At 53.2% G+C, this 63,261-nt stretch overlaps 3 protein-coding genes across 8 annotated transcripts in view; 1 reads left to right on the top strand and 2 right to left on the bottom strand.

Annotated features, from left to right (window-relative positions):
* The window catches only part of C7H1orf127 (chromosome 7 C1orf127 homolog), a 16,378-nt gene extending 5,656 nt beyond the window's left edge, over positions 1–10,722 (bottom strand). Inside the window, exons 1-7 of the mRNA XM_048352070.1 lie at positions 10,698–10,722; positions 10,098–10,196; positions 7,201–7,325; positions 5,845–5,988; positions 2,844–2,882; positions 1,310–1,447; positions 712–796 (exon numbers count right to left, since the gene is read on the bottom strand). Coding sequence (XP_048208027.1) covers positions 712–796; positions 1,310–1,447; positions 2,844–2,882; positions 5,845–5,988; positions 7,201–7,325; positions 10,098–10,196; positions 10,698–10,722 — 655 coding nt within the window. The remainder of the gene's footprint in view (positions 1–711; positions 797–1,309; positions 1,448–2,843; positions 2,883–5,844; positions 5,989–7,200; positions 7,326–10,097; positions 10,197–10,697) is intronic.
* Positions 10,723–35,833: 25,111 nt separating this feature from the next.
* On the top strand, positions 35,834–43,695 carry LOC125354568 (TAR DNA binding protein). 5 transcript variants are annotated; one of them, XR_007211506.1, is made up of 8 exons: positions 35,835–35,979; positions 36,952–37,198; positions 38,859–39,022; positions 39,537–39,677; positions 41,056–41,226; positions 41,626–41,752; positions 42,719–42,858; positions 43,576–43,695. XR_007211506.1 is itself a non-coding variant. In XM_048350223.1 (7 exons), exons 2-7 carry the CDS (start codon positions 36,961–36,963, stop codon positions 42,772–42,774), a joined length of 897 nt encoding a protein of 298 aa, XP_048206180.1. In that variant the 5' UTR covers positions 35,835–35,979; positions 36,952–36,960; the 3' UTR covers positions 42,775–43,557. The 5 variants fall into 5 exon arrangements, 4 of the variants coding, with proteins under 4 accessions (XP_048206179.1, XP_048206180.1, XP_048206182.1 ...); XM_048350223.1 differs by lacking the exon at positions 43,576–43,695 and having other exon boundaries at positions 42,719–43,557; XM_048350225.1 differs by lacking the exon at positions 43,576–43,695 and having other exon boundaries at positions 42,789–43,557.
* A 2,170-nt stretch (positions 43,696–45,865) lies between these two features.
* Positions 45,866–59,254, bottom strand: Masp2 (MBL associated serine protease 2). Of its 2 annotated transcripts, XM_048349814.1 has the most exons (11): positions 59,237–59,254; positions 58,924–59,152; positions 58,662–58,839; positions 58,319–58,450; positions 55,801–55,997; positions 55,507–55,654; positions 51,973–52,091; positions 49,381–49,459; positions 48,145–48,279; positions 47,594–47,668; positions 45,866–46,668 (listed from the first exon to the last, which is right to left on the bottom strand). In XM_048349814.1, the coding sequence occupies exons 1-11, from the start codon at positions 59,239–59,241 to the stop codon at positions 45,866–45,868; spliced, it is 2,100 nt and encodes a 699-aa protein (XP_048205771.1). In that variant the 5' UTR covers positions 59,242–59,254. The 2 variants fall into 2 exon arrangements, with proteins under 2 accessions (XP_048205771.1, XP_048205772.1); XM_048349815.1 differs by lacking the exons at positions 45,866–46,668; positions 47,594–47,668; positions 48,145–48,279; ... (2 more) ...; positions 55,507–55,654; positions 55,801–55,997 and adding an exon at positions 57,813–57,850.
* Positions 59,255–63,261: the final 4,007 nt, after the last annotated feature.

Here is a 63,261-nt window from a genome sequence, read left to right on the forward strand (position 1 = left end):
GCATTCATTCCCGGCCTCTTGACGTGAAGCACGTGGAAATGGAGTCATCCATGCGTGTTTGTCGTAAACGTGGCTCACATCACAGACCTCATGGCTACCAGATCGAAGCCCCAGGGTCTGATGCAGACTTCAGACCACTTCTTATTTTTATTCTCAGGCCCCCCAGAGTCCATCCGTAACCCCAACACTTAGAGGATCCCAGACCTCTATTTTATAGTCTTCTAGTTCTGTGTGTGTGTGTGTGTCTGTCTGCCTGCCTGCCTCTCTGTCTGTCTGGACTGGGGCTTGAACTCAGGCCCTGGGTGCTGTCCCTGAGCTTATTTTTGTTCTAGGTTGCCCCGCTGCCACCTGAGCTCCACTTCCAGCTTTTCACTGGTTCACCAGGGATAAGAGTCTCACAGACTTTTCTCCTCTGGCTGGCTTTGAACTGTGATCCTCAGATCTCAGCCTCCTAAGGAGCTAGGATGACAGGCGGGAGCCACCAACTCCTGGCTTCTTTCTTACACGACTGACCCTGCTACCCAGACTCTTGCACACAAGAGATCCTTCTACTTATTCCACACATCGCCGAAGTTCTCTGCCAAGACCAGGGACTCAGAAGTGCAATGAGCTGGAGAGAAAGCAGGTGTGGAGGGAAGGGGAGAAAGCAGAATGGACAGAGAGAGACAAGAGAGGCAGAAGAGCAGACATGGGTGTTCTAATGGGTGTTACCTGGCGGACAGGCAGCTTCTAGGGAGTAGGCATAGGGTCCCCCCACCAGCCAGAGCGGCAGCAGCTCCATGGAGACGTTCTGCACCTGGGGAAACAAGACAATCCCCTCTGTGACCCCAAAAAGTGTTCCTTCCCCAGGCCCGATCCTCTACCCTACCGCCCCCCCCAACACCAACTCCCAACTAGTATCTCAATTAAACCCCCCAGCGTGCGGGAGCTGGGGCCAGGCCACAACTGCTCTCGTGTAACCAGGAAATATTATTTCGCGGGGCTATTTTTAGCAGGAAGCAGGCTGGGAGCAAATGTCACATGAGCTGTCTTCTCTTACCCGGCAACTTTGGGCTATTTAAAGAGATGGTAATTTCGTCTCTGCCACGATGATCAGGACGCGCTGAATTCATGATTGCCGGAGCCCCTCATCTGCCGAGCCGAGCACTTTACGCTAATGGGACCCAATTTTCCAAACCTGCCTGCCTAAATCTGTCCGGTCTCACAGGCAGCCGCTCGGAGGGTGGTGAAATGCTTTGGGGTGCCCTGATCCCGAGATTCCCCGCCGCCGCCCCCTCCCCCACGTCGGGCAGAGCTGTTCCCCGCTGACCTCGTGTCTCTGCAGAAAGCCTCGCCTGGGGCTTCGCACGGTGACCGTGGTGACATTGATAGCCACGCGCAGCCCCATCAAGCTGGCATCCTCCAGAGAGGCCACCATCTCCCCTCGAAGGGACAGCAACCACGGGGTCTAGAGAGACAGGTGGTGTTCATGAAGCCAGCGAGACACGGTCCCTGGGGATCGGGGGGGGGGGGGCTCATGGGGGACACTCAAAGATGACAGCAACATCTTCCCATGGAGAATGGGCCGGCCCAGGCGGGAGGATGGCAGCCACTCAGGGGCCTGTACCCCTGAGTTTTAGGGGACACACAATGTGGCTGAACATAGCAGCACAACAGCCAGTAGGCCCACAGCGCGGCAGGGCCCTGTCCTTGGTCCCTGGCAATCAGGACCTTGGATAAAGGTGATTGGCTGATGATGGGAGAAGGGCGGGGAGAGGCTGGAGCCTAGGTCCTAAGACAGAGCTGAGAACAGGCACTGGGACTCTGCTGCAAGTGCTGGGGGGTTGTGAGGCGGAGGTGGGGGCCCAGCTCCTCCCCGGAATCCTAACCTCTCAGGAGGCTGAGATCTGAGGATGGCACCACAGAGCCAGCCGGGACTGGAAAGTCCCCGGGACTCTTATCTCCAATGAAGCACCAAAAAGCTGGAAGTGGAATTCAAGGGGTAGAGCTCTAGCCTGGAGTCGAAAAGCTCAAGCACAACACCTCAGTCCTGAGTTCAAGCCCCAGGACCAGCACACACACACACACACACGTAATAACATCTTGAGCAGCAGAAGGAAAAGAGGGGACCGATGCGTGCTGCTCAAACAGGTGGCTTCCAAAGGAACAAACTTGCTAGGAATGTGACATGAAGCCCTGGGTTCGATTCCTCAGCACCACCATACAGAGAAAAAGCCAGAAGTGGCGCTGTGGCCCAAGTGGCAGAGTGCTAGCCTTGAGCAAAAAGAAGCTCGGGGACAGTACCCAGGCCCCGAGTTCAAGCCCAGGACTGGCCCAAAAAGAAAAGCACAAACTCTGGTCGCTGGGTCCTTGGTAGAATTTTCTCTCAGGAACACTTACCTCCCCACCCCCTCCAACTCCCGCCCAGCAGCTGGACTTCAGGCCTGGAGGGCACCAGAGAAATCTTTGCAATTCCCCGACCAAGACGCCAGCCCTCCAAGGCCGATGCGTCCACCGGGGCGCTCTCCAAGACAGGAAGACCGAGCAAGTCAGCCCCTCCTGCCTCAGCCCAGGGCCGGTGACTCACGTCTGTCATCCTAGCTACTCCCAAGGCCGAGATCTAAGGACTGAGGTTCCAAACCAGCCCTGAAAGATCAATCAGAGAGATCCTTCTCTTGTGGAATCAGCAAGGAGCCAGACGTGGAGCTGGGACTCAGGTGGTAGAGTGCTAGCCTTGAGTGAAAATGCTAAGAGCAGTGCCCGGGCCCTGAGTTCAAGCCCCAGTACTGACACAAAAGCCAACAAAAAATATCTTTTGCCTCAGTTCTTTCCTGAGCCTGGAAAGTTGCTCCAGCCCTGCCTACCTGTCTGCTGTGGTTCCTCAGGGGCAGGGGCCGAGAGACCTGCGGAACACAGAGGAAGAAGCAACAACGTGAACAAGCAAACAGTTGCCGGAGCCGGGGAACGCCACGGGAGGCCGGCGCGGGACCCACAGCTGCCTTGTTTGCTCATTAAGCCAAGAAGATCGTTTATGCTCTTGGACTCAAGTGTCAATAGACCCAGGGAAATGTCACCACTTCAGCTGCTTCTCTGGGCTGGGCCGGGGGGGCAGCTGGGGACCCGGGCACAGCTCGGGAGGCCGAGGGTGTGTGTGAGAGGCTCAGACACCTGCTGTCCAGAACTGGTCACTCTAAACACCACGCCAGTGGCTCACGCCTGCAACCCTAGCTACTCAGGAGGCTGAGATCTAAGGATCAAGGTTCAAAGCCAGCCTGAACAGAAAAGCCCGTGAGATTCTTATCCCCAATTAACCAGGAAAAAGCTGGAAGTGGACATAGGGCTCAAGGGGTAGAAAGTGCCAGATGTCCCAGGTCCCCTGGGAATAAAGAAGCCAAGTTGACACTTTCAGCACTGATCTGAAGACAGTTCCAATTAAACCAGGACAGCGAGCCCCCCGGGCAGGCCTCGGCACACCGAGGGCGCTCTCCACCCCCTAAACGAGGCCCGAGGGGTTTGGGGGTGAGCACAGGCCCTGGCTATGCCCCCCATGGCCTGCGGTGCCACCTCTGCCCAGCTGTTGCCCCTTCTTCTGTCTCCGAACCCCTTCGTCTTCGCTGCAGGGTAGGGAGGTAGAGGCACAGGATGTAATCACTGGCCAGCAGAGAGCACCAGGAAACCCAGGCTAGCCCCGCGGATGGTCCCCGAAATGTCTTGGTGTTTGGGACCCAGGTGCTAGTAGCTGATACCCGAAACCCTAGCGTCCCAGGAGCCTGAGATGCGAGGATCACAGTTCAAATCCAGCCCAGGCAGAAAAATGTGAGCGTCTTCACCTCTCATGAACTACCCAAAAAGCCGGAAATGGAACTGCGTGGCTGCAAAAGCTAAGCGAGAGTGCTCAGGCCCTGAGTTCAAGACCCGATACCGGCACCAAAAGAATAAAATAGAATAAAAAGAAGGAAGGAAGGAAGGAAAAGCATGATCAAGCACGCAGGCCAAATGCTCAGTGCCCTTTAAATGATCATGCTCAGACTATATTTAGGGCTCACGGACATTCCTCAGGACCTGGGCAGCCTTCGCTGGGAGCAATCGCTAATCACCGCGTTGAGTTTACGGGTGCCCCCGGGCACACTTAACCCAGGGCAATGAATAGTTATTGCGCTGCCTCTCGCTCAGGGCCTGTGGGCACACTTAAGCGAGCCTCACAGATCGCTGTGAGCAGGGCACGGCTGGGGTACACCCTTGGGCCCCCCTGCGCCATCAGCAGGGAGAGGCAGAGTATTAAATATCTATGTGTCCTGTGCCCACAGCTGCATTTAGCCAAGGGCAAGGCCGGTGAAACAGCTTTAATTAAAACTTAATGCAAGTTCAAGGTGCAGCCACGGAAGCAGCCGCTGCGAAAGTCACCAGGAATGAATCAGTCGATTCGATGAGCTTCTCCGGGCAGGGAGGAGGAGGGCTGGGGCAAGGACTTGTCTTTGGTCTCTTGTGTGACGCCTGCTTCTCCACAACTCTGCCCAAGGATGGCGGGGGGGGGGGGGTCCCCGCCGGCTCCCACACCCTGGCTGGCAAAGGATTCAAAGGCAGGTTAAGGGGGCCAGGAGCAGGGGAGGTTGGCCAACGCGGGAGCCTGGCAGGGAAATCACTTTCTCAGCCATTCTCTCCTGGTGGCTGTGGACAGACACCAGCAGCACTGTTCCCCCTTGTGGCAGCTCCTAGAATTACAGGCCCAGTGCGGAGGAAAACCTTCAGCCGGGATTATGAATGGCAATGTTGGGGTGGCTAGGCGGAGACCTAGCGACTCTTAAAAGCGCCAACTCTAGGCTTGTGGTGGTCACACCAGACCATTAAAAATGCAGATGGGGGGCTGGGGATATAGCCTAGTGGCAAGAGTGCTTGCTTCGTATACATGAGGCCCCAGGTTCAATTCCCCAGCACCACATATACAGAAAATGGCCGGAGGTGGCGCTGTGGCTTAAGTGGCAGAGCACTAGCCTTGAGCAAAAAGAAGCCAGGGACAGTGCTCAGGCCCTGAGTCCAAGCCCCAGGACTGGCAAAAAAATAAATAAATAAATTTTAAAAATGCAGATGGGATGTGGCTTAGTGGTAGAGCGCTCGCCTAGCATGCATGAAGCCCTGGGTTTGATTCCTCAGTACCACACACACAGAAAAAAAACAAAAAACAGAAGTAGTGCTGTGGCTCAAGTAGTAAAGTGTTACGTTTGAGTAAAAGAAGCTCAGGGACAGTGTGCCCACGCCCTGAGTTCAAGTCCCACAACTGGCCAAAAAACAAAATGCAGATGGAGCTGGGAGCCGGTGTTTCACGCCTATAATCCTAGCTACTCAGAAGGCTGAGGCCTGAGGATCACAGTTTAAAGCCAGACCGGGCAGGATAGCCTGTGAGACTTTTATTTCCAATCAACTATCAGAAAACCGGAAGTGGCGCTGTGGCTCAAAGCCATAGAGCACTAGACTTGAGTGAAAGAGCTTAGTGACTGCACCCAGGCCCCGAGTTCAAGCCCCACAACTGACCAAAAAAAAAAAAAAAAAAAGCTCAAGGATATAGCCCAGGTCCTGAGTTCAAGCACCAGCATCAGCACAGCACACACAGAAAATGCCCCATGGAATCTGGTACCCAGCCCGTAGCCATGAACATCTGCAGATGTTGTCTGGTGTCTGGCACATGGCTCCTCTACCAGCTGCCTCTCCTGACCACGTTGCCAGGCTCAGAAACAGTAGGCACTTGCCTGGGCCTTTGGAGGGAAGCCCAGCCTAGGCTGTCCCTCCCAGGCCCCCCTCCCCGTCCCCCTCTCCCAGTCCCCCCTCCCAGGGCCTCTCAGGGCCCCCTAGGCCCCGCCCAGGCGCTACCTGAATGAAGGAGGGACTACAGAGGACGCTCAGCTGGCCAGGCCTGGTCGGGACCGCGGGACACTTCATTATGTAGCGATCGCTCTGCTCCAACCCCTTCACCCTTTTGCGCAAGATTCTGATCTCCAGCCTGTAATTTGCGTTCTGGAAAGAGGACGACATGCGTATGCACACACGAAAGAAGCGAACACAGCCGAGAGGCCACCATCAGAGGTCAGTGTCTGTTCGCTGTGCGGGAATCAGTCTCATGGAGAATGGATGAGAAGCGAGACACAGGCCCGCAGGGATGGGGGGTAGGGTCCCCCCTTTTGGACTCGACCAGATTGCCCCACCGGGAGCCTGGGCACTGGGCACAGCTGTGGATCTCAGGAAGGTCACCCTTGGCCACATAGAATGGGAGCTTGTACCTGTACCCCCTGGCAGAGTGTGTGTGTGTGTGTGTGTGTGTGTGTGTGAATTCAGGAACTCATGCTTCCCCTTTGCTTTTTGTTTAACACTGGTGCTCTACCACTTGAGCCACAGCTCTGCTTCTGCCATGTTGGGTGGCTCACGCGTGTGCAGGCCGAGTTCAAGGTGGCGCTTCCTCCACATCAACCTAGTGGGTCACGGGGGGCCTGGGTGACCTCGGCATGAGCCTCGTGGGGTCTGAGGTGGGTGGGGTGAGGAGATAGTGACAGAGAACAGCAGTTTCTGAACGCCCTTCCCCCCCCCCCCCGAGGGACCACACCCTGGGCCCAGCCCAGCAAGGGACGACCAAGGGACACAGGACAGGAGGAAGAGATGGCAGAAAGCCATGATGAGTCCCCGGTTCCCATAGCTCAAGGACTGTGCCCTGTGCCGGGCCAGGAGGCGGGCATCAGCCACTGCTGAAATAGAGGCCTCCCCCCGCACCCCAAGACGCCTCTGCTCCCCTCCCCCTCCCCGAGCCTCTTTCTCCGTGGAATGGCCCAGTGATGGATGGACCCTGTAGCCAGTGATGGAGGCTCACGCCTGCAGTCCCAGCCCCTCAGGAGGCTGAGATCCGAGGATCCCGCTTCCCGGACAGCCTGGGCAGGAAAAGGCAGGGAGACTCCGCGCCAATGAACCACCCAAAAGCCAGAAATGGAGCTGTGGCTCAAGGGGTAGAGCGTTTGGCTTGAGCGACTGGACAGCACCCAGGTTCTGAGCTCTCACCCCAGGACTGCCACAAGAAGAAAGCGAGAGGAGAGAGACAGAGACAGAGAGAGAGGACTGACTGGCTTTCCCGGGGCTGGGAGCATGGTTCGGGTGGTAGAGCACCTGCTGTGTAAGCACTAGGCCTTAAGCCCGATCCTCAGCAGTGCCACACAAAACAAAACAACAGCTTTCCGAACCCACCTCCTTTTGCACAAAGCAGGCCGAGTACAGTGCCCGGAAAACGAAGTGACCCTCGGACTCGGGACGCAGGAGGTAGCCGCACTTGGCCAGCAGCGCGCCCTGGCTGCCGGGGGGCCTGCGGGTACCTGCGATGAGAAAGGCCCGGCGCTGTGGGGACCCCAGAGGCTGCTTCTCTGTTGAGGTTAAAGCTTCAGTCGCCCCGTCCACACCCGGGGCCTCCACCCCGCAGTGCCTGGCAGGCTCCATCACCTCCCCTCTCCCGGCCCATCCCAGCTACTGTGTCTGTTCTCACCTCCTCCCTCCTTCCTCACAGCCTCGAGGTCCTGTTCAAACCTGAGTCAGACCTGTCTGTCCTTCTCCACCTCCATTTCTGAACCAAGCATCCCAGGTGCACACCTGCCTCAGGGCCTTTGCACTGGCTGAGCCCTCTGCTTCCTTCCCAAAGCACTGATTATCCCATCACCTGCTCTTTAATTGCCGTATTAAAACAAGCGATGCTTTGCTGCCCTCCACCCACACGTCAGCTTCATGGCCCCAGGACTGTTTGTTTTTTTCTGCACTGAGGCATCCTAGCTGTAGACAGGAGTCTTGGTAAATAGTTGTTGGATTGGAAGAGACACAAAGAGAATTTCAGCCAGGTATGGGAGTTCACACTTGTGATCCCGGCTGCTCAGGAGACCGAGCTCTGAGGATCGCAGTTCAAAGCCAGCTCAGGCAGAAAAGTTCATGAGATTTATTTCCAAGTGGGAGGTGGAGGCGTGTATGGTTCAAGGGGTAGAGCACCCAACTAGGGCAGAAAAAGTCAAGTAAGAGCATGGGGCCCTGAGTTCAAGCTCTAGTGCTGCCACAAAAAAGGTGGGAGCATCTCACTGCTAAAGGGATTATAGACAGCTTTTATGATCTCGTTTCCAGGTTTCTATAATTATCTTGTGTTGCTTTTGTCTTGTTACTGTTGTTGTGTTGGGTCAATCTGGGGGCTTGAACTCAGGGCCTGGGCACTATCCTTTAGCTTTTGTGCTCAAGGCTACTAGCACTCTGCCACTTGAGCCATGGCTCCACTTCTGGTTTTCTAGTGGTTCACTGGAGATCAGAGTCGCAGGGACTTTTTCTGCCTGGGTTGGCTTCAACCTACAGTCCTCAGATCTTAGCCTCCTGAGTAGCTAGGATTACAGGCGTGAGTCCCCAGCACCTGGCCTGTTCTGATTTTTGTTTTTAATCCTGCTTTCAAAGTCCAGAGTTTCATTTTCAAATGCCTGATTGTGCCATTGATAGGAGATGGGTGTCCCGGGTGGGGGAAGGTGGCTCTGGGCAGCGTTTCAGTCCCCATCTAAATTGTCTCCTGGCATGCTTTGCTTTCAAAAAGCAAGGCGGCTTCCAGAGCTATCTTTAGCTAGAGATCAAGACGGGAGCGAGGTTTTTGAAAGGTAGATCGCTGGGGAAATAAAGTGTCTAAGCCTGGATGTGCAAATTGACCCAGATCATTTTAGTTTTGCATTCACGTTTGCACGTTGTAAATATTTGCCTGGCAACCCACTGTTCACACCTGCTCGCTGTCCCTTCAAGATTATGGAAGACAGCAGGCGTCTCGGCTCGCCACCCCACCTGGCAGGGCTGGGTGGCAGCGAAACTCCTTCCAAAGCCACAGGTGCCTCTGACAGCGCCTAAAACTAATGGCCTGTGGCTGGCCGCTGTGACTAATTTTCTGATTATTGACTTTATGATTTTACGCTTAAAACTTCTTTGTAATAACACACAGAAAATGTTTAATGGGCTCTATCCAGAGCCATAAAAATTACTTATTGAACAAGTGTTTTAAAACTATTAATCTATTGTTTTCCATTAATAATGGCTCTCCAAAGAACAGGCGACAGCTTAATGTATCCACAGCACTTCTCCTGGAGAAAGTGGCCTTTTAATACACCAAGGCTCCGGAGACACCACATCCCACCTGCCCATTGGGCCTCTGACCCTCCCGGGGTGGAGCTGGGCCTTGCCAGTCAGCCTAGGCTTTAGAGGAATTTCTAGAATGACGCTGGTGGCTCACGGCAGGAATCCTCACTACTCAAGGGCTGAGATCCGAGGATCACAGTTCAAAGCCAGCCTAGGCAGGAAACTCCATGAGATTCTTATAGCCAACAAACTACCACAAAGCTGGAAGTAGCTCCGTGGCTCAAGTGGCAGAGCATTCACTTGGAGCAAGAAAAAAGCTCAGGAACAGCGCCTAGGCCCTGAGTTCAAGCCCTAGGATCACCACCAAAAAAAAAAAAGGAAGAATTTCTAGAATGAAGCTGGTGCTGGTGGCTCACACTTATAATCTTAGCTCCTCAGGAGGCTGAGATCTGAGGATCATGGCTCAATGCCACCCCAGGCCAAAAAGTCCCTGTGAGACTCTTATCTCCAACTAGCCACTCAAAAACCAGTAGTGGGGCTGTGGCTCAAGCGGTAGAGCACTAGCCTTGATCACAAAGAGGCTCAGGGACAGCAGTGCACAGGCCCTGAGTTCAAACCCCACAACCAACCAGGAGAACAAAAAAACTGTCCTGAAGCTGTGCAGCCGTTTCTGGACCAGGGCAGCGTGGGTTGGGGAGCACTCGGCCTCTAGATGGACACTGCTTCCCAGGTGTCAGGTCGTCGATTCAGCAAATACGCGCCGGCAACGCCCTAAGCACCAGGCAGTGTCCTCCGTCCTGCAGACCCCATCACCAAAGAGCCAGCGCTCGGCCTGCGCCCGCCCGTGTGGACCACCGGGGAAGACGGTCTCCAGCAGGGCTGGCGGGACGGTGGGACCGGGTGGGTTGTGGCCCTGGCGGCTGTGAGCAGAGACGGAAGTGACAGGAAGGAACAGCGGACAGGAAGGGGGAGGGGAAGGCCCTGGCCAGCCAACAGCTGCCCCTTACCTGGTGGGCGCAGGGCGCGGGCCAGCCACTGCCGCAGCCCCTCCACCCGGGGCCTGGGGATCCGCAGGGCCATGTAGTCCGAGAAGCACTCCACCTTGCCTGTGGGGGGAGGGGACAGGCGGGAGGAGGGGAGCGAGGAGGAGGGAGGTGGACTGCCCCTCCCAGCCCCGCCTCAGTGGCAAAGGGCACAGGGTCGTCCTGACAGCGGCCGGAAGCAATGTGACTGAATAATAAGTGAGGGAGCACTGAGTCAGCGCTGAGTCTGGGTCTGTATCCCACTCTGTTCCCCGTGCGTGTGAACAGGTGTATGTGTGCATGTGTGTATGCATGTGCATACATGTATGTGTGTGCATGCGTGTGCGTGCGTGTGCGTGTACACACGCGTGTGTGCATGTTCGCTCAGTTTCTTCCCATGAAATGACTGCAGATGAGCGTGCGATGATGATGGTGGAGATGGGGGTGACGGGGGTGGTGGAGATGGTGGGGGGATGGGGATGGGGTGGCTATGAACCCCCGCAGCATCTCCCAGCTCATCAGAAAGCCAGGAAAGAGAGCGCCCGGCGATGGAAAGAGTGTCAGCACACGCCTGACCCGGCGTACCGTTGCTCTGGGGCTTCAGGGTCATGAGGGCAAACACAGGCAAAGGGGCCCCGGGGCGTGGAGGCGTGGCCCAGGTGGCAGAGCACCAGCCCAGGAGCAAAAGCATCAGATGCTAAGTTTGAGTCCTGAGCTCGGACAAAAAAGGGAAAAATGGGGCTCGGGTGTCAGCGGCGCACGCGTTGGAAAAGATGCCGGGGAGGCCCCACGTGGGTTCAGGATTCAAATGACCCGGTGAGCAGGAACTTTCTCCCAGGTCGCTGGGCTCGCTCGTTCTCGGACCCCGAGGCTCAGGTGAGGCCACAGGTGGCAGGCATGGGGAGCGGGCACGGGCAGCGGGCACAGGACGCAGCCAGAGTTGAGAGCAGCATCCTGGAGGAGCCCCGCGCTGCCTCTGACCACCCCACCTCCCCCCATTTCCCCACCAGCCACAGGGATCTCCACGCGGAACACAGGCCACGCCAGTCCCTTCTCGCAACCGCCATGGCTCCCTCCTCCCCTTGGAAGAAAGTCAAAATTCCTTCCTCCGTTCCTGCAGACTGCCCGCTTTTCCAGCCTTCTGTGCTTGGTTTTTTTTTTTTTCCACCTCAGGGCCTCTGCACACATGGTCTCCCCCCCACCCCCCCTTTTTGTTCTTGGTCATGGGGCCTGAATTCAGGGCCTGGGTGCTGTCCCTGAGCTCTTCAGCTCAAGGCTAGCACTCTACCACTTTGAGCCACGGCGCCAGTTGTGGTTTTCTGGTGGCTCACTGGCGATAAGAATCTCACGGATTTTCCTACCTGGGCTGGCTTTGAACCGCAACCCTCAGATCTCAGCCTCCTGAGTACCTGGGATGACAGTCACGAGCCACGAGTGTCCAGCTGTTCCCTGTTTCCGAAACACCATTCCTCACTCTTCACCAGGCTGCCTTCTCACCTCAGCTGAAAAACCACCTCCTCCAGGAAGCGCCCCCTGACCCCCTGACCCCCTGACCGGCCCCGGCAACTCGACTCGCTCCCCTGCCTCCGAGTCTCTCTTCCGTGCTAGCTCACATCCCAGTTGGGAATCGCCGTTCTCTGCTTGCTCAGCAGATTGCTATTGCTTCCACTGGAGTGAGGCTAGGTGGGGATGAGCTTGTCTTTCACTCGTGACCAAAGGCTTGGGGTGGGTGGGGCAGGGGCTGTGGTGGTCCTGCCAATCATTCTGGGCCTGGGGCAATTGCTTACATCAGTGTCTGGGGCCCAGCAGCTGCTAAATATACCCCCAAGGAAATGGCTGTGGTTGGAACCTGGGTGGCCCGAAGACGGGGAATGAGAGGGGAGTCAGTTTCCCTCCTGCCTCCCTCCCCACACACACCACAGGCTGAGAGGCATAGATGACACTAACTCGTTCCCTGGTTCACCGTGCATACGCCCCGCCTAGCAGCCCCAGACTTCCACCCCGAGCACACAGGCATTGTCTGCAGCCCCGCAGGTGCAGCGCCAACAAGGCAGCGAAGAATCTTCCAGAACCTTGCTGGATGACACCTTTCCCCCAGAGTCCAGCCCAGGCCTCCAGAATGATCCAGAGATGACAGGAAGCTCATGTTTCCCAGGCTTCAGAGGTGAATTAGCTGATGACTCGAAAAATGGGAAGGTAGGGGGAAAAAAAATCTTCCGTCCTGGGCGAATTTCTCATTTAACATGAATCCTGCACCCTGCCGGGAAGGAGGACACTGGGGGGGAGGGGGAGGGGCCCTGGGGTGACCCGGGGGTACCTCAAGTCCCCGCTCTGAGACTCCATCTGCAAAGTGGGTATCTGCACAGAGAAGACTACCCTTGGCCAAAGCAAAGGCTTGGCCCCCTGGCTCCTGGGAGGAAAATGCTAAGTTGTTGCAAATATCGCTTTGTTTATATCTGGGGACAGGCTGCACCACATGCCTATGTAAATGATGTGATTTTAGGCAGGGAATTGGGGACAATAGGGTTCCCATGATTCGGCATCAAGGGAGTACAGGCTAAGGTGGGCCGTGCACGTGGTCAGCCAAGCTTCGTAGCTGAGCCCCCTTAAAACGCTGGACGTCGAAGCGCTGGTAAGCAGACCAGGTTAGCAACACCCTGTCCGATTGCTACTAGTGGAAGCCAGTGCTGTCCACCTGTCCCCAGGGAGACAGGACACCGACAGGTTCCTGTGGGTCCTGCCCTGAGCACTCTCTCCTTAGCTGAATTTAAACAGCGTGCTTTCTCTGTCATGAACCACAGCCTTGAGATCTGTGAATCACGGTGAATGAATGATGCTAAACAGTGGCCCTGCAGTTGGTGTCAGAAGTGAAGGGGGCCCTTAAATCTTGTGTGTGTGTGTGTGTGTGTGTGTGCGTGTGTGTGTGTGTGTGTGTGTGTGTCAGTACTAGGGCCTAAACTCGGGGCCTCACACTCTTACTTGGCTTTCTCTGTTCAAGATTAGCACTCTACCACTTGAGCCACATCTCCACATTGGGCTTTTTGCGGGTTAGCTGCAATGGAGTCTCTTGAAAGCCGGCCACTGATGGCTCACGCCTGACATCCTAGCTACTCAGGAGGCCGAGATCTGAGGGTCATACTTCACAGCCAGCCCAGGTAGGAAAGTTCATGACATTTTTATCTCCAAATAACTACCAAAAAAGCCAGAAGTAGAGCTGTGGTTCAAGGGGTAGAGCGCTAGCTTTGATGATCAAAGTTCTGGGACAGCTCCTAAGCCCTGAGTTCAAGCCTCAGGCCTGACACAGAAAAGAAAAGAAAAAAAAAAAGGTTCTTGCATTTGTTTGCTCAGAGCAGCTTTGAACCATGATGCTCAGATCTCTCAAAGATAAAATGAGCTGCGGCTGGGGAAAACCACAGCGCCGGGCCTGGCTGAGAACGAATGGTCCCTCCAGGTGGCTTCTATAGAGTGCTCTGCTTGCAGTGGCTGGGGGCAGAGCCCCGGGGACAGCCTGACTGACATCCCGGCTCAACCTCCTCCAGAGGACCCCGACAAGTCCCACGTGCCTCCCGAGCATGGCCTCCATGCAGAGATTTCTGCTGTGGTTAGACCACACGAAACCTCCATGCCAGCCTGCTTCCAAACAAGTGTTCCTTGCACGGGCACTGGAAGCTCACACCTGTCATCCTAGCTACTCCAGAGGCTGAGATCTGAGGATCACGGCTCAATGCCAGCCTGGGCAAAAAAAAAGAAATGTCTGTGAGACTCTTGTCTCTGGTTAACCACCAAAAAGCCAGAAGTAGAGCTGTGGCTCAAATGGTAGAGCCACTGGCCTGAGTGGAAAAGCCAAGTAAGAATGGAAGGCCCTGAGTTCCAACCCAGTACTAGCACACACATGCACACACACACACACACACACACACAAACACACACAAATACTCCTTGTGTTTGCTGCACTCCTGAGTCAAAATGCCAGACTTAATCCAGTCACCAGCAGGACCAACAGGCAGGAGGTCCAGTGCCTGGCCACCCTGAACCCGTTTCTTGTTGGGAAAAGAGATGGTAGAGGCCTTCCGGCTTCCCCCCAAATACAACATTGTCACAGTGTGGCGTTTCTCCATCCTCTCCTAGAGAAGCACCCAAAGTCTGCTGCATGCCAGAAAAGCCTGATTGCTTTACCTACCTGTGGGAGCGCCCAGAGCGGGGCGTGGCCGGTGCCCCACTGAGCCCGAACTGGGAATCCCAAGGCACAGCACCGGCTGAACACGCGTGAGACAAAGGGCCCTGTGGGGAGGAGGAAGACTCATAGCCCAGCCGGCCTCCTGCCTCAGCCCACAAGGTCGCTTTGTTTGGTTGTTGAGGTTGGTTTTGAGGGATGTGTGTGTGTGCTCACGTGTGTGTGTGTGTGCGTGCGTGTGTGCTGGTCCGAGGGCATGAACTCAGAGCCTGTGTACTGTCCCTGAGCTCTTCTGTTCAAGGCTAGCGCTCTACCCTTGGCGCCACGGCTCCATCTCTGCTTTTGGTGGTTCATTGGAGATAAGAGTCACACAGCCTTGTGGCCCAGGCTGGCTTCGCGACCCTCAGACCTCAGCCTCCTGAGCAGCCAGCGCTACAGGCGTGAGCCGCCTGCACTGACCCACTGGTTTTGGTCCGTTCTAGGGCTTGTCTCTGGAGCCATCCTTCCACTTCTGACTTGGTTGCTGGCTAATTGGAGCTAAGAGTCTTACAGACTTTTCTGCCCCAGCCGGCTTTGAGCCCACAGCCTCCTGAGTCGCTGGGATTATAGGCGTGAGCCACCAGCACCCAGCTTGTTTGGGGGTGTTGTGGGGTTTTGTTCTTTTGGGGATTTTTTTTCCTTTTGTATTTCCTCGAAACCCCTTCCTGGCATTTTTTATTATCTGTACAAAGGGATTCCACTTTGACATGTCTACGTAGGTCTCTAGCGTATCTGAGCCAGACTCCTCCCTCCTCCTTCCCGGCTCCTCACCTCCCAGTCATCGCAACATTCTTTTATTTTTCTTTTTTCTTTTTTCTTTTTTTTTGCCAGTCCTGGGCCTTCAACTCAGGGCCTGAGCACTGTCCCTGGCTTCTTTTTGCTCAAGGCTAGCACTCTGCCACTTGAGCCACAGCGCCCCTTCTGGCCGTTTTCTGTATATGTGGTGCTGAGGAATCAAACCCAGGGCTTCGTGTATACGAGGCAAGCGCTCTTGCCACTAGGCCACATTCCCAGCCCCTCAACACTCTTTATTGCTCCATTCTCCATCGGGTTTTGTTTTTCTGAGGCAGGGTGTCACCCTAGAACCTAGGAGGGCCCTGAGCTGACCATCATCCTCTTTCTCCTGAGAGCGGAGACGATATCTGTGTGTATCTCACTCCCTTGCATTCCATCAAAAACATCTATTTGGCTATCTTGGGGCCTTCACCCCAAGATTTCACACCCACTAGGTAAGCCTTCCGTCCCAGAGCCATATCCTTGTCCCCCAAACACATATGCACATACACCCTCATAAATGCACACTCACATGTGCACACACATGTGCGTGCAGAGCTACTGAGCACAGGAGCCTGGAGAAAGACCTGGAAGACAGAAAAGTCCATCCATATCAATCTCCAAATCAGCTAGCCGAAAAGCAAGGCTGGAGTACAAGCTCAGGGGTAGAGTGCCCGCCATGAGCAAGCGAACTGAACCACCACTAGGCGCTGAGTTCAAACCCTTGTACTGCCCCCCACCCCCAAGCAGACATAGGGAATTGGTTCGATGGATCCGAGGAGCCCAAAGCAGATAAGTGAAGCAGCAGCCAGGGACACGGGGACAAGAAGTGAGGGTGGGGCCAGGCCCGGGCAGCAGAGCTGCAGAACCATGGTACAGACTGTGATTTTATTATACCGTGATAAGTTCTGGAGAATACTAAGCAAAACAGGATCTGGCTCTGGTGTTTCAAGAGGGCACCGGTGGCTCACGCCTGTCATCCTAGCTACTCAGGTGAGATCTGAGGATCAAGGTTCAAAGCCAGCCCGGGCAGGAAAGTCCATGAGACTCGTACCTCCAATGAACCACCAGAAAACTAGAAGTGGCGCTGTGGCTCAAGTGGTAGAGCTAGCCTTGAGCTGAAGAGCTCAGGGACAGCGCCCAGGCCCAGAGTTCAAGCCCCATGACTGACAAAAAGAAAGGTCCTTCCGGCTGGGTGGGTGCAGGGACTCCTGCCTGTAACTCCAGCTACTCAAGAGTCATGTGAGGAGGATCAAGGTTCAAGCCTACCCCAGGTAAAAGTTAGCAAGAGCCCCATCTCGACCAATCAGCTGAGCATAGCAGTTTATGTCTCTACTCCTAGCCACATGGATAGCATAAGTAGGACGGAGGACCACAGTCCAGGGAAGATTGAAGTCCCAGGCCAGGCCAGGCACAAAATGAAACTTACCTGAAAAATGAAGCAAAAAGAGAGGCTCGAGGGCAGCGTCCTTCTAACGGGGCAAGTCCAGAAGGTAAACCCAAGCACCACCCATAAAACGAGGGTCCTTGCAGGCGCTGGGGGCTCACGCCTGTCATCCTAGCGACTCAGGAGGCTGAGGTCTGAGAACTGGTTCAAAGCCAGCAAGGGCAGGAAAGTCCGTGAGACTCTTCTTCCCAACTAACCACCAAAAAGCCACAAGAGGAGCTGCGGCTCAAGTGAGAGAGTGCTAGCATGGAGCCAAACCGCCAAGTGAGAGAGAATGAGCCACACCCCCCCCAGCGCAAGCCCCAGTACCAACACACACACACACACACACACACACACACACACACACACACACACACACGAAACCAAAACTGGAGCTGAGGAAGAAATCTGGGGCAGGAGAAGCTCGTGGTTTTCTCTGACATTTAGCAAAGTTCTCAGCAGGGTCCTCTCCCCCCATCCCCCCCCACCTCTGCTGAGGGAAACCAAGCTGAATGTGCTTGCTGGAAGCTAGGGCAGCCTACTCCTCCTTCAGCCCCATCAGAAGCGAGATCTGGGGGTGGCTTCTGCCTGCTCTCTTTTCCAGCAGCCCCGGAACTTGTCCTGCCTAGCTTTGAACATGTGATGCTTCATGCCCCAAAGCTGAGTTCCGCAAGAGAGTGGTGTATAGGGGAGCCCTGGCTTAGGGCCCCGCTCTGCCGGCCTGCCCACTAAGCTGCTCTGTGGTCTCCATTGTCCACAGAGCTACAGAAGAGAACAAAAGCCCCGTCAGGGCTGCCAAGCTGCTGACCTTCAAGCTGACCTTCAAGACCAAACTCCCACTCCAAAGAGCTCCAGAAGTGGATTGTTCTCTTCTTTTCTGTCTATGCCATACTGTTCCTTGAACCCAGGGCCTCAGGGTCTCACTTGACTTCTTTTGCTCAAGGCTGGCATTCTACCACGTGAGCCACAGCTCCACTTCTGGCTTCTTGCTGGTTAATGGGACATAAGATTCTCAAGGAGGACTGGGACTGTGGTTAGTGCTAGAGTGCCTGCCTAACACGCATGAAGCCCTGGGTTTGATTCCTCAGTACCATATAAACAGAAAAAAGCCAGAAGTGGTGCTGTGGCTCAAGTGGTACAGCACTAGCCTTGAACACAGAGAGGCTCGGGGACAGCACCCAAGCCCTGAGTTCAAGCCCCAGGACTGGCAAAAGAAAAAAAAAAATCTCACAAACTTTTCTGCTTAGGGTGGCTTCAAGCCAGAATCCTCAGATCTCAGCCTCCTGAATAGCTAGGATCACAAGCGTGAGTCACCAGCACCTGGCTCAACACGATTTCTCCTTCTTCTTCTTCTTCTTTTTTTTTTTTTTTTGGCCAGTCCTGGGCCTTGAACTCAGGGCCTGAGCGCTGTCCCTGGCTTCTTTTTGCTCAAGGCTAGCACTCTGCCACTGGAGCCACAGCGCCACTTCTGGCCCTTTCTATATATGTGGTGCTGAGGAATCGAACCCAGGGCTTCATGTATACGAGGCAAGCACTCTACCACTAGGCCACATCCCCAGCCCACAACATGATTTCTTAACAGCAGATCTCAGCCCAGAAGGGGAGACCGCAGTTCCTAAGGGAAATAAGATTATTTCCTCCTTACAACTGGATTGCTGGTGGCCAGGACTCTGATGTTTGACAATTCCTTTCAATGAGTACCCCCTTGTCTGCTGAACCTCAATGTCTTTCAAGGATCCCTGGGAACACACAAGGAGGAGTCTGGCCAGCTCCCCCTGCCACACGCGCATGCGCACAGAGGCCTCCCCGTGGGGACCCGCCTCCCCTCCCACGGGAGCTGTGGCAGGCCTGAGCGTGCAGAACTCCTCTCTCCTCTTCCTCCTGGGGCCAGCGAAGCCGTGGTAAGGACGCCTGGTGAAGGGACACTTACCAGAGGACTGGCCAGGCCCCCCACATCCTCGACGTGGTGGCTCTTTGCTCCCTGGAGGAATGTCTTCAGAAGCAGCGCCCTGCTCATAAATAAAGGGGAGCCTGTCCCCCTCCCCCTTCTGCAGGGTGGGGGTGTCACTTAGGTGCCAGAAAGCTCCAGTGGGTATCCACACTCCTCGGCTCCACCCCGAACCCCAGGGTAAGATGAATGTGTCAGCCTTGGGTAAACACAATGAGAAGGGTGCGAGCAGGCTGGGAGGAGGCGGAGCTCCGAGGTACAGCCTGGGTTCCAACTCCAGGGAAGAAGGAGGAACGGGGCACGGTGACTCACGCCTGTAGTCCCAGCGACTCAGGAGGCTGGAATTTGAGGATTGCCATTGGAAGCCAACCTGAGCAGGAAAGTCCCTGAGACTCTCCTCTCCAATGAACCACCTAAAAACCAGAAGTGGATCTGTGGCTCTAGGCTGGAGTAGAAAGCTCCAGTATAGCACCCAGGCCCTGAGGTCAAGGAAAAATGGAGGAGGAAGAGGAGGGGGGAGGGGAAGGAGGAGGAAGAGGAAGAAGAAGGAGAAAAGGGGTCAGAAGAGATTGGTTCTACTGATTCCCCTTTGGTGGAGGAAAAGGGGAGGCAAGGAGGCTGGGCCTCCACCTCAGCAGGAATAAGCCAAGATGTGCGGGGGCGGGGGTGTGGAGAAAAGCAGCATGGAGGGGGGGAAGGTTTCTGAGCAGCCCAGGGAGGGGGTGTGGATAGAGAATTCCCTGTGACCAGCTGTCACGTGTCTCGCTCGGGCTTCTCCTGGTGCACTGCGACTACCAGGTGGAAGGCCCAGAAGGGAAAGTGAAGAAGCAGAAAGGCCAGCTGAGCTTCCGGAGCCTTCCCCACCACCGCAGCCCATGGCTGGAGTCTGGGCTCCAGCCCCCCGCTCCCTCCAGCCCCCTCCCCCCCCCGGCTCTGCTCCCCCCAGCTCCCCAAGCAGCCAAGCCGTCCACAGGAGCAGAGCGCACGGCTCACGCCTGTAATCCCAGCTACGCAGAAAACGGAGATCTGGAGAATCAAGTTCAAGCCAGACTGGACAGAAAAGTCTGAGAGACTCTATCTCCAAAATAACCTGCAAAATATATAGCATTATCAATAGGGTTCAAGTGGTCTAGCCCCAGCCAAGCACGTACAAAGTCCTGAGTTCAAACACTAGTACCTCCAGATCCATCTTTCCCCTTCTCCTGAGTTATTTCTTTGTTTTCTTTGTCTTCCTCCCCCTCCCCTCTTTTATTGGTGTGTGTGCTGGTACTGGGGCCTTGAACTCAGGGTCAGGACACTGTCCCTTAGCCTGTGTGTGTGTATGTGTGTGTGTGTGTGTGTGTGCGCGCGCGCGCGCGCATGCCAACCCAGGGGCCTGAACTTGGCCTGAGCACTGTCCCTGAGCTTCTTTTGCTCAAGCCTACCACTCCACCACTTGAGCCACAGCATCACTCTGGCTTTTTCTGTGTATGCGGTGCTGAGGAATCGAACCCAGGGCTTCATGCATGCTAGGCAAGCACTCGACCACTAGGTCACCTTCCCAGCCCTGTCCCTTAGCTATTTCACTCGAAGCTGGCACCGTACCGCTTAAGCCACAACTCCACTTCAGGCTTTTTCCTTTTTTCTATGAGTGTTCCCCCCCCCACATCTGTTATTGGGGTGGGGGGGTTGTGGGGCTTGAACTCAGGGCCTGGGCACTGCCCTTCAGCTCTTTTGGTCAAGGCTAGTGCTCTACTACTTTGAGCCATAGTTCCACTTAAGGTTTTCTGATGGTTAATTGGAGATAAGAGTCTCGTGGACTTTCCTGCCCAGGCTGGGTTTGAACTGTCATCCTCAGATCTCAGCCTCTGAGCAGCTAGTGGCTCACGCCACCAGCATCTAGCTGTTTCTTTTTTTATAATACATATATTAAGTACCACACATTCCCCTCCCCCCACACCTTCTTTCCTTCTTCCAATCCTTTCGGCACCCCCTACCAAGCAGTTTCCCTTTTGCAATAATGTCACTTATTATTCATGTTATTGTTGTTGTGGTAATTTTAGGTCTAGATTTTTCTAGGTTGCTTAACTTTTAGTTTAGTTTAGTTTTGTGCCATTCCGGGGGCTCAAGCCCCAGGTACTTTCCCTGAGCTTTTGTGCTCAAAGGTAGCACTCTACCACTTGAGCCACAGCACCATTCCTGGCTTTTTTTTGTTTTGTTTGTTTTTGTTTTTTTGGCCAGTCCTGGGGCTTGAACTCAGGGCCTGAGCACTGTCCCTGGCTTCTTTTTTGCTCAAGGCTAGCACTCTGCCACTTGAGCCACAGCGCCACTTCTGGATATTTTCTGTATATGTGGTGCTGGGGAATCAAACCCAGGGCCTCATGTATATGAGGCAGGCACTCTTGCCACTAGGCCATATCCCCAGCCCCATTCCTGGCTTTTTGGTGGTTCATTGGAGATAAGAGTCTCACGGATTTTCCTGCCTGGGCTGGCTTTGAACTGCCATCCTCAGAGCTCAGCTTCCTGAGTAGCTAGAGTGACAGGGGTGAGCTCCTGGCATCAGCCTCTGCTTCTCTTTTCAGCTCTCCCTCTATGGCTGTGCCTCTTCTTTCCCCCTCAATGGCCCTGGCTTTGCTTTGGGCCACCTGGGAACTCCGAGAGCTGCAACCTGGTCCCCTGTGGTCTGATGGGTGGAAGCTATTTGTCCCCAGGGTCTGTTCACACACAGCTGGAAGGCTCCCCTCCCGCCTCAAACAAGAGCAAACAAGAGCAGGACCAGCTGGTTAAACACCACAAGGACCCTTGAGGCAAGCCAGAGGAGGCCGGGAGGGTGGGCCCAGTACAGACCCTGGGGTCACCAAGGGAGCGAGTTCAACACACAACTCACTCACCCCAGAGAGCCTGCAGGGACTTCCAGGCTTCTGTTGAAACCTTATTTTATTTTTATTTTTATTTTTTGGCCAGTCCTGGGGCTTGGACTCAGGGCCTGAGTACTGTCCCTGGCTTCTTTTTGCTCAAGGCTAGCACTCTGCCACTTGAGCCACAGCGCCACTTCTGGCCGTTTTCTGTATATGTGGTGCTGGGGAATCGAACCCAGGGCTTCATGTATACGAGGCAAGCATTCTTGCCACTAGGCCATATCCCCAGCCCCTGAAACCTTAAAGAGCTTTCAACAAACAAGCAAGCATGGGTAGCTCACCCCTGTCAGCCTGGCTACTCTGGAGGCTAAGCGCTGAGGATGGTGGTTCAGAGCCAGAGCACACAGGAAAATCCATTACTCTTACCTCCAATCAGCTACCCAAAAAGCTGGGAGTAAAGCTGTGGATCAAGGGGTAGAGTTCCATCCTCGAGCAAAAAAGCTCAGGGAAAGCGCCCAGGCCCTAAGTTTAAGCCCCAGGACTGGCACATACACACACACACACACACACACACACACACACACACACACATACACACACACACACACACACATCTCTAATTGAAAAACTCGGGCCTTCTACTCTTCCTTATCATTTCTTGGAGTGGGGTTAGGTGTCAGTCGTGGGGCTTGAGCTCAGGGCCTGGGCACTGTCCCTGAGCTCTTCAGCTCAAGGCTAGCGCTCTACCACTTTCAGCCACAGTGCCACTTCTGGTTTTATAGTGGTTAATTGCAGTTAAGAGTCTCATGGAATTTCCTGCCTGGGCTGACTCTGAGCCTCAATCTTCAGACTCCAGCCTCCTGAGGAGCTAGGATTACAGGCATGAGCCACCAGCACCTGGCTTTTGCTTAGCTTTTTTACTCAAGCTATCTACTATCACTGAGTAAAAGAAAAATCCAGAAGTGGAACTACACCTCCACTTCTGATATTTTTTTCTTTCTTTCTAGTTAATGGCAGATGAGTCATGTAAGGCTGGGAGTGTGGCCTAGTGGCAAGAGTGCTTGCCTTGCATACATGCAGCCCTGGGTTCAATTCCCCAGCACCACATATATAGAAAATGGCCAGAGGTGGTGCTGTGGCTCAAGTGGTAGAGTGCTAGCCTTGAGCAAAAAGAAGCCAGGGACAGTGCTCAGGCCCTGAGTCCAAGGCCCAGGACTGGCACACACAAAAAAAGTCTCTTAGACTTTTGTGTCCAGGCTTTGCCAGATGTTTGAATTCGCTAACTTAGCATCCATATTGCCATGTTTCTTTTACCTTTTTTGCCATTTTTTTATGACAATTGAACCAAGCAATGGCTGGTTGCCAGACCTGCTGAATCTCTACCCAATTAGTCTGTTGCAAAACACATCAAGAAACTAAAGCCTTAATATTCTTTTTGCCAGAGCCTGAGCACTGTCCCTGGCTTCTTTTGCTCAAGGCTAGCATTCTACCACTTGAGCCACAGCAGCAACTTCTGGCTTTTTCTCTGTATGGTGGTGCTGAGGAATCGAACCCAGGGCTCTATGTATGTGAGGCAAGCACTCTACCACTGGGCCATATTCCCAGCCCTTGCTTCATATTTTAATGACTGTATTTTGAGCTGAGCATGGGAGGTCATACCTATAATCCCAGCACTCAGGAGGCAGAGGTGGAAGGATCTTGAGTATGAGGCCAGTATGGGCTACATTGAGGCTGTCTCAAAAACAAACAAAGCAGGCATCAGTAGCGCACACTTGTAATTCAGCTACTCAGGCGGCTGAGATCTGAGGATCAAAGTTTGAAGTTCATTGTGACAGAAAAGTTCTAAATTAACTGGCAAAATCCATGCTGAAGCTTCTAGTGATAGGGCTCTGCAACTAGGCTGTAGCTCAGTGGCAAAGAGTGAAGTGCCAGGGGCTGGGAATATGGCCTAGTGGCAAGAGTGCTTGCCTCATATACATGAAGCCCTGGGTTCGATTCCCCAGCACCACATATATAGAAAACGGCCAGAAGTAGCGCTGTGGCTCAAGTGGCAGAGTGCTAGCCTTGAGCAAACAGAAGCCTGGGACAGTGCTCAGGCCCTGAGTTCAAGGCCCAGGACTGGCCAAAAAAAAAAAAAAAAGAAAGAAAGAGTGAAGTGCCAGACTTTGAAGTCAGGCCCCACTTTACCACGCAAACCCCACTTTACCACATGAACCTGAAAATAAGCAGGCCCTGTGAGCAAACCCAAGACAAGCTTATTAGGGCCCAGCCGGTCGAGAACTCTAACGACTGGGAAAGCTTAACTCTAACCGCCCCTAAAATACCTCGAGCCCTGAGCCAATCAGATTTGTACCCGTAATCTTGCTTGCTTAAACACCTGATTGCTGTAACTTTTTTTTATGTGTTTATTGATTGAACACAAATTTTTTGACAAGGTGTTGTGCAAAAAGGGTACAGTTACATAGTAGGGCAGTGTGTACATTTCTTGTGATATCTTACGTCCTGTTTTTCTATCCCTTCTCTAGGTCAGGTAGACATATATACAATATACAATGTATCAAGAACATATTTAGTATTCACAGACTTGGTCTCTACTGTCTCTCCATCTCCCTTTGTTAACAGTTATATATCAGGGAGATCATGCCCCTTTGTTTTCTGTGTTCTAGGCTTGTCTCGCTCAACATTATTTGTTCAAGTTCTGACCATTTCCCTACGAATAACAATATTTCACCATTCCTAATCGCTATGTAGTATTCCATTGTGTATAAGTACCATATTTTTTGGATACATTCGTCTGTGGAGGGGCATCTGGGTTGTTTCCATATTTTGGCTATTGTGAATTGTGCCGCGATAAACTTGGAAGTACAAATGTCTTTTTGCTATCTTGGGGTTTGCTGTTTAGGATAGATGCCTAGGAGTGGTATGGCCAGGTCATAGGGTAGGTCTATATTGAGCTTTTTGAGAAACCTCCATACTGTTCTCCAAAGTGGTTGTACTAATTTGCACTCCCACCAACAATGGAGAAGGGTTCCTCTTTCCCCGCATACCCTCCATGATTGCTGTAACTTTGTTCTTTGCCTTTATAAGCTCTGTATAATCGCAGCTCACGGCTGCCTCCTAACCTCTGCTGTGTCGGTGGGTAGGACGAGGTCCGAGTTGCAGCTCGCTTGAATAAAGCCTTGCCTTGCTTTTGCATTTTGGAATGTCTGAGTCTCAGTGGCCTTCTTGGTGGTGGTCTCGCGACTTGGCACAACATTTGGGGGCTCATCCGGGATGGCCCCAGAGACCCCCCCGAGACCCCAGACTCCAAAGGTAAGAAAACAGTGCTGTTCATTCTGTGTGTCTGTGTCTGTGTGATTTGTAGTTTTGTTTTCTGTTTTGGCCGGCCGCCTGAATCTGATCCTGTAGGTAGTAAAGGACCAACCGGAGTGGACACACTCGTCTGGAGGACTTGGGGGATGCCTCAAGCCCTCCACAGAGGGCTCAGGCTTCCTACTACCACCCTGAACCTGAAGGACTGGACCAGGAGGCCCTTCTAACGGGTGCCCGTCCAGTCCACTCTATATTCGGGGTTGTCTGGTCCACTCCTACACAGGAACAGAAGAGAGAGAGCCTCAAGACTGTGTGGTCTGCCCCCTCACAGGGGCAGGAGAGACACAGTGAGACTGTGTGGTCTGCCCCCTCACAGGGGCAGGAGAGACACAGTCGAACCTGTAAGCCGCAGCTCCCTAAGTCTGTAAGTGTTGTCTGGTCTTTGTGCCTGTGATTATTTTTGTGTGTTTCTTTCTTGCACTGTGCCTGACTGACAAACGGATGATGGGGAACATTTCTTCCACTCCCCTGGACTTGACTTTAGCTCACCAGAAAGATGTACAGGTAACAGCTCACAATCAGAGTGTAAGTGTCCACAAGAAGAACTCTGGGGGACCCCCACCCAGCCTTCTTAAGCAGAAAATTATTTGGTGTGCTAAAATGTTTACTAAGACTATCAAGCCCTGGAAAATGAGGCTGGAGAATGCTAAAATCATTTGTTAAAGGTTTTTGTCTTAAAATGTACGGCCGATGCTTATTCTGTGCGCTTTAAGATCTTTTGAATATGTATGTGTGTGCATATGTGAATGTGAACATGTTCAAGACTGTTAGTATGATGTAAAATTGAGTGAGTTTAAGTTTAAATTCAAATGATCATCAAGTTTGGGCATTACCAAATGCTTTAAAGGATTCTTGCATTGCATTAAAGAGGAACTATAGTTTAAAAAAAATCAGAGCTAAGTGTCAGAAATTTGGATTTAAAAGGATATATATATTAAACTAATGGGGATAGAAGTAAACTCTCATTAACTCTATGTATGTAGGAAGAAATGGCAAAATGGGCCACTGTTTCTCACTAATATATTGGAAAGCTGAATGGATAAGTATTTCTAATTCTGTAATTGTAATTCTTGCATTAAGAAAAAATTCAAAGGTCTTCATGCCATGCAGTAATTAGGACTGAAGAGGGAAAAAAAAAAAAAAGAGGCTCTTTTGAAACAAGCAGCCCGTAGGCAAAGGGCAGCACCTGGTTTCAGAATGCCTGTGAGCTTCAGAGTTTTTCCAACGCAGATAAAAGCTAAAGTGTTATGTTAGTGTTAAAAAGGCTTTGGAAATCAAGAATACATTTCTAGATAAGAAATTTGGGAGTAAAATTGTCCTAAATAATTATTGCAAAGTGAGAAAAGGAGAATTGTGGCTACCAAAATGTTTAATTGCCATTCCAGCTTCTTTGTAGGTTTTTTGTAACAGTTTCCAGCAGGCCCACAGAGAAGCACAGGTGATTCCTACAAGTTTGTCAAGATCTAATACTGGCCCTTAATAAGTTCCAGGTAAGAGAGCATGCTTAAAAACTACTTCTGTGTGGACCACCTTGTTGCTTTTAATTGGAGTAAAGTGGCCCCTTGTAAGACTCACTGATCTGAAATCTGTGGTTGGAAGCCAGCCCGGGCAAAGAAAGGTCCCTGTGAGAGACTTGTCTCTAATCAGCCAGCAGAGTGCTGGGAACAGAGTTGTGTGGAGCTCAAAGTGGTAGGGTGCTAGTCTTGAGCTGGAGAGCTGGGGGACAGCGCTCAGGCCCTGAGTCCAAGTCCAGTGGAAAGTCACTCCTCCTGGGACAAAAGTGATGGAGCATCCAGAGGCAGTAAGCCACTGCTTGGATGGCAGAGATGGTGTCAGATCCTAGAGTCACTCCCATTTGGCCTTTCAAAAGTTAATCAAAGCCGGGAAGTCCTAGAAGAATAGTTCGCAAGCATGCCTTTCTAATGCCCATGTCTGTCTACTGGGCAGGAACTTGCCAGTCATCTGTGATAGTGGGTAGTAAGGGTAAGTTTGTCAAATGAGAGGATAGATTAAAATCCCAACCCCCCGCATCTACTCAAAGCCCTGACTGGCAGTGAGAATTTTAAGCTGATACATCTGTTCAGGAAAGAAAGCTCGTAGACCTGAGATTGTGTCCTTATTGAGATCTGTTAAAGGCCTGCAAAGGTCATCAGAGATCAGTTCCCCAGCCAGTCAGGAAAAAGCTTTTACAAACTAGAATGTTAAAAGGCTACACTGCGGTAGCCCAAAAAGAAGTCTGTATAGTTGAAAGTTAAAATGTTGAATGTAATTTCCAGTTTGGAGTAAAGCTCCTAATGGACATCTGATCCTGCAGCCCCTTGATAAAGTAGACTAAGGTTATAGGTTCCTGGCTAGGTAAGGTCAACGCCCCTGAGTCAGCCTGAAGAAGTTATAGAAGATGGATGATCTTCGCCCATCAGCCTCCCCTTTTAGGACCAAGGCACCAGGGTTGTTTTTGGAAAGATGAGGCAGGATAAACTAGAGGCATGGAAAACAGAGGTAACAGTATACAGAGACTGCACTTGTGAGAAATGGTTACAGGCCAAGCCGCCTATGTTGGCTTGAAAGAAAAAAAAAAATCCTAGCCTTATTGGAAATATCTGATTTAAACTTATTGCCCTGGCAAAATGACCCAAGGGCCATTGATTGCCTGAAGCTGTCTTGAATTTCAGTAATGTGCCAGCCTGCAAAAGCTAGTGTGCTTAAGAAGGAATCAGGAAAATACTAGGAAATTTGAGTAAAGTTAGGCTTTAGGTTAACTTAGGTTAAGCTTCTCTAACCACTCTATGGAAGTTGCAGGTAACCCAGAAGGTGTGACATTCTACTGGAACCACTGGGAGCCACTGCTGCCTGACACCAGGCCCCCCACCCATTGCATTTGAGTGAGGATCAAGGAGAGAGTCCACAGTCATCTGGAAGAATCTACATCTTCAGATGAGCCCCTTATAGATGACATTTTTCTGCCTTGATTCTTTTTTCTTTTTTTTTTTTTTTTTTGGGCCAGTCCTGGGACCTGGACTCAGGGCCTGAGCACTGTCCCTGGCTTCTTTTTGCTCAAGGCTAGCACTCTGCCACTTGAGCCACAGCGCCACTTCTGGCTGTTTTCTGTATATGTGGTGCTGGGGAATCGAACCCAGGGCCTCATGTATACGAGGCAAGCACTCTTGCCACTAGGCCATATCCCCAGCCCCAGATGAGACTCTTATCCCACGCAGCTGATTTCTGCTGGAAAGTGTTTCGGATCTGCTAAAACTTATTGTAAGAAATTTTCAAGCAGATTGGCCTGCTGCTAAATTCAAAGCATGTATGACAGGCTGGAGAGTCACTTCCAGGCAATGCCTGGGGTGGAGGTATGTCCAAGAGTATTAAAATGTGTCCAGATGGATTAGGGTGTGACCTCAGAGAAGAGAGGGAGGTAACTGCCATCAGGTGTGCCGGGTACCAAGGTAACTGGACAGAGATTTAAACTGCTGGGGCATCTTCATGGAGCCCTCCTGGGGGTGGATCTTACAGATGCCACTGGCCAACCTTAGGCACTTGGAGGAACTGGAAACTGGAGAAATCTACTCTAGAATACTTGGCTCATTATAGAGAATATAGATATAGAATATAAAATATAGATATAGAATAGATGGCTTATGATAGTTGACTCTGGTCTGGCTTCTTAGGAGCAGCCTGTGCGTGGAGTCACAATAAATTGCCTTGATGTAGTTGAGATAAACCGGAAAATGTAGGCAGTTTAAAACTCTAGCAGCAAAGAAGCCCCAGGAAATGTAAAGAGGAAGGTTAGTATAGAAAGCCTTGGAGAAAGGGGTAGAGAAAGGGTTTCCTCTGGATAAGAAAGGGATTTAAAAAGCAAATTGTCACAGAATGTTCCAGTAAGTCACTGATGGTGTGAGGAAGTAAAAGATGGTGTGAGTGGGGATATGTTAAATTTTATAAGACACAGATTATAAAACTATATAAGGAAAGACTTTAGAGAGAAAACAAAAATGTTTCCTTTAGATTAAAAGGTTTTGGCATGCTAAAAGTGAGAAAGACAATCCCTAAAGTGAGTATGTAACAAATGGTAAAGTTGGTATGTAATCAAATTGGCTATAATATAAATAGGGTCAGAATTGGGGCTTCGGTGTAAAACTATGTTTTTATCTGTCGCATTTGTTATGAGTTTTTATGGTCTTGCGGGCACAATACCAATTTATCCCTACCGATTCTCAGTCAGAATCAGACTAAGCAAGGAGAACCACGATTGGTTCTCAAGTTACCTATCAGAAGGGGGGAAATGAAGTGCCAGACCTTGAAGTAAGGCCCCACTTTACCACGCGAACCCCACTTTACCACGTGAACCTGAAAATAAGCAGGCCCTGTGAGCAAACCCAGGGCAAGCTTATTAGGGCCCAGCCAGTGGAGAACTCTAACCGCTGGGAATGCTTAACTCTGACCACCCCTAGAATGCCTCGAGCCCTGAGCCAATCAGATTTGTACCTGTGTCCTAATCTTGCTTGCTTGAACACCTAATTGCTGTAACTTTGTCTTTTGCCTTTATAAGCCCTGTGCAATCGCAGCTCGGGGCTTCAACCTAACCTCCGCTGTGTCGGTGGGTAGGATGAGGCCCGGGCCGTGGCCCCGCTTGAATAAAGCCTTGCCTTGCTTTTGCATTTCGGAATGTCTGAGTCTCGGTGGCCTTCTTGGTGGTGGTCTTGCGACTTGGCACAACAAGAGCTTCTCTAGCAAGTACAACGTCTTGGGTTCAATGCCTAGTTGCCCCCCCCCCCGAAAAAGTCAAGTGATCGAGTACCAGCTATGGGAGAGCACAAGTCCCTGAGTTCAATTCTCAGAAGCAGCACAAAAAGTAACCAAACAAACGACAAGAACAACAACAAAAAAAAAAAAAAAAAAAAAAAAACAGGGCTGGGGATATGGCCTAGTGGCAAGAGTGCCTGCCTCGGATACACGAGGCCCTAGGTTTGATTCCCCAGTACCACATATACAGAAAACCGCCAGAAGCGGTGCTGTGGCTCAAGCGGCAGAGTGCTAGCCTTGAGCGAGAAGAAGCCAGGGACAGTGCTCAGGCCCTGAGTCCAAGGCCCAGGACTGGCAAAAAAAAAAAAAAAACAGGCACTGGCAGCTCATGCTCTCTAATCCTAATGACTCCGGTGGCTGAGATCTGAGGAGCACAGTCCAAAGGCAGCCCAGGTAGAAAAATCTGGGGACGAAGGCTTAAGATTCTAATCTCCAACTGGCCAGCAAAAAGCAGGGATTTAAGGTCGTGGCTCATGTGGTAGATGCACCAGCCTTGAGTGAAAAAGCCAAGTGAGAACATCAGGCTCTGAGTTCAAGCCACAAAAACCCTCAAGCTTGCCAGGCACCAGTGGCTCCCATCTATAATCCTAGAGACTCAGGAGGTTGAGATCTGAGAATCATACTTTGAAGCCAACCCAGGCAGGAAAGTCCATGAGATGCTTATCTCTGATTAATCACAAAAAAAAAAAAAAACCAGAAGTGGATCTGTGGTTCAAGTGGTAGGGTGTTAACCTCGAGCAAAATTGCTCAGGAACAGGATAGCGGCTCTGAGTTCAAGCCGCAGGATTAGTGCACTTGTATGTGTGTGTGTGTATGCGTGTGTGTGTGTGTACACACACACGCATACACACACAGCCTCAAGTTTCAAGAAGAGAGGAAGGACTGTAAACATCCATGAGTCTCTCTGTGAAAATATTTTTTTTCATCTGTTTGGAAAATATGCTAGTTTGATTTCAAGAAGCAAATTTACAGTTGAGAGCCCAGATTCTAGAAATATTCCAACCCCAGACATATCAGAGAGATGCAAATCAAAATGCCATCACGAGAGCATTTTAAAGTCATCAGAGTGGCAACAATTAAGGAGGCAGAAATGAGAAGGGCGGAGTGTTGGCAAGGCAGTGCCGGGGCGGGAGAGCGGCGTGCCAGGGGCCCGGGGCCCACGTGGGTCTGGGTTGAAGGCGCAGCTCCAGCCGGGCCTCTCTGCACGGGCGTCCTTACCTGGAATATGGAGATGGCATTAGCTACGCGGCAGAAATGGTGTGTGGACTCAAGTACCTCTTTCCATCGAGGCTGAATAATGGCTCCACAAACACAGTCTTGGCAGATGTGTACTCCTGGATGGAAAGGATCTGTGCACGTCCCTTCATGGAATCTTCAGTACCTTGAATCATGGAACACAGGAGCCAAGGCAGCCAGAAAGTGACAGTGGCAATGTCATCCTGACGTCCTAGCCATTACGATTAATGTGCCTCTGCCTACATCTCCAGATCTAACTCCCATGAGGTGGAGGAAATAAAGGATAAAGGAACAAGCTAAAGGATACTGTGGTAAAACAATAAGATAAATAGAGATTGCTTCAAAGAGTCAATATCACCTGGCCAGATGGGGTGAGGCATGCTGTAATCCCAGCTTCTCTGGGAAGAGGTAGGAGAATTGCAGTCTCATGCTAGCTTGGGTAAAACAACAACAAAACCCACAAGACGCTATCTGAAAAACACCTAAAGCCAGCCCTGTGCTGGTGGCTCACACCTAGAATCCTAGCCACTCAGGAGGCTGAGATCTGAGGAATGCAGTTCAAAGCCATCCCAGGCAGGAAAGTCCGTGAGACTCTTATCTCCAGTGAAGCACCAGAAAACCGGAAGTGGGGCTGTGGCTCAAGTGGTAGAGCAGTAGCCTTGAGCTGTAGAGCTCAGGGACAGCACCCAGACCCAGAGTTCAAGCCCTACAGCTGACAAAACAACAACAACAAACAGCTAAAGCCAAATAGGGTTGGAAGAGTGGGACAAGTAGTAGAGGCCCAGTTGAGCAAGCGAGCCCAGGGAGGCCTTGAATTCAAACCCCAGTACCACCACACAAAGCATAAAACAGATCATTGTCATGAAAGACAAAAGCTGAGAAAGGGTTCCAGACTGAAGGCCCTTAAAGAGCCACAATAACTGAATGCAATGGTGCTACTGACTGGTCCTAGAGCTGAGTGAAAAACTGTGCAAAGGACAGGTCTTCGTTTGGGTTTTATTTATTTATTGTGTTGGTCATAGGGTTTGAACTCAGGGTCTGGGTGCTGTCCCTGAGCATGTTTGTTCAAGACTAGCACTTCACTACTTGGGTCATAGTTCCACTTCTGGCTTTTTAGTGGTTAATTGAAGAGAAGGGTCTTAAGGACTTGGCTGCCAAGTCTGGCTTTCACCTGCCGTCCTCAGTGTAATATGGAAGTCAGATCTGGCCAGAGCCATCAATGGCCACATGGGGAGTTGTAGGATCTGGCATCTTGTCTTGATGGGTGTGTCTGGATTCCTACAAGAAGGGAAGTCCCACCCCCAGGTAATGGGTGATCCTGAATCCCAAGAGACAGGGCTGGGCACATGGCCTATAGGTTACTGAGCCTGTCAGTCAAGTGCTTGGGACTGGGAGCTTTCTGTGACTCAGCCCCCTGACCCAACCCTATTTTAGGGTCAGGCCGGCTCAGGTGCCATTACGCCATGCCACGTGTCTCCATGTTGGCATTCTGTGTCCTGGCTCCTGGCTCGTCTCTCGTTCCCCATGGCGTCCCAAGTCAGCTCTCCAAGGGTAGGTGTGGGCTGCAGGACTTAGAAATCTTCCAGAAGTAAGTCTCCATGTCTTATTCCTGTTTTGTGTTATCTGTTTTTCTGAAACCTGGGACCAGTCCATCTGGAACTTCCCCAATAAATTCATCTTTTTGCTTGAGAGTGTCTCTGAGTGGTGGACTGTTGGATGGACGGGGCCTCCCCTCCCTCCAACCCCATAACACTCAGATCTCAACTTCCTGAGTAGCTGGGATGACAGGCAGATTCACCTTAGAAACTGACTAAGCTGGGGATGGAAGGAGAGGCAGAGAGGTGCCCCCAAGTGATGTCCACAAACTGGGCCGGTTCCCAAACCCACTGGTTCTCTGTGTCCTTCCTTCCTAGTCCAGCCTCCTACCTCAAGCTGGACGCCAGCTCCCCAGAATTCTGCAGGGGACCCCGCGGGCCCTCAGCATCAGGGTAGCACTGGCAGACTCGGGGTTTATGTCTCCTTTTGCCAGTCCTGGGGCTTGAACTCAGGGCCTGGGTACTATTCCTGTGCTTCTTTTGCTCTACCACTTGAGCCACAGCACCACTTCCAGCTTTTCCTGCTTGTGTGGTACTAAGGAATCAAACCCAGGGCTTCATGCGAGCTAGGCACACACTCTACCACTAAGCCGTATTCTAGCCCCCATATCCCAATTTGTCTGTCTCTGGCTCTGCCTGTGCCACTAGCACCTGGGGGCTATATCTAGGTCATGGCTGGCTAACAGTTTTCTTGTGTAAGGTGAAAAAAGCTCAGAAAATCCTTTCTCATTAATGTAATAAGTGCTCAGAAGAGAGGAGGGGCGATGAATAGACCTTTTGTTTGGTTTTACTGTAGAAGGAGTGCAATAAGCAAACCAGGAGTTATAAAATACTATGTTTGAAATCCCTTTTGACAATCAGCATTGTGGTTTCAAGTCAAAATTAGACAAGGGCTCAGACAGGAGCAGGGAGCTCTGTGGCTCCACCTCATCTGGCCTTATTGATTCTCCTCTTTCTCCTCTTGACTGTCATTGGCCTTTTTTTTTTTGCCAGTCCTAAGACTTGAACTCAGGGCCTGAGCACTGTCCCTGGCTTCCTTTTGCTCAAGGCTAGAGTTCTACCACATGAACCACGGCATCATTTCCAGCTTTTTTTTTTTCTATTCTGTTTACGTGGTGCTGATGAATCAAACCCAGAGCTTCATGCGAGCTAGGCAAGCACTCTACCACATTCCCAGCCCACCCTTTGTTTTTTTTTTGTTGTTGTTGTTGTTGTTTTGTTTTGTTTTTTGCCAGTCCTGGGCCTTGGACTCAGGGCCTGAGCACTGTCCCTGGCTTCTTTTTGCTCAAGACAACACTCTGCCACTTAAGCCACAGTGCCACTTCTGGCCGTTTTCTGTATATATGGTGCTGGGGAATCGAACCCAGGGCTTCATGTATACGAGGCAAGCACTCTTGCCACTAGGCCATATCCCCAGCCCCCCACCCTTTGTTTTTATGCTGGTACTGGGGCTTGAACTCCAGGCCTCTCACTCTTGATTAGCCTTTTCTATTCAAGAGTGGCACTCTACCACTTGAGCCACACCTCCACTTCTAGCTTTTTGCTGTTTAGTTGGAGATAAGATTCTCTCAGATTCATCTGCCCAGATTAGCTTTGAACCTGGATCCTCAGATCTCACCCTCCTGATTACCTCTGACTACAGGCATAAGCTACCCATGCCCAGCTCTGTCATTTGCCTTCTTCAAGTGTGTTGACTACTCTTCTCAACTTCCTGCCAACTCCTGGGGCCTTTGGGGTTCATGGGTTCCTCTGTGATCTTTCCTCAGTTTCTATATACCAGCTGCACCCTCTTGCATCAGGCAACTGAGATTCCCACAGTCTCCAACTTGTCACCGAAGGTGGCCAGGGAGGTGGGCCTAGGGCAGGTTGAATAGGAGAGAGGCTGAGGTGTCAGGCTTATGTCCTCAGGCCAGGCAATGGCTTTTGAGCCTGATGATGACACTTTGCACCTTCAGGTGGGTGGGTAGACTGACACAACACAGATCTCCTCTCCTGCTTTACAGTGTGCAGTGACCATCAAGGGCCATCTGTCCAGCCTCATCCCCTATTCTAGGAATAAGAGAAGGCCATTTGTTTTATCTGCCTCCCGTCCTTCCTCCCTCATCCATCCAAATTAGTTTGGACAGAGCCTTGTTTGTCAGCAGGCTTCAGAGATGGACTCACAGGATTTACTACTTACTTCCTTGGAGGCTGTAACAAGCAAGTGGCGAGCCTGGAGCTATTAACTCACATCTGTAATCCCAGCTACTCAGGAGGCTAGGATCTGAGGATAAGGTTTGAAGCTAGCTCAGGCATGAAAATCCACAGGAATCTCCAGTTAACCAGACAAAAGGCTGGAAGTAAAGCCATGCGCTCAAGTGGTAGAGTGACAGCCTTGAGGGGAAGAAAAACTAAGGGACAGCACCCAGGCCCTGAGTTCCAGCCCCAGCACCAACACAATTTTTTTTTTAAGTTTAATTAAAAAAGAAAGTAGCAGGAGACAGACTGCCTGGGTTCAAATCTTACTCCACCATTTACTATCTGTGAGCCTGGGAGGGTTAATCTCTGGGAAGGGTTACTTACTCTTTAAATCTCATAAACTCATCCCTTCCCTGAGCTAGGGGCAGGGAATGGTTTCATTCATAAATGTATAAAGTACTTCCTTTGTGGATACCTTTGTTGTTATCCCAAGTCCTTGAACTTGATACGATGTATAAGGCTGTGGAAACAGTTGCCAAGTGGGCTGAAAGTAAGTATCTCAAGTTTCCTAGGTTCACTCCCCACCCCCTTCCCTCCCATTCACGAAACTGTTGCCAGTGAAAACCCACAAGCTAAGCTTCAGGCCTCTTAAAATAGATGAAGTACAGTATTATTATTATTATTATTACTATGACAGGACTGAAAGCATCGCTAGTATTTTGTGCCTTGAGATTCAAATACCAGGACTACCATTCATTTCCTAGTGACCTTACATAAAATACTTAAAAAACAAAACCCTCGGGTGACGTCCTTGCATCACTTTTATGACAATAAATTAAATACGAGGTAACACGAAACTAGGAGTGCGGCTAGAAAGTTCTGGATCGAGCTAACGTTGCTGTTATTTGGCAACGAAGTCGCTGTCCGCAGCGGACTAGCCGTGGGAGAAGGCCTGCGACCCGGACTTCCCTTCCCCTCTCTCCAGGCAGTGGGAACCAGCGGGGGACGCAGAGCCCCGCCCGTCCCCGCCGCGCCCCGCCCCGCCCCGCCCGGCCGGGCCCGCCCCAGTCTCGCGCGGTTTCGATGTGCGCGAGCTCAGGCCGGGAGCCTGGACTGGCGGTTGGTCGGGCGGAACCAAGTGCTCGGCGGTGTAGGGGGAGCCCGGAGCCGGCGGGGCCGCCGCTTCTCCAGCCTGTCGCGTTCGCGGCCGCAGTGCTGGGGTCTGGGGGGTCTTCCGTGCTCTCGCCAGGCTTAGACTTGGCGCGTGAAGTCGAGCCGCCCGGGCGGGAGCTGAGGGGTCTCGGCGTGGCGCCCTCCGCGCCCCCCCCGCTAGCGCGGAGCCGGTGGAACCGGACGACGGCCGGCAGGGGGGAAGGAGGCGGCCCTAGCGCCATTTTGTGGGGACGAAGCGGTGGCCGGGCTGCCGTCGGGACCTTCCCTGCTCCGTGTCCGTGTCGGCGCTCCCCAGCCGCGGCTGAGCGGGTGAGTCGGGGACGCTTCTCTCCAAGGACTCCCGGGCGCCCTGGCTCCCGCGCCGGGCCGGCGAGCGGGGCCTAAGGCCGGACGCGGCGCGGCCTCGGGGCCTCCGCCCGGGGGAGGGGAGCGGCGGAACCGGGCCGGGCCTCGTCCCGCCCGAGCGGGCTCGGGCTCGCGGGGCCGGGGCGGCCTCCGCCGGTGGGATCGGGGAGGGGAGCGGCTGTGTTTTCGGGACTTGGCACTCGGGGACCGCGAGGGCCGCCCCGAGGCCTAGTGCCCCCCCCCCCATCCTCCGCCCCGGCCTCCCGAGGCCTTCGCGCGCGGGCTCCTGGGGGGGCCGGCCGAGCCTCCACCGCCGCTCCAGCCCGTCCCCCGCGGCGGGACGAGGGGAACCCTCCCCGCCGCCCGCTCGTCGGTTCGAGACGCGGCTCGTGCGTTGCGTGGTGGGGACGGCGGCTTGGACTCGCGCACGCGCGCACGGACGTCTCCGCTTTGGGCCCTGCGGGTCCGGAGGTTTGTTTACTAACACGGTCCGAGTGAAGTAGGGACCTGGAGCGGGCGTGGTGGCGCCCGCCCGTGCCCCAGCACCCGGGCTGAATTGTAAGTCAGCCTGGGCTCCATAAGGAGACCTTGCTTCCGAGAAATGAAATCGTGATTGGTTTACTGGGGACCGTTGTGCGTCCTTGCTCCGAGGGCTTGTGTAACCTGCCTGCCCCACGAGACTCCGCTGTAGCACTTGGGGTAGCACGTGAGCACTCAGAAGGTAGTTATGGAATGAATGGGGGAGCCAGGCGCGACGTTCTAATCAATAGTGTGTTCCCTTCCTTCCTCACTTTTCAGAGGTAGCAAGTGAAGTACGAGAAGCGAAACGGCAAGAATTTTTCAGGAAGTCAGAACTCGAGTGTGATTTGGGCAGATTAGAAGGAGACAGTTAATGTGACACAACGATTGGTCATTTTTCTCTCTTTTCCTCTTAAGTAAGGAAAGATGTCTGAGTACATCCGAGTAACGGAAGATGAGAATGACGAGCCTATTGAAATCCCATCCGAAGATGACGGGACCGTGCTGCTGTCCACTGTAACCGCCCAGTTTCCAGGGGCGTGTGGGCTGCGCTACAGAAACCCGGTGTCTCAGTGTATGAGAGGTGTCCGGCTGGTGGAAGGGATTCTACATGCCCCGGACGCTGGCTGGGGGAATCTGGTGTATGTTGTCAACTATCCAAAAGGTTGGTTAACCCTTTTGGGTTTGTGTCTCATCCGAAACTTCCTCTCCTGTACCTGGGGCAAAAGGTACCCCAATAGCTGGGCTACTGGGGCTACTTTTTCTTCCTTTTTTCTTTTGCGCTGATCCTAGGACCTGAACTTGGCCTAGGTGCTGTTCTTGAGTGCTCTACCACTTTGAGCCACAGCTTCACTTCTAGCTTTTCAGTACTTAATTGGAGATGAGTCCCACAGACTTTTCTGCTCAGGCTGTTTTTGAACTGTGATCCTCAGATCTCAGCCTCCTGAATAGCTAGGATTACAAGTGTGAGCCTCTGGCATCTGGCCCAGCTATTTCTTTAAACCTTACTGGTAGGTAGGTCTGGAAGAGTGTTGATGAAAATTAGAAATTATGAAACACTTTTAGGGGCTGGGAATGTGGCTTAGTGGTAGAGTGCTTGCCTAGCATACATGAAGCCCTGGGTTCAATTCCTCAGTACTTCAAACACAAAAGGCCGGAAGTGGTGGTGTGGCTCAAGTGGTAGAGCACTTCCCTTGATCATAGGGAGAGGTTCAGGGACAGTGCCCAGGCCAGGAATTAGGAATTCAAGCCCCAGGACGGGCAAAGAAAGGAAAAAAAAGAAACTTTTAGAAGAGAGCGCTCTCTCTCTCTCTCTCTCTCTCTCTCTCTCTCTCTCTCTCTATATATATATATATATATATGTGGCAAGTTATCAGAACACTCATTGCCAAGGTGTAGGCAGTTACTAAGTTTTGCGCTCTGTCAGTTTCAGTAGCTCAGTAGAGTCGTGAATTAGTACGGTCCCGATTATAGATTCCAGATTCTGGTCTTGTTCACAGTGCTTTCTGTCATTGATGTTCTAAGAAGTTTTTAGCAGTATGACTATGCTCGTTGAGAATCTTTGTTTCTTCTGTTGTAACTTGATGGTGCAGCAAGGGCAGTCCAGCTACCAGCGGGCCCTGCAATGCTGGCCCTTGAAAGGCTGAGACCAGAGAAGCACTTGAGCTTGAGTTCAAGACTAGCTTGGAAAACAAATGTACTTAAGTTTCTCTTCCTTTCCGTTCTAAATAACCTAAGGTTAGGACGGTCCGGGCTTTTTTAGTTTGTTCCCCTCATTGGCCTCCCCTCTCAAACAAGTTTGGGCTTTTTTTTTCTTACTACAAAATTGTTGTGTGTTCATTGTTGCAATCTGAGTTAGAAAAAGTTTAAATTGTAGAATTGCATGTAGAGATAAAAGTTGTAAGAGGCACACTAATAACCAAACAATTTAAAATCTACAAAGTCATAGTAAAGTAAGTTTTGTTTTTATTTGCCTCTTGAGAGGGTGAACATGTGCTTGAGATTTTTTTTTCCCATTTATTGTTAAGTGATGTACAGAGGGGTTACAGTTTTCATCTGAAAGGCACTGCATACATTTTTTTTTTTTATCCAACTTGTTTTTACCTCCTCCCTCATTTTTCCCCTGCCTCCCCCCAACCTTGAGATCTTTATGAGCCCTAAGTTAGGAACTGAACTACAGCGGTCAGAGCTTATAGCCACTTCCTCAGCTTTCTGCCATGAAAGCCAATACTGCCCCTTGCCACCTGTGCAGTCTTACTCCTAGGGTTTTCCCATTGCTTTGTACCTGGTTAGGTTTATGAAAGGTTTCTGCTCCTTTTGTTTAGATAACAAAAGGAAAATGGATGAGACGGATGCTTCATCGGCAGTGAAGGTGAAAAGGGCAGTCCAGAAAACATCAGATCTAATCGTGCTGGGCCTCCCGTGGGAAACAACCGAACAGGATCTCAAAGAGTATTTTAGTACCTTCGGAGAAGTTCTCATGGTGCAGGTGAACTTTGGTTTTCTTTAGAAGTCGTGTTCTACCAGTGAGTGAGGCCCAGTTGCTCTGTCCTTCTGGGTCAGTGGGTGAAAGTTAATGTTCGTTATACACTGTTTCTGTCTAGGGGCCACTGAACAAGACTTGGCCTTGTGCATTGCTGACTATCACCTTTCATACTGTCAAGTCCTACCCTTACTTGAATGCTTAAGGGAAGTGGGCAGCTTTAACGCCTTGGTTCATTCATTAATGGCAGGTTTTCTGCCTTTTCCTATTCTGTTAGTCAAGATATGTCACCAACTCTAGTTTACCTTGTGCATTCTGAACTCTCCTGTTAAAGTTCTGTCCTGTCAGTGAGTTTTGTTCTCTCATTACCTCCATCCGTGTGCCCTCCTGTTGCCTTAAAGTTGCCTTAAAGCCCAGCGTCACCTAATGAGCTGCTGCGTCCAGTTCATGTCCTTACTTTTTTTATGTTTAGGGACTTGGTTTAGGTGTGTGTTGGAGTAAATTCAGTCATCTTTTCTAGGTCAAGAAAGACATAAAAACTGGTCATTCAAAAGGATTTGGCTTTGTTCGCTTTACGGACTACGAAACGCAAGTGAAAGTGATGTCCCAGCGACATATGATAGACGGGCGATGGTGTGACTGCAAGCTCCCCAACTCTAAGGTACCTCCTCCATGTTTGAGAATTGTTACTGGCAAACTTGGGACATGTTATGGGATGTGTTCTCAAACTCTTGCTTTACTGAAGTCTTAGGATTTTAATTTGTACTGAATATCTTATGTTGGCTTGAGATAGTTTATTACTCTTCCAGACTAAAACTTTGGCAGTCTGTTGTTGTTTTCCTTTGTTTATTTATTTTTTGCTCCATTCTGGGGCTTGAACTCAGGGCCTCAGTGCTGTCTCTTAGCTTTTTCACTCAAGGCTGACACCCTGCCACTTGAGCCCACAGCTCTACTTCTGGTTTTTTTGTTTGTTTTGCTGGTTAACTGGAGATGAGTCTCCTAGATTTTCCTGTCCCAGCTTGCTTTTAACCAGGATCCTCAGGTCACAGCCTCCTGAGTAGCTAAGAGTACAGGTACCAGTACCCAGCAACACTCTCTCAGTTGCTTGTTAAAATATAAAGATGATGTGTTAATTTTGTTATCCAGACCTGATTTGGCTTAAGTAAGAAGTAAAGACTTTTCTTATTTGGAGCATCATCATCATTGCTAAGACATTTCTTGCCTGAGTCCAGGTGTACTTCCATCATTTAAAACCTCATTCTCTGCCGGGCGTGGGTGGCTCACAGCTGTGATCCTAGCTACCCAGGAGGCTGAGGTCTGAGGATCTTAGCTGAATGTGTTAGTGAAATGACACTTGTACCTCCCTCCCCCTTGTCCACTGCTGTGAATGCTGTATGGTGTGTGTTCTCCTCTGTTACCGATCTGCAAGTGTGGGAACGTGAACTGAGTGTGGGAACTGTGCTCTGAGGAAGCCAGTCGTGGAGCTGTGGCTCAAGTGCTAGACCACTCGCCTTGAGCACTTGCTCAGGGACAGGGTCCAGGCCCTGTGTTCAAGCCCCCACACCAACATAAATAAATCCTCATTCTCCACTGAAGGCCTCCAAGGTAGGTAAATATTGATAGAGGAGATGGAAAGGGGGCTTCCTTTGGATGACTAAGTTGGTTTGTATGTGTGCATACATGTGTGTATGCACACGTGTGTATGTGTGCGCACACCCCTGTGTACAAGTGTGCCAGTCCTGGGGCTTGAGCTCAGGGCCTGGGCCCTGTCCTTGAGCAGTAGTTTGCTCAAGGATAACACTCCATCACTTGAGCCACAGCTCCACTTCTGGGGTGTTGGGTAGTTAATTGGAGATAGGAGTCTCTCGGACTTTCCTATCCACTAGCTTAGATCTCAGCCTCTTGAGTCACTAGCTTTGTAGGCACGAGACACCAGCGCCTGGCATGCCTCACTAGGATTTGAAACATCCCTACACTGATTCCATCCCCATGGTTCACAGAGTATCTCTGATGTGTTTTGTTGGATTCGTTTTGACCAGCAAAGCCTAGATGAGCCATTGAGAAGCAGAAAGGTGTTTGTGGGGCGCTGCACAGAGGACATGACGGCTGAGGAGCTGCAGCAGTTCTTCTGCCAGTACGGAGAGGTGGTGGACGTCTTCATCCCCAAACCATTCAGGGCTTTCGCCTTCGTTACTTTCGCAGATGATCAGGTATTTTTCTCCCTTATCATTGGTTCCACACTCGGGGTGTAGCTCACCACACGGCCTGTGGTTGCCAGGGGCAACATGCCATGGGTTCAGTCCTCGGCAGCACAAGACCATCATGGTACTCATTTGTCGTCACAGCTGGCTGCCATCCTAGGCTAGATGGGCCTGGGTCAATCAATTGTGAGGTGCCATTTAGATAGTTGTCAATATGTGGCCCTTAGGAGTGTCACATATCTTTTGAAAATAAATACTCGGGTTAGAAAAGTTAAAGGGTATTGGGGGGGGGGGAGTAAATGAAATGGACATCCTTTGGCTTAGATCAGTGGAGCTTAAAATCTAGGGTTTCTTGCTGGGCTGGGGGAAAGGTCAGGTTTCGTCATTGTCCCATCCCATTTCTCGTAGGTGGCCCAGTCTCTCTGCGGCGAGGACCTGATCATTAAAGGCATCAGCGTGCATATCTCCAATGCAGAACCTAAGCACAATAGCAGTAGACAGTTAGAAAGAAGTGGAAGATTTGGTGGTAATCCAGGTGGCTTTGGGAATCAGGGCGGGTTTGGGAACAGTAGAGGGGGTGGAGCTGGCTTGGGAAATAATCAGGGTAGCAATATGGGGGGAGGGATGAACTTCGGTGCTTTCAGCATTAACCCAGCCATGATGGCTGCCGCCCAAGCAGCCCTGCAGAGCAGTTGGGGTATGATGGGCATGCTAGCCAGTCAGCAGAACCAGTCAGGCCCGTCAGGCAATAACCAAAGCCAGGGAAACATGCAGAGAGAGCCAAACCAGGCTTTTGGTTCTGGGAATAACTCTTACAGTGGGTCTAATTCTGGTGCGGCCATTGGTTGGGGCTCAGCCTCGAATGCCGGCTCAGGCAGTGGGTTCAATGGGGGGTTCGGCTCAAGCATGGATTCCAAATCTTCTGGCTGGGGAATGTAGATGGTGGGTTGTGGGTGGTTGGGTGGTTGGTTGGTTGGTTGGTAGGTTGGTATGGAATGGTGGGAATTCAATTTTTTCTAAACTCATGGTAAGTATATTGTAAAATACGTATGTACTAAGGAATTTTCCAAATTGGTTTGTTCAGTGTGGAGTATATTCAGCAGTATTTTTGACATTTTTCTTTAGAAAAAGGAAGAGCTAAAGGAATTTTACACGTTTGTTACATAAAAGGTTGAAATATTGAGTGGCTGAAAGGGAGCTGCTGTTTGCCTGAATGGTAAACCAACACTACAATTGATTAGCAAAAGGTTTCTCCTGTACTCGTTTATCCCTGGACTTGTTAAGAGAATTCTTTGCATGTTCAAAGTGGAAACCATTGGTTAGAACTGCATCTTTTTCTCCTTGTTTTAATTTGAACCCCACCACACGGGCTTTCCCCGGGACCTCTCCTGGGAGGTGACGATGGTGTCTCGCGGTGTTTGGTTCTTTTTGGTTTTGGTTTTAACGCTTGTCTCCCTCACATGCACAAGTACAATATGAAGCCTTCATTTAATCTCTGCAGTTCATCTCATTTCAAATGTTTATGGAAGAAGCACTTCATTGAAAGTAGTGCTGTAAATATTCTGCCATAGGAATGCTTCTGTCTACATGCTTTCTCATCCAAGAGTTCGCCATCACCCTGCACAGGCTGCGTCTTTGACGGTGGGTGTCCCATTTTTATCCGCTACTCTTTATGTCATGGAGTCGTATCAACGCTCTGAACGCAAGGCTGTGAGATGGAACCAGAAGGCTGTTTGAACTTTTGAAACCTTGTGTGGGATTGATGATGGTGCCGAGGCATGAAAGGCTAGTATGAGCGAGAAAAGGAGAGCGCGTGCAGAGACTTGGTGGTGCATAATGGATATTTTTTAACTTGGCGAGATGTGTCTCTCGATCCTGTGGGCTTTGGTGAGAGTGTGCAGAGAGCATTGCTAGCAAATAACGTACGAATGTTTTTGCATTCAAAGGACATCCACATCTGTGGGAAGACTTTGAGTTTTGTTCTTAGATAACCCCCTTAGCTGAATGTGTTAGTGAAATGACACTTGTACCTCCCTCCCCCCTCGTCCACTGCTGTGAATGCTGTATGGTGTGTGTTCTCCTCTGTTACCGATCTGCAAGTGTGGGAACGTGAACTGAAGCTGGTGGGCTGAGAACATGGACTGAGCTTGTGGTGTGCTTTGCGGGAGTACTTGGAAGCAGAGTTCGCCAGCGAGCCCAGGTGTCTCGCGGGTGCCAGCTCTCTGTCTGTTAGCTCCCCAGAAGAATGCTGTTTGCTGCAGTTCTGTGTCCTGTGCTTGGATGCTTTTTATAAGAGTTGTCAATGTTGGAAATTCTTAAATAAAACTGATTTAAATAATATGTGTCTTTGTTTTGCAGCCCTGAATGCAAAGAATTCATAGCAGTTAATTCCCCTTTTTTGACCCTTTTGAGATGGAACTTTCATAAAGTTTCTTGGCAGTAGCTTATTTCGCTTCAAATAAACTTATTTGAAAAGTTGTCTCAAGTCAAATGGATTCATCACCTGTCATGCATTGACACCTGATACCCAGACTTAATTGCTATTTGTTCTTGCATTGTCCAAAGTGAAAAGTTTTTTGTTGTTGTTTTTCAAATCTAGTTTTTAATAAGTCTGGGTGACCACACCTAAAATGGTAAGCAGTGCCCCTGTGCATTTGGGTGATGTTCTCTTTTCTTGGCCTACAAAATGGCCATCGGGGAATGGAGCCTTCTAAAAAATCATTTGGGAGAGTGGGCAGGACAACACCGATCTGATCGTCCTCATGCTTTGTGGCCAAGCACACGTTTGAAAGGAAGGGTGGTCAGCAGCCTTTCTGTTCGGGATTTGAAAAGTGGAATTAATTGCAATAGGGATAACGTGGAAGAAACCACAAATTACCTTGTGCCTGAAATCCATTAAGAAGCCTGATAGCTTTAAGAACCGGTTGGGTGGGTTGTCTGTCTGTGCGGTGTTAAGTGAAGTGGGCTTTACCCTCCACGGGGGAATGTAGTCATTCGTGTTGATAAACTCACTTGCAGCACTCAGATTAGACTCCGGTGATGCATTGTTAAGACTGTAAAAGCAATAATAGATGGATGTGTACTTTTTCTGTAACTACTGACCCCCTTGAGAGTTGAGGGGCTTAGTTTTTAATTGGAAGAATGTGACAGCTTTTGTGTTGCTAGTTTGCCTGATGCCCTTACCAAACTAGATTCCGATAAATAGGTTTGTCATTTTGCAAGCTTGGTGTATCGATGAAGTCATCCTTTAGACTTGTGATTGCCACGTTGTTTTGTTAGTTTTCCTCTGTAAAAGGCTCTTGAGTTGTTTAAAATTTTCTTTTTCTGCACGATTTCCAAACCCTGTACATCTGCATTTTGCATTTTAGCACTTGCACTGTTACTCAGCAGCAGTAACATGGTAACACTTAAAATGGTACTCGGGGACCTCCAAAGACTAAACTGGCACGCCTTCACGGAGCCCAGGGGTAAGTGCACCTGTCGATGGCATGGTTTTAATCCCTCATTTCACTTGTGAAAGCGAGTTCCTAGCCATAGGAGGCCTGCACTGTTGACTCGCCTTTGATTAACATGTCTGCGGTACCGCACCGACAAGGGTGGTTACTCTACCCTGACAAAGAATTGAACGTTTCCACTATTTGGCAATGATATGTGCTTAAAAATCTATTTGGTCATTTAAATGCATTCATTCGCAAAATTCTTTTAAACTACAGTTGAATAAAAAGTTTTGTTGCCACCAACAGTTTAGTGTCTGGAGTCTTACTGGGAAACCATGATTTCTTTTTTCTTGTGTGACGACAGTGCTTGAAAGCTACCTTAAGCCATTCTCACCAAGTTGCCTATGTATGTCTTTCTAGTATGTAGTAGCAACTCTTTAGCTGGACAGGAAAAAACCTTTACTGGGCGGTATTAAAACTTTTTAAGGAAGACTAAGTAAAATCAAATGAGCTGGGCGCTGAGCTACTCAGGAGATTGAGATCAATTCAGGCCAGTCCATGAGACGCGTTCGTTACAAAGGAACCAGCAGAACGTGGATGGGGGTGTGGCCCCGAGGGCAGAGTGCTGGCCATGTCAGCATGAGGAGTTCAGACCTTGGTACTAGCCAGAGCTGGGGCTTTAGCTCAAGGCCTCGCGTTCACTGCCGCCTGAGCCACACCGGTCTGGCCGCGTGGGGATGGAGTCCTTGGTGTCTCCACCTTCCACGTCTCTGCCTCCGGAGTGGCTAGGATTTCCGGCCTGCGACTTGGGGCACCTGTCGGGTGAGGGGGGGGGGGGTTCAGGCAGGACAGGACGCCCGCGGGAGCGCTCGGGCGCCATGCTGTGCGTGGAGCTCCGCACCCAGTGTTGCTTGAAGCTGATGCGGAATGGTGGCGCCTGCTGCAGTGCCGGCCGGGCTGTGCGGGGTTGCCGTCTTGACAGCTCCGGACCTAGCTGATCGGATCGCGGTTTGGGGGAGGGGTGCTGCGGCGATGTCGACTCGGTCGTAATGAGGAGGCAGAGCGTCTGTAAAGCCACGTTTCGTTCCTGGCGCTGGAGCGAGGGGTCAGCGGTGGCGGCGTCTGCAGGGCCTGGCGGCGGCGTGCTCGGGCTCCGCATCCCCGCGCGCGGGCGTCGGCCTGGGCCCGGGGATGAGCTGACAACGCGGGCTCTAGAAACCGTCCTTTCCCGGCTGCGGCCGTGCGGAGAAGTTGGCGATGCTGTCCTCGATCCAGGGGACGTAGTTGGCGACCTTGGTGTAGACGCCGTACTGACCCGCCTCCCCGCACTGGACGGAGCCCCAGGACACGATCCCGCCCGCCACCCAGCGCCGCGCCCCCTCGTCCAGGAAGGCCAGGGCGCCGCCGCTGTCGCCCCGGCAGCTGTCCCGGCCGCCCGCCTCCAGCCCCGCGCACAGCATGTTGGACGTGACCCGCGGCCCCGGCCGCTGCTCGTAGGCGGCCGCGCAGGCCCGCGGGTCGGCCACCGGCACGTCCACGTACAGGAGGCTCCCGGCCAGGAAGCCGCGCCGCGTGAGCCCCCAGCCGGCCACCGAGCCCACGGCGCCCGCGCCGGCCAGGGCGCCCGCCGCGCGGCCCGGCAGGCAGATGGGCGCCACGCTGCGGCCCAGCGCCACGGGGTCCCGCAGCCTCACCAGCGCGACGTCGTGGTCGAAGCCCGCGCCGTGCGCGTAGCCCGGGTGCACGAGCACGGCCTGGGCGCGGGCGCGCACGGCCTGCGGGTCGAGCCGCCGCAGGGCCCCCAGGCGCACGTCCAGGCCCGGCGCGTCGTCCCGGAGCTCGAACACGGCGTGCGCGGCCGTCAGGACCCAGCGGTCGCCCAGCAGCGCGCCGGCCGCCGTGCCGCCCGCGCCCCGCAGCAGCACCTGCCACGGGAAGTCGCCCGGCCGCGCGGCCCGCCCGCCGACGATGCGGCCGCCCGGGGCCCGCGCCGCGCGCGCCGACAGGCCGCACACTGCGGGGAGGCGGAGGGCGGCGGTCAGCGCGGGCCCGGGGGGACGGACGCGGGCTCCGCTCCGGGCCCGCCCGCCCCACGCCCCGCGCCCCACGCCCCACGCCGAGCTTCCCTGCGACTCCCGCTCACTAACGCGGCCTCCGCCCGCCGCCCCGGCGACCGCGGTTCAAAGCCCGCGCGGGCGGAAGCGCATGCGCGAGCCTTGAGCACGGGGAGGCTCCGGGAGGGGGCAGCGCCCAGGCCCCGAGTTCGAGACCCAGGACCCCCGCCCCCCTCCCCCCCCAAAAAAAGTAAGTATCATGTCAGCTTCCTGTGCGGTCGTTTGCAAGCTGTGTGAAAGCTAGCATGGCGTCGGCCAAGTGCAGGCTCACAACAGCCAATTGAAGCCAAATAACAGAGGCCATGAATATATTATTTCCCATCAATTTTCTTTTTTTAAGAAAATCTTTCTCAACTATTATTGTTGGAGCCAATTCTGGTAAAAAAAAAAAAAAACTATTAAAAGGCAAATTGCATTAATGTTTAAAACCCAGACATCATTGAAAACAGTTGCTTAGGGAAATAATGAAGTTATTAGCTTTTGGTTTTAATAGCATTTTTAGGGAGAAGAAAAGTAACTCCACAGAACTCATGTTTATAAATGTATAAATGGCTCGAGATAATTTAAAAAATCATTTAATTTTTTATGCTTGCCTAGTTATAAGGTCAAAAATAATCAAGTGACTGATGGCGGTCGGCCCCGTACCACCTCTCCCCGCGCGAGGGGGATAATGAGGACGTATTATTTGGGAATAATAACTTAGTCTGCGAGCCAAGTGCCCAAGTCCCATTTCTGCCTCCCGCAGCGCCCGCCCCTCCGCCCCCCTCCCTCTCTTCCCCCTCCCCCCTCCCCCCTTAGGAGGCAGGGGATAAATGGCTCCATTACCCGGCTCGCAGCTCGGCAGGGATTTCTCGCCCCTGGAGCTCGTCCAGAATCCATCAGCCTCGCACACGTATTTGCCTGCAAATCATGGCAAAGGCAAACCTGTCCCAGCCGCAAGTAGCAAGTGGCTGTCGTGCGCTTGAACACCCTTGAAAGATGTTGATTCCTGGGCCTGCGGGAGCCGCCAGGGTGGGAATAACCATTTTACATGATTTCATAAATAAGAGGCCTCTGCATTACCATGTTTACTAGCAAAGTGGAAACCTTTTAGAGGCGTACCTTGAATATGTATCAAGATCTCAAGTGCTTAATGATAAGGTTTTGACTCGTTAAATTAAACCATTTGGAATATATTGTGTGTTTGTAGTCCTCATTTACCAGATAAGATCTGTTTTCAGATTCGCACAAATTGACATTAAACTCACTTTAGCTGTAATATTTCACTTAGTGGGTGGGGAAAGGGCCTTGGTATCCTTTGTCTCTCTTCATCAGAAAAGCCGCAGTTAAAGTTGCTTTTCCCCCTGGAGCCCCCCCCCCCCCCCCAGCAGGCTTACTGTCGTTGCTGTTGATGCTGTAGAAGGGCTCCGCGCAGCGGTACCGCACCGCAGCCTGGTAGCTGGTCACCTCGGGCCCGGTGATGTAGTCCACTCGGCCATTGGGCAGCTCGTCAGGGGGACCGCAGTCCACGACTGCAAGGAACAGCACTGAATGCGCCACCGGGGTGCGGCCCGGGGCAGAGCCCCGAGTTCCGGCCCCAGCACGGCTAGGTTTTAGAAAGGTGTGGAAGGCTGAGTGGGCCCTGCCGGCTGCCACTCGCCTCCGGGAGCCCTGGCCTGCGGGGCCTGCGGGGCCTCCGGGGCCCGAGCCCGCCTTCCCCAAGGAGGGGAGTCGGGGGCGCTCACAAAACAAACGGCAGGCGAGGGGAGCCAGGAGGAGCCAGAGTCCAAAGCCAGCCTGAAGCTGGGCGCCGGTGGCTCGCGCCTGTCATCCAGCTACTCAGGCTGAGATCCGAGGATCACGGTTCAAAGCCAGCCCAGGCAGGACAGTCTGTGAGACTCTTATCTCCACTTAACCACCAGAAAAGCAGCAGTGGCGCCGTGGCTCACAGTGGTAGAGCGCTAGCCTAGCCTTGAATGGAAAAGCTCAGGGACAGCGCCCGGGCCCTGAGTTCAAGCTTCACCACCAACAACAACAAAAAAAAAGAAATGCGAGCAGTCATACTGGCGCGATGTAAATATATGAAAGCACCTGCGTGTGTAGAGTTACACCTCTCTCAGAGCGGCTGGACAGCTTGCCCATGGGATGCACATTCAGAGCAAGTGGCAGAAACCAGGTGAGGAAATCAGAATGGAACGGGCACTAGAATAACGACGGTGCAGAACCCGAGGAGGACAGCTCAAAGTCTGCCTTGGGTGCTGGGATGGAACCCAGGGCTCATGAATCCAGAATCCCTCAGCCCTCTTTTTTTTTTTCCAGTACTGGGCTTTGAACTCAGGGCCCTGCCCTTGCTGGCCAGCCAGTGGCTCTGCATTTTGAGCCACAGCTCCTTCTGCTTAGGTTCCATTTCAGACCGGGTCTCACGCTTTGGTCCTCCCAGAGACAGCCCCTGAGTGGCACCCGCCACCACGCCCGGCCCCGAGCCGCCCTGCCCCTCGGGAGAGGAACGGAAGACTGGGGAAGAGAAGCGCGTGTGGGGTTTGAGCCTCGGTCAGTGGGACGACTTGGGGTGGGGCTGGGGGAGCAGGGGGCGCGGGCTGCAGGGGAGGGAGGGGGAGGGTACCATGCCATACCGCTGCACTGGGGCATGGGCCGGTCCCACGTCCCGTCTCTCTGACACACCGCGGCAAACGACTTCAGGGGCAGCGAACCCTGGCGAGGAATTCAGAACGTAAGGCCCTCGCTTCCTCTGCCCAGTCCCGGGCCAAGGCTGAGCCCCCCACGTCCTCGGGCCCCCTGCCCTTGGTGGCCCAGCCCGTGGCCCGCTCATGGGGCCCATTGGTAACCAGGGCCTGCGAAATGCTCCAGTGTCCCTTTCTCTCCCCTTCCGCCATGCTGGAACGCAGAGCCTGGCTTGTGCTAGGCCGAGTCTTGAGTTCCCTGCCTTCTGGCGCTGGGACTACAGGCTGCACCACCACGCTGGGTCTCCACCGTTGATTTATCTTGTTGTTACGTCCCGAAGCTTGAACTCGGGTCCTCATGCTCTCCCTTGACTTTTGCACCCAAGGCTGGTGCTCTACCACTTGAGCCACACCTCGACTTCTAGCTTTTTCCTGGAAATAAGAATCTTACAGGGCTGAGGATACGGCCTAGTGGCAAGAGTGCTTGCCTCGTATACATGAAGCCCTGGGTTCGATTCCTCAGCACCACATATATAGAAAATGGCCAGAAGTGGCGCTGTGGCTCAAGTGGCAGAGTGCTAGCCTTGAGCAAAAAGAAGCCAGGGACAGTGCTCAGGCCCTGAGTCCAAGGCCCAGGACTGGCAAAAAAAAAAAAAAAAAAAAAAAAAAGAACAACAAAAGAATCTTACAGATTTTTTTTTTTTTTTTTTTGGTCCAGGTTGATTTTGAACCTCAGTCTTCAGATCTCAGCCTCCTGAGTAGCTAGGATTGCTGCTGGGAACGGCCAACGTGCAGCTAAGACTTCTTTTTTTGTTTGATTTGTTTTGTTTTTGTAGCCAGTCCTGGGACTTGAACTCAGGGCCTGAGCACTGTCCCTGGCTTCTTTTTGCTCAAGGCTAGCACTCTGCCACTTGAGCCACAGTGCCACTTCCGGCTTTTTTCTATATATGTGGTGCTGAGGAATCGAACCCAGGGCTTCTTGTATACGAGGTGAGCGCTCTACCAGTAGGCCACATTCCCAGCCCCAAGACTTCTTTTTTCATCTAATGAAAAACAGACCTAAGGAGGTCTAAGGAGCTGCAGAAAAGAGCCTGGCCTGAGGGTGGCCAGGGGAGCGCTGCTTTGCTTTGTTTCTGTGGTTTTGCGGCCTGGCAGGACTGGGAGGAAGCCATTGTTATCCTCATCTCGCCATTATTACTTCTCACCTCTGGGATTCAGCGGCAATTTTGAAGAACATAAAGAAGAGGTGTTAATGTCTTACCTGTGCCCCGAAAGCGACGCACTAAGCGTTTTTAAAAATTATACTCCCTCTCCCTTAACAGTGATCGCTATTTATAACTTTGCAGAATGCACTCTTTCCAGACCCATCTGATGGGGTGCCGGGCGGGGCGCGGTTCCCCGCGAAGGCCCGCAGCGGGCCGCAGGGCTGCAGGTCCACGCCGGGCACCGTCACGGGGCACAGGTGGCAAACTCCCCGCCCTGCTCCTCTGGCCACTTTATAAATAATCATTGTAATGTGTGAAGGCGCCCAGTGCTGCCCATTTGAATCAGCAGTTTCCCAAAAGTAGTTTTAAATTTAAAAAGACAATAAAATAAAAGGTCAGCAATCCTAGCTACTCAAGCTGAAGGGGCTGGGAGTATGGCCTAGTGGTAGAGTGCTCGCCTCGTATACATAAAGCCCTGGGTTCAATTCCTCAGCACCACATATATAGAAAAAAGCCAGAAGTGGTGCTGTGGCTCAAGTGGCAGAGTGCTAGCCTTGAGCAAAAAGAAGCCAGGGACAGTGCTCAGGCCCTGAGTCCAAGCCCCAGGACTGGACAAAAAATAATAATAATAATCCAGGCACTAGTGGTTCACAGCTGTAATCCTAGCTACTCAGGAGACTGAGATCTGAGGATTGCGATTCAAGCCAGCCCAGAAAGTCCATAAGACTTTCAACTCCAATTAATCACCAAAAAGCTAGAAGTTAGAGTTGTGGTTCAAATGGTAGAGCACTAGCCTTGAGCAGAAAAGCTCAGGGACAGTGTCAAAACCCTGAGTTAAAGCCCCAGGACCAGAAAACAAACTGGGTTTGGCAGCGCAAGCCTGTGATTCTAGCTACTTGGAAGAAGAAAATCAGAGGATCACAAGTGGAAGCCAGCCAAGCATTCAAGTTCACGAGACTCCATCTCAATCAACAGCTGGTGCCACGTGGCCGTCTCTTATCCCAGCCACAGGGCAAACACCATAGCTGGGCACCACAGTGAGTTCCTGTAATCCCAACAGCAAAGGGACACACGTGGCGGAGGACTGGAGTTCAGACCTAAGGGAAACCTGGCCTCAAACATAGCCAGTGGATAAAGAGGCCAGAGGCATGGCTCAAGCGATAGAGTACCTGCCTAGAAAGCTCGAGGTCCTGAGTTCTAGCCCTGGTATCACCAAAAATAATTAAAGGCAGGATTGCAAAGACTAAAACTCTATGGCCACCCTTCTGGCCGGCTGGAGACATTGCCTCGATTTCTCCCATCTGCACGCTGTCCTGCACTTAGCTTTGTAGCACCTCACCTGCAGAAGCTCGAAGCCAGTATCACAGAAGACGGAGAAGCTGTCCTTCAGGACGTACTGGGACTGCACTGGCGAGATGCGGCCGTTAGGTGGCGCCCTTGGATCGGGGCACCGCTGAGCTGTGCGGAGGAAAATAGGCTTATTGGTTGGCCCCAGTGGGTGTCTGCTGCGGTGGGATCCAAGTCTGGTGATCTGAGAAGCTCTTCTTTATAAATAAGGAGACATGAAGTATACTGGGGTTTTAACATCAAATGGCAAAGGCGAGATTACACGTGGCTGACACAGAAGGAGATTTGCTGATTTGCCTGGGACTCAAGACAGATCTGCACTGGACACGTGGCTTGCTTTCAAACCAAGAGAGTAACTTCTAGGAAAAGAGCAGGACCACGTGGGTTTAAATCACAGCTCTCAGAGATGGGGTGTAACTATGGCAGGGCTGAGGGCTCTAGGTTCAGTCTTGAGCACTGCCAAAGGAAGAAAAATCTGGTGGCAAGAGCGCTCGCCTCGCATACATGACACCCAGGGTTCGATTCTCCAGCACCACATAGATAGAAAATGGCCAGAAGTGGCGCTGTGGCTCAAGTCGTAGAGTGCTAGCCTTGAGCAAAAAGAAGCCAGGGACAGTGCTCAGGCCCTGAGTCCAAGCCCAGAACTGACCAAAAAAAAAAAAAAAAAAAAAAATCTGGGCACTGTGGTTCATGCTTATAATCCTAGCTACTCGGGAGGCTGAGATCTGAGGATCGTGGTTCAAAGCCATGCTGGGCAGCAAAGGCCATGAGACTCTTATTTCCAATTAACCAACAAAAAAGCAGAAGTGGAAGATAGGAGTTGGTTGCTCACATCTGTAATCTTAACTACTCAGGAATCAGAGGACTGTGGTTCAAACCCAGCCCAGGTGTGAAAGTCTATAAGACTCAAATCTCATTAACCACCTAAAAAGGCAGAAGTGGAGCTGTGGTTCAAGTGGTAGAGCACTAGTCTTGAGCAAAATAGCTCAGGGACAATGCCTATACCTTGAGTTTAAGACCCAGGACCAGGGGCTGGGAATATGGCCTAGTGGCAAGAGAGCTTGCCTCGTATACATGAAGCCCTGGGTTCGATTCCCCAGCACCACATATATGGAAAACGGCCAGAAGTGGTGCTGTGGCTCAAGTGGCAGAGTGCTAGCCTTGAGCAAAAAGAAGCCAGGGACAGTGCTCAGGCCCTGAGTCCAAGGCCCAGGACTAGCCAAAAAAAACAAACACCAAAGGGCTGGGGATATAGCCTAGTGGCAAGAGTGCCTGCCTCGGATACACGAGGCCCTAGGTTCGATTCCCCAGCACCACATATACAGAATACGGCCAGAAGCGGCGCTGTGGCTCAAGTGGCAGAGTGCTAGCCTTGAGCGGGAAGAAGCCAGGGACAGTGCTCAGGCTCTGAGTCCAAGGCCCAGGACTGGCCAAAAAAAAAAAAAAAAAAACACCAAAAAACAAGATCCAGGAGCAGCCTGAACTGTTATCCTGAACGGCAGGACTGGGCTCTGTAAGGTTGTATTGGCTGCCGGGGTTGGCTACTGGCTATTCTAGACTGCTCCCTCTCTGAGCTGAAGACAGAGCTGTGCGGATCTTGGCTTCTATATTTTGTAACTTTGGCACATATCTATGGGAAGGAAAAGTAGGCAGATGGGCAGGTGGCTGGTACGTGGTGAGTGGATGAGTGCGTGAATGGATGGGTGTGTGGGTGAATGGACAGGTGGGTAGGGGGATGAATGTGGAGGGTGTGTGGAAAGATGATGAGTGGGTGAATTAATTGGCAGATGAGTGGGTGGTGCGTGGGTGGGGGATTGGGGGATGGGTACATAAGGATGAATGGGTAGATGGGTGGGTGGATTGATGGAAGAATGCATGATGGATGGGTAGATGGGTAGATGGGTGGGTGGGTGCATGGGTGGGTGGGTGGGTGGGTGCATGGGTGGGTGGGTATAGATGGTGGATGGGTAGATGGGTAGATGGGTGGGTGGGTGGGTATAGATGGTGGATGGGTAGATGGGTAGATGGGTGGGTGGGTGGGTATAGATGGTGGATGGGTAGATGGGTAGATGGGTGGGTGGGTGGGTATAGATGGTGGATGGGTAGATGGGTAGATGGGTGGGTGGGTGGGTATAGATGGTGGATGGGTAGATGGGTAGATGGGTGGGTGGGTATAGATGGTGGATGGGTAGATGGGTAGATGGGTGGGTGGGTATAGATGGTGGATGGGTAGATGGGTAGATGGGTGGGTGGGTGCATGGGTGGGTGGGTGGGCGGGTGCATGGGTGGGTGGGTGGGTATAGATGGTGGATGGGTAGATGGGTAGATGGGTGGGTGGGTATAGATGGTGGATGGGTAGATGTCTGTGGGAAGGTGAGTGAAAGAATGGCTGTATGGAGGAATGGATGGTGGGTGGGTAGACGGGTGGATGGGTGGGTGGGTGGGTGGGTGAGTGGATGGGTGGATGGTGGGTGGGTGGATGGGTGGATGGGGGTGGGTAGGTGGATGGGTGGATGATGGGTGGGTGAGTGGATGGGTGGATGGTGGATGGGGGTGGGTGGGTGGATGGGTGGATGGTGGGTGGGTGGGTGGATGGGTGGATGGGGGGTGGGTGGGTGGATGGGTGGGTGGGTGAGTGGATGGGTGGATGGTGGGTGGGTGGGTGGATGGGTGGATGGTGGGTGGATGGGTGGGTGGGTGGGTGGGTGGATGGGTGGATGGTGGGTGGATGGTGGGTGGGGGATGGCTGGATGGGTGGGTGGTGGGTGGATGGTGGATGGTGGGTAGGTGAGTGGATGGGTAGGTGGGTGAGTGGATGGGTGGGTGGGTGAGTGGATGGGTTGATGGTGGGTGGGTGAGTGGATGGGTGGGTGGGTGGATGGGTGGGTGGGTGAGTGGATGGGTGGGTGGGTGAGTGGATGGGTGGATGGTGGGTGAGTGGGTAGATGGGTGGGTGGGTGGGTGGATGGGTGGGTGGATGGGTGGGTGGGTGGATGGATGGGTGGGTGGATGGGTGGGTGGGTGGGTGGGTGGATGGGTGGATGGTGGGTGGATGGTGGGTGGGGGATGGCTGGATGGGTGAGTGGATGGGTGGGTGGGTGGGTGGGTGGATGGGTGGTGGGTGGGTGGGTGGATGGGTGGGTGGATGGGTGGGTGGGTGGGTGGATGAGTGGATGGTGGGTGGGTGGGTGGGTGGATGGTGGGTGGGTGGGTGGGTGGGTGGATGGGTGAGTGGATGGGTGGGTGGGTGAGTGGATGGGTGGATGGTGGGTGGATGGGTGAATGGATAGGTAGATGGATGGTTCGATGGCGGATGGGCAGATGGCTATGGGGGGGGATGAGGGGCTGTACGGAGGAGTGGATGGGACACGGGTGGGTGCAGAGGAGAGGTGGTTGCACAGATGGACGGACCCCACTCGGTCCTGGTCCCCCTTCCTCCACCTGGCCGGACGTCCGGCTCTACGGGGCCCCTTGGTGCTGGAGCTGGGGCGGAAGCTCAGCGCTCCGCCTGGCCTGAGCCGCTCACCGGTGCTCGTGTAGCGGATCTTCCAGCCCGTGTGGTCCCCGGAGTCGTCGGTGACGAAGGTGATGGTGGCAGTGTTGCTCTGAGTTTCGATTCTGGGGGGCGGCGTGGTCCCACAGAATGGGCCGTACTCCCTGCTGCCTGCCTGAATCTGAGGCAGGGGCGCCTGAGGCCCGGCGCCCGGCACAGCGCGGGGGACGGCGGGGGACAGAGGGGCCTGTGGCTCTCTCCATCGTTCCCTGAGGGACAGGGCACGGGGGCGAGGGGTCACAGCGGGGGAGGGGCTCGGACCCATACCTTGAGGAAGTCATAGGGGCACTGGACTTCGGGGTGCGCTTCCACGTCAAAGGAGCCCACGAAGTCCAGGGCGATGCGGAGACCCTCGTCCAGGCGGATGCTGTAGTCGCAGCTGGAGAGTTTGGGGTACGGCTCTGGGTACTCGGGGCTGCTGAGCTCCCCAGACCTCTCCGTGAGAACCTGGCCGGAGCACAGGGCTGGGGAGGGAAGAGGATGGGGTGGCAGGGCGGTCCCCACACCCGGGGAGCAGGGCGGGCGGGAGGCAGACACGGGGCCCGGGCCGGCCAGGGCTCTGCACCCACCAGCCCGAGGCACGGGTGGGGCCCCGGCTCCCACGCCACGGGGGGGGGGGGGCGGGGGCGCCCCGTGCGGTGGCTCACGCCTGGAGTCCTCGCTACTCAGGAGGCTGAGACCCGAGGGTCTTGGTTCAAAGCCAGCCCGGGTAGGAAAGTCTGTCGGTGAGACTTGTGTCTTCAATTAATCATGAGAAAAGTGAAGGTGGAGCTGCGGCTCACAGTGGCTGAGGAGCCCTGAGTTCAAGCCCCATCACCAACCAAAGGAACAGTGGGGCAGGGGCGTCCTCTGCCTCCCAAGCTGGATGGGAAGAGGTGGCAGCGGGGTCACGGGGTCACGCACTCCAGCCTCCTCCTCCCCTCCCCCAGAGGATGGGACACCCCTGAGTCACAAGGCAGATGGGAGGGTGTCTGCTCAGGGCCCCTCTGGCTCCCACAATGCCCTAGGCCAGTTCCAGCAATACCACGTTTGTCCACTATGTGTCTCCACCACACTACCTTCCAGACTGTTCCTTCCCCAGGCCCCCTCTGGTCTAGGGACGGCCGCCGACGGAAGTTCAAGTCAATGTGCCAGCCCAGCACCAGAGGCTCACGACTGCCATCCTAGATCTGAGGATCCCAGTTCGAAGCCAGTCAGGGCAGGACAGTCTGGGAGACTTTTATCTCCACTGGATCATCAAAAAGCCAGAAGGGAAGCTGTGTCTCAGGTGGTAAAGCTCTGGCCTTGAGCAAAGAAGCCCAAGCAGGGGCTGAGAAGGTGGTTTAAGTGGTAGAGTGCTTGCCTAGCCCGCATGATGCCCTGGGTTCGATTCCCCAGCACCACATAAACAGAAAAAGCCAGAAGTGGGGCTGGGAGTATGGCCTAGTGGCAAGAGTGCTTGCCTGGTATACATGAAGCCCTGGGTTTGATTCTCCAGCACCACATAAACAGAAAAAGCCAGAAGTGGCGCTGTGGCTCAAGTGGTAGAGTGCTAGCCTTGAGCAAAAAGAAGCCAGGGACAGTGCTCAGGCCCTGAGTTCAAGGCCCACACATGAAAAAGAAAAAGTCCACGCAAGAGTGTAAAGCCACGAGTTCAAGCTCCAGTTCTGACAAAAAAATAAATAAAATAGGTGAACAGCTAACAGTATGAACAAAGGAATCAGGCTTCTTTCACAGCGGGGGCTAACCTAGCCGCAGATCCGCCCCTCGGTGGGGCAGCCCATCTCCCAGCATGCAGTGGGGCTGGGGACCAGCAGGAAGAGGGCATCTCAGCCCGGCCTCCCGTTCTGGGGCTGCTGGGGGGGGGGGGGGCAGGTCCATCTCCCCGCTCAGGGCACCAGCCTGCTCCTCCCACAGGGAGTCCTGTGCTCAGGGCCTTCTCTGGGAACAGGGAGCAGGCCAAGGATGGGCCTTGGGCGTCGTCCCCAGTAGGGGTGACAAGGCTGGTCCCCCACCTTCTCTGGGCCCCAGGGACCCATCCCCAACATGAAGGCCAGAGCCAGTGATGGTGGCGAGGGAGCCCGTGGCCCCGGGAGGGTCCCCAGAGCGAGCTGGAGGTCCCCAGGCTTTGAGGGGGGCGGGGGTGACGGGGAGAGGGCCGTCCTCCTGCCCCCACCCCACCCAGAGACACGCAGTCACGGCAGGACGTAGAGCCAGGTTTATTTGGGTGGTGGGTGGCATGGCTGGGGCTCCCGGAGCCCAGCCCCGGCCCCGGGCCCCACTCGGCGGCGGACCCACCGGGCCGGGCGGCTGCGCAGGGCAGGTCAGGGGCGCTGCTCTGGAAGAGAGACCGCAGCGTGAGCCCCGTGCAGAATCGGGGCGCCCGCCCGTGGCTCACCCCCGTGATCCCAGCCGCTCAGGACGCTGAGATCTGAGGATCCAGGTTCAAAGCCAGCCCGGGAGGACTTTAAAGCAGCGTCCATGAGAGCCTTATCTCCAGTGTACCAGCCCAAAGCTGGAAGGGGGCCGATGGGCTCAAGGGGGCGCGGGCTAGCCTTGAGCCACACAAGCCCAGGCTCCAAGTTCAAATCCCAGGACTGGGGGAGAAAGAGAGAGGGAAAGGGGGGAGACCCCGGGGCCCGCGGGGACAGCCAGCTCTGGGGTCAGGGCTGGAACTTGACCCCCGCTTCTGTAGCGGGAGGGAGTCCGGGCGAGCCACGCCTGGCCAGGTCTCCTCGCCCCCCCCCACAAGCTGCGCAGCCCCCCGGGGCGGGCGCTGGGCGGCCCCGCCGCCCCTCCGCCTCACCTGAGCAGGTGCGCCCGTCCCGGTGGAGGGCGTAGCCGGCGCGGCAGGAGCAGTAGAAGCCTCCCAGGTGGTTGTGGCAGTGGTGGTCGCAGGGCGGGGCGTCTCCGGGCGGCTCGTGGCACTCGTCGATGTCTGGGGGTAGCAAGGGGGGCAGAGCCGGGCCGGGCCTCGGCCTCAGGGGCTGGCCGGCCCGCCGCCTGGTGCTGGGCGTGAGGCCTGAGCACCGAGAGGTGGCGCCACCTGCCCGGGGTCACACAGAGCCCCCCGGGGGCCAGATCGGGGGTCACGGGTCAGAGGGGCGGGAGGGCGGGGCGGAGGGGGGCCGGAGCCCGGGGCGGCTTACCCTCGGCGGCGTAGAAGGCCTCGAAGCCCGTGAAGGGCTGCTCGTTGGAGTAGTCGGAGCGGAAGGCGACCTCCAGCCGGGGGCCGGGGGAGGAGAAGCTGTGGTTGCCCGGCGCCCGCTCGGTGTCCGTGCTCTCCCAGCCGCACAGCGTGGCCAGCGCCTTCGTCCCTGCACTCAGCTGTGGGGTCAAGGGGTCACGGGGGAGGGGACCCAATCCCTGGGGAACCCCCCCCCCCCCCAGCCACCCCTGCCCGGCTGGCACCTTGACGAAGTCGTACTCGCAGCGGTAGGAGAGCTCCAGGTGGAAGTGGGTGAAGTAGAGGCGCAGGCGGTAGCCGGGCGGGGCCTCCAGGGCCCAGCGCCGCTCCTGGTTGTTGGCGTAGGGCTCCGGGAAGCCGGGGGACGCCAGGCGCCCGAACACGGGCTCGGGCCACTTGGGGTCGGGGGACGCGGCCACCAAGGCGCACAGCAGTCCCGGGAGGGCCAGCAGCCTGCGGGGGTGGGGGCAGGTCAGCGGGGGCCGGGGCTGTGTCCCCCCCCCCCCGCGTCCCGCCGGGATTGGGGGCCCCGGGTACCTCATGGCGTCCGTCTGGCCAGCCGCACCGCCCGGCAGCCGCCTCACCTTTGGTCTGTTTGTCCAGCGCCCGGCCCCGCCCCGGCCCCACGGACGCTGGGATTCTGGGAAGTGACGCCATGATTGCTGCCAGCCCCAGGTCCAGGCAAGCAGGCCAGGTCATGCCAGGCCCGGGGCCCAACCCCGGGACGGCAGCCTGCAGGAACCCAAATCGGGGGACAGTGGCCTACAGGAACCGGGGGACGGCGGCCTGCACGAACCCTGCCGGTTCTCACTCGTCCTCCGTGGGACTCTGACAAGCCTGGCGAAGATGGAAGTCAGCGAAGGGTAACTCCTCTTTGCCCAAGCTCCAGAAAATAGAAAAGGCCCACGCCGGTCACCCTAGCCACTCACGAGGCTAAAACCCGGAGGATAATGGTTCAAGGCCAGCCCAGATAGGAAAGTTTAGAAGACTCTATTTCCCATCAACCAGTAAAAAAAGAAATTTAAAGAGTATGGGAGGTGGGCTGGGAATATGGACTAGTGGCAAGAGTGCTTGCCTCGTGTACATGAAGCCCTGGGTTCGATTCCCCAGCACCACATATATAGAAAACAGCCAGAAGTGGCACTGTGGCTCAGGTGGCAGAGTGCTAGCCTTGAGCAAAAAGAAGCCAGGGACAGTGCTCAGGCCCTGAGTCCAAGCCCCAGGACCGGCAAAAAAATAAAAAGCATGGGAGGTATGGCTTCTATGGTTGAGTGCCAGCCAAGCAAGCAGAATGAGTGCAAGGGTCTGAGTTCAAATCCCAGTACTGCCAAAAAAAAATCTACAAAGCATTTAGAGGATAAGATTGAAAAAAGTTTTCCAGAAAATCCCCCCAAAACAACCTCATCTGAACGCAAATAAAAACCAAACATAGCTGAGTGCTGAAGCTCATGCCTGTAACCCCAGCTACTCGGGAGGCTGAGATCTGAGGATTGTGGTTTGAAGCCAGCCTGGGCAAGAAAGTTTGTGAAACTCTTTTCTTTCATTATCATTTGTTGTCAGTTGTGGGGCCTGGGCGCTGACCCCGAGCCTGTTTCTGCGCAAGGCTAGCGCTCGACCACTTGAGCCGCAGCGCCACTTCCCGTATTGAGTGGTTAATTGGAGATAAGAGTTTCATGGGGACTTTCCTTCCTGGGCTGGCTTCAAACCGAGATCCTCAGATCTCAGCCTCCTGAGTCCTGGGGTGACAGCCGCCAACCAGCGTGGCCCCTGAGACTCACCTACAATAAACTACTCAGAAAAAGCCGGCAGTGGCTGCCCTGTGGCTCAAAGTGGCACAAGCAGCTCAGGGACGGAGCCCCGACCCTGAGTTCAAGCTTCAGGACCTGCAACAATCAAGTACACTCGTGTAATCCCAGCACTTGGGAGCCCGAGATGGAAAGATCAGAAGTTTGAGACCAGTCAGGGCTACACAGCAAAGCCCTGTTTCGAAACACAGGTAGGGGTAGGTTCGGCGGCAGAGTGAGTGCTTGTTCTTATTCAGGAAGTCTTGGGTTCGATCCCTGGCACCACAAAACAACAGCTACCACACAACCAAGCAAACACAACCGTTGCTTTTGAAGAGCACGGGTTTATTTGGGAGCAGACGAGTACCGCCGTGTGAACGGATGCCTTGTCAGCTGTGACCACGAAGGAGCCTGCTGCAAGGGCGGGGCTTGAACTCACAGCCCATACCTTATCACCTGAGCCCCCTCTCCACTTCCTGATTTTTTTGTCCTTGGTTGTACTCAGGATCTGAGCACTGTCCCTGGCTTCTCTTTGCTCAAGGCTAGCACTCTGCCACGTGAGCCACAGCGCCACTTCTGGCTTTTTCTATATATGTGGTGCTGAGGAATCGAACCCAGGGCTTCATGTCTACGAGGCAAGCACTTTGCCACTAGGCCATATTCCCAGCCCTTCCGCTTCCTGATTTTTTTTTTTTAAGCCAGTCGTGGGGCTTGAACTCAGGGCCTGAGCACTGTCCCTGGCTTCTTTTTGCTCAAGGCTAGCACGCGGCAACTTGAGCCACAGCGCCACTTCTGGCTTTTTCTATATAAGTGGTGCTGAGGAATCGAACCCAGGGCTTCATGTATACGAGATGAGGACTTTACCACTAGGCCATATTCCCAGCCCCCGCTTCCTGATTTTTGATGCCATTGATTTGCCAGGCTGTCTTTGGACTGTGGTCCTCAAGATCTCAGCGTCCTGAGTAGCTGGGATTACAGGCGTGAGCCACTGGAGCCTGGCTAAGAGAAAGTTTTTGAAAGACAAAAATGAAGATTACAGGCTGGGAATGTGGCCTAGTGGCAGAGTGCTCGCCTTGAGCAAAAAGAAGCCAGGGACAGTGCTCAGGCCCTGAGTCCAAGCCCCAGGACTGGCAAAAAAAAAAAAAAAAAAAAAAATTACATCAAGTATTTTGAAACAATAACCTTTGGCCCCAACAAGGAATAACAACTTGTCCGCAGTCTGAACTGGCCGCCAGGCCACTGGAGCCCCGCCCGACTCCCACGCCGGTCACCCTGGCCACTCAGGAGGCTGAGGTCTGAGGATCGTTATTCACAGCTGGGCCGGGAAGGAAATTTTGTGTCTTGGAGCTGTGGCTCAAGCACTAGAGGGACCGGGGTGGGGGGAAGGAGGTGGGACAGAGCCTGGGTTCTGAGTTCAAGCCCCAGTACCCACATAAAAATCAACAGAACAAAAATATAAAACACAAGGCAGATGCCAGGAGCTCGCGCCTGTCATCCTAGCTACTCAGGAGGCTGAGATCTGAGGACTGCGGTTCAAAGCCAGCCTGGGCAGAAAAGTCCGTGAGGCTCTTCTCTCCAATAAACTGAGAAAAAGCCAGAAGTGGTTGTGTGGTTCAAGTGGCAGAGCCAGCCTTGAGCACACAGAGGCTCAGGGACGGCACCCAGGTCTTGAGTTCAAGGCCCGGGACCGGCAGAACAAAATAAAATGAACAAAGGGCTAGGGAAAATGAGTCCTTTGGGGACCTGGGAAGGGTTGTGGGGTGCAGGTGTGGCACCAGCGGGCAGGTGACCTCTTCCCCGCAGGCCCTGCGTCTTCTCATCTGCCAGGGCTTGTAGCTTATGGTCTCGTGGGCCTGTTGTTCTGAGGAAAGCCAGTGGCCACGTCTCGACTGTGTGTGCGCGCGTGCTCGTGTGTGTGTGTGTGTGTGTGTGTGTGTGTGTGCATGTGTGCGTGTGGTGGGGTCCGGGAATCCTCAAGGGGGCCTGAAGGTAGAGTGAAAGCATTTCCACACATGCCCTGCTCTTAAAAGCTTGTCCCCCTCGTGCCTCCTCTGAGAAGCTACTGCAGGATGGATTCCATTCAACAAGGGAGCAAACTAAGAGGGAAGACGGGGCGCAGCGAGACAGTTCAACAGGGAGGGTGGGGCTCAGGTAGTAGAGCTGAAGTGGTAGAGTAAGGGCAAGGTCCTGGCTTCAGAGAGAGAAAGAGAAAGAGAGAGAGAGAGAGAGAGAGAGAGAGAGAGAGAGAGAGAGAGAGAGAGAGAGAGAGAGAATGAATATGAATATACAGGCAAGCTTTTGTGGTCAAGGCTAGCCCTCTACCACTTAAGCCACAGCTGCACTTCTGGCTTTTTGCCAGGTCAGTAGCTGGGATTAGAGGCGTGAGCCACCAGTGCCCTGCAAATTCAGAGATTTTGTTGAAAAGCTTTAGAGAAATGAGGGAAATGTTTGGGGCTCATTGGTGAAAACTTTACAACCAAGGAAATGAAAACCAACCAATCAAAGATGTCCTGGGAGGGGCTGGGGATGGGGCTTAGTGGTAGAGTGCTCACCTCGCATGCATGAAGCCCTGAGCCGAGTCCTCAGCACCACACAAATAGAAAAAGCCAGAAGTGGCGCCGCTGTGGCTCAAGAGGTATAGCACTAGCCTTGGGAACAAAGAAGCCAGGAACAGTGCTCAGGTCCCGAGTCCAAGGCCCAGGATTGGCAGAAAAAAAAGTCCCGGGAAAACAAGGTGGACGACAAAGCGGTGGCTCCTCTGAGCAGTGAGCTGCCGTG

This window comes from Perognathus longimembris, chromosome 7 (genome assembly GCF_023159225.1).
Source record: "Perognathus longimembris pacificus isolate PPM17 chromosome 7, ASM2315922v1, whole genome shotgun sequence".
Lineage (NCBI taxonomy): Eukaryota > Metazoa > Chordata > Mammalia > Rodentia > Heteromyidae > Perognathus > Perognathus longimembris.

Excerpts from the sequence above, each read along its gene's own strand:
- LOC125354568 (XM_048350222.1), top strand. The coding sequence starts at position 36,961 with ATGTCTGAGTACATCCGAGTAACGGAAGATGAGAATGACGAGCCTATT. Across the intron at positions 37,199-38,858 it reads TGTTGTCAACTATCCAAAAG|ATAACAAAAGGAAAATGGAT; the intron begins GTTGGTTAACCC and ends CCTTTTGTTTAG. Across the intron at positions 41,227-41,625 it reads TTACTTTCGCAGATGATCAG|GTGGCCCAGTCTCTCTGCGG; the intron begins GTATTTTTCTCC and ends CATTTCTCGTAG.
- Masp2 (XM_048349814.1), bottom strand. Across the intron at positions 58,451-58,661 it reads GGCCTTCTACGCCGCCGAGG|ACATCGACGAGTGCCACGAG; the intron begins GTAAGCCGCCCC and ends TGCTACCCCCAG. Across the intron at positions 47,669-48,144 it reads CAGCATCAACAGCAACGACA|GCAAATACGTGTGCGAGGCT; the intron begins GTAAGCCTGCTG and ends CATGATTTGCAG.